The sequence below is a fragment of the Saccostrea cucullata genome, unplaced genomic scaffold, assembly GCF_032062105.1.
Source record: "Saccostrea cucullata isolate Sc308-1 unplaced genomic scaffold, CSIRO_AGI_Scuc_v1 ctg1593, whole genome shotgun sequence".
NCBI classification, from domain to species: Eukaryota; Metazoa; Mollusca; class Bivalvia; order Ostreida; family Ostreidae; genus Saccostrea; species Saccostrea cuccullata.
The window spans coordinates 20,500-80,230 of NW_026929841.1; the positions used below are offsets into that span (position 1 = coordinate 20,500).

At 33.2% G+C, this 59,731-nt stretch overlaps 2 protein-coding genes and 1 long non-coding RNA gene across 3 annotated transcripts; all 3 read right to left on the minus strand.

Annotated features, from left to right (window-relative positions):
• Positions 1-9,553: 9,553 nt before the first annotated feature.
• On the minus strand, positions 9,554-24,798 carry LOC134282301 (uncharacterized). The gene is made up of 5 exons (XM_062764705.1): positions 24,756-24,798; positions 24,438-24,520; positions 23,845-24,058; positions 16,149-16,265; positions 9,554-9,648 (listed from the first exon to the last, which is right to left on the minus strand). The coding sequence occupies exons 1-5, from the start codon at positions 24,796-24,798 to the stop codon at positions 9,554-9,556; spliced, it is 552 nt and encodes a 183-aa protein (XP_062620689.1).
• Positions 24,799-31,777: 6,979 nt separating this feature from the next.
• On the minus strand, positions 31,778-36,783 carry LOC134282303 (uncharacterized). The gene is made up of 9 exons (XM_062764706.1): positions 36,751-36,783; positions 36,194-36,321; positions 35,907-36,090; positions 34,944-35,129; positions 33,780-34,039; positions 33,606-33,683; positions 33,152-33,459; positions 32,782-32,946; positions 31,778-32,112 (listed from the first exon to the last, which is right to left on the minus strand). Exons 1-9 carry the CDS (start codon positions 36,781-36,783, stop codon positions 32,087-32,089), a joined length of 1,368 nt encoding a protein of 455 aa, XP_062620690.1. The 3' UTR covers positions 31,778-32,086.
• Positions 36,784-55,950: 19,167 nt separating this feature from the next.
• LOC134282293 (uncharacterized) lies at positions 55,951-58,164 on the minus strand. The gene is made up of 3 exons (XR_009995263.1): positions 58,106-58,164; positions 57,837-57,968; positions 55,951-56,073 (listed from the first exon to the last, which is right to left on the minus strand). It is a non-coding gene; the product is annotated as an uncharacterized LOC134282293 (long non-coding RNA).
• Positions 58,165-59,731: the final 1,567 nt, after the last annotated feature.

Below are 59,731 nucleotides of genomic sequence, written 5' to 3' on the forward strand. Positions count from 1 at the left end.
ATGACCCAAGATGTTATTTCCAAATTTTTGACATGAGTTTGTTTGTATCACCTGTCCCTAATTATTTTATAGATATGCAGTAGTAGTGAATTTTTTTTGTTTAAAGGCAATTATAAAGAGGATATGTAGATAAAAAGAACTTTAATTTGAAATTGAATGTGGAAATTTTCAAAATTTCCATATGGGTAAATGATTGGTATTGTCTGCAGCTGTTCAGTAAGTGAGGAGGCTTTCCTTAAAGAATGACCTGGAAATAAATTACTCAATAAATCAAATTTATTCTCACGGGAAATTGCTTCAATAATACATATGTGTCATATTTTGTTGCAAAATTCATCGACACATTAAGGACCAAGAAAAATGGAACACGTTTATATTATTTCTTTAACTGTTTTATTTTATTTTTGTCTACATTTTATTTCAATTCAAGGCCTGAGAAATGTTGGAAAGGACTGCAATTTAAGGTAAAGAAAATTAATTTTTGGTCTTTCTAATTTTTTTATGTTTTCTCTCTTGTTTTACATACGCAGAAAACTTAAATGTCGTTTATGAACTCAAGTGTATCACTTAATTCTTAATTTCAGACATTTTGAAAAATGTTGTGATGGATTCAAATGGAATATTACCTTGGAAAGATGTGAAAGTATATTCATAACTTTTAAAGTATCAACTAGGACTTTACCTTTAATGCATGTAATAATTATCGGCATTTATTTACATTTTTAATTATATGTTGTTTTTTTTCCGAAATACTAGCAAATCATTTCTTCAAATTGATGCCTTTTACTATCCATTCTTTAAGATGAAGCGAGTATACCTTAATACGAGGGGTGATCAATAAGTTCGCAAACTAACTCTATATCTACAAAACCACAATTCAGATTAGAATGAAATTCGGTACACACATAGCCATACACAAGGTCTATAAACAGCATATGCTGAATAAAGTTTCTCTCCTTGTTTGTGACGTCACAATGTGAAAATGACGTCACTATTTAGGTCACTTGTGACGAAAAATGGTTGTCTCAGTCGAACTCGTTCACCAAACGACTGTACTATTTCTTGTAATATCTTAGAAAGCCCTCCACAGTTTCATATAATAATTTGTACACAGTTTATTGAGATAAATGAGTTCCTATAAATTCAATTAATGATTGGATTAATCGTTTTAGTGAAGGAAGGCTAATGGTTAAAAATGATATTTGTCATCTTGCCCAGTGAAAGCAAGTTTGAAAATATATGTATTTTAATTAAGCAATTAGCTATCAAAAACCTCAAGTTAGCACTCTTAAAAATAGTTGAATATTTGAACAATGATATAAGTATTAAATACCTAAGATATCGTTTACTTAAGATTTTAAACATATTAGATATGATAAAAAGGATGCACCCATTCTCTATCCACCTTGAATAAAGATCTCTCCTGAGACAGAAGATTTGTGTTTTAATGGTCGCCATGTTTATTTTTGGAAAGGATGTTATTATCCACCCATTCTGTTGCCTAGATATGACCATTTCTGACAAATTAACTGTTCTTGTCATAAAAATTAACTTACATGGAAAGAAATATAAAACTCGGAAAAATCTTTTAACTTTTGTCACAGAACGCTACGGAGGGGGTCACGTGACCGCCAATATCACGTGATTCGCGCATGTGCAGAACGGTGGTTGATGTGCATTAAAATCGGGTGGATTAATTTAAAATATAATCAACATTAAAACCAAATATTGTTTCTTGTATAGAAGTTATTCAATTAGTTTGCGAACTTTTTGGTCACTCCTCGTATAAAATTATGACCTATCTGTAGACTGTAACATTGGTTTTTATGGTCCAAACTGCCAACACCGATGTTTTTATCCATACTTTGGTCAAGACTGTCAAAAAAGATGTGGCTGCAGAGCAGAAGAATGTAACTTTCAAACAGGGTGTTCCTTTGCTCAGTTGATGGAAGGTAAAGTTTAAAAAAAAATAAAACCTTAAACAAATCTTTTAAATCAACTTGCAAAAATAATAAATAATTTTTTTAAAAAGAGATCACGAAATCACGTGTTTTTATATGAAATAAAGAAATGCCAAATATATCTTGGAAAAAAAATATATTAGAAAGAACAATTACATTTTGAATGTGAAAAGTGAAAATAAAAGCTTCTGTCAAAAAGCTAAACAACTTACGTAATATGAATGTTCTAAAAAACACAAAAGTTAATTTCTAGATGCAGCCAAGAAAATAATGGTTACATTCCAAGGTGTAACAGATGAGACAAGATATTCAAACTTTCCTACACAGGTGGCATCGAAAAACAGTCTGAAAACAGTAGATTTACCTAAATTTAATTCTCAGACGCTTTTAATGTTTGGTGTTTTTAGTGGCAACGGATTAACAATCATTATCATTTTAGTTGTTGTTTCATACTGTATTCGAAGAAAGTATACACGGTACAAGACAAGAAGGAAAGCCAATTCAGCTTTAAACGTCCATTATCAAGTAATCTCAGAAAATGAGGCTGCTAACATAAATTACTCTTCTGATACCAATGTGGAGGGTATCGAAATATCTAATACGCCACAAGAACCAGGAACAGGAATTTTTGTTGCACAATTAAATGGACCATTTCAGATGGAACGTAAAAACTCCAGCAATTTTGATTCACGGGAAAGGATGTCGCAAACATTGCCAAAAGGTACTTTACACGAGGGAAGAAAAAATAAAGAACCCGCAAACCATTCCCGAGGAGGAAATAAATTATCAGACAATGGCGCATATTTAACTGTTGTCAGAAACTAGAAATAGAAAAAAAAATTGTTGTAATCTTTTACAATGATATAAATTGGTATCAAATCTTAATGCAGCATGGAGGACATTTTGAAAAGTGCAAGTTATATCTTTTTTTATGTATAATATCTTAGAGGAATAATTAATTAAATTGCTATGAGAGGAAATATATAAGTACGAGGGTTGTTCGGAAAGTTCGTGGACGATGTCAATATTTGTTACACTATTCGCTGGAAATTTAAAATAAGCACATTGTAATTTGTAAAAAATATTTCTATCAATTTAATTCATTTTAAAATCAACATGTTTTGTACCTGCGGAGCACACTTAACGGCAATGTAACGTCAAAACATAGCGTCGAGAATTTCTAAAAAATACCATCCCTATGAATTTCTCACAGTTTAATCCAATGCCCATTAATTAAATATTTTTTTGTTATTCATGACATTTATTCTTTTAAAGAATTGCTCTCATTGTATAATATCCTTTGTTAAGGTTTTAATTTCTTTTAAAACTTAACTCTGCTTTTAAAGGATAAGCAACTCTGAAGCGCCTATATTTTCCTTGACGGTCCAACTTTTTAAAGTTTTGTTCAGATTTTTACAGTTAAACAGTTTCTTCACAGATCATCCACATCCGATACAGAGTCTCTGTCATTCAAATATTGTCTGTACTATTTGTACACACATGCACAACTCGCTTGTGACATATTTTCTTGATTCCTTCTACATTTTTAGAGTTTATTCAGGATTTTCCCTGAGTGAAGCACGAAATTGAATCGTTATATGCTGCTCCGTTACGTTCTACAACGTCGTCGTTTTTGTCGTTTTCAAGAAGGACTACCTATCTTCCCAAGTTGACTTCTTTTCAACAAAGAAAAATATAAAAACAAAATTTGGCATACAAGTCGATGTAACAATTTTGATTTTGAATTTCTAGGTTGTTTTTCGTTTTTGGTCCATTTTATAGAGAATATGACTACGTACATTATTTAGTGTTTTGTCTGTAACTTACTAAATTTTGACCTGCTCCGCGATCCGATTTTTACATTTTTTAAAATCTGGATAAGTTTTTCATAAATCGATATATTTCGGAAAAATTTAATACAAATCATTTGGGTTTAGTGTTATAATATTTCTACCAAATTTGGATAACATATGACGTCAAATAAAAAAAGATATGACAGTTGTCCACGAACTTTTCGAACAACCCTACAATCATATCATATACGTTGATCGTACAAATGAACACCAACTGCCAATCTACATTCATTTTATTCATTTGAACCCAGTATAATTATGCTCATGTATATATATAGCACTAAGTTGGTCTGTGTGTTGTCTTGCGTCCCAAGAGAGAAGTATTTACTTATATAGATACTAAACCACCTCCCGATGGACAACTATGAATTTCGAACTATACTCGACACTCAGTGAGTGAGATCTTTTTTGATGCCATCACCTACTACATTACAAGGCCTCAGTTTATTCGGTCTCATCCGGAGGACTGGTTTTCACATCCTGCAGTTGAATTCGAACCCATGACGTAAGAATCAACTTCTTATGTTGGGGCTCTAAAGCAAAAGATCTAACCACTGTGCAACGCAGTCGACTCCATTCAACAGTAATTACCAACATGCAACAGTGATGCCTACTACAGTATTCTAAATCCATTGTTTTTTTCTGATCAGACTCTACTCCAATAGCCAATTAAAACAACCAGCAAATTTTCATGCATTTGGTTCCCCGATTTCAATGTTTCAATGAATGTAATGAGATGTATAAACCCCCTTTCATATATCATTCAAAAGTCAACAACGTTTTATTTTTTAGGAAATTAGGTCAAATATAAGGTCAATGTCTAGTTGTAAAAAGTCATAGCATGCTCGGAATCATCCACAATCACGTGAAATGCACAAAATATATGTCTTATTTCTTTTCTATCAAAATGTCGCCCACGGGGCGCAGTGGTTAGAGTGTCTGTACTGGAGTTGCAAAGTAAGGAGTTGATCCTTACGTCGCGGTTTCAAATCCCCCTGTGGGACATGCAGACCGGTCCTTCGGGTAAGACCTTATAAACCAATTGGATAAAAAATTCCGGACACAGATTTCTTATAACTTAACAAGAAGAATATGCACTATAGTCAGTGACAAAGATATAAGAGGTTAACATCTAATTGAATTAAAAACGTTTCTTCTTGAACAGTATTTTTTTATAGGTATCATTGAAGACGGAATCAAAGAGGCAGTAAAATTTGACAGAAAGTATAGTTTTACCAGAAGTCAAACTTAATTTAAAGATATTATTTGGTTACTCACGATCCGAATAACAAAAATATTACCTCAACCGTTCGTCAGCTAAACAGCGTTCAAAAAACCGATGAGGAAATGGCTAAAGTTCTAGAAAAGTATGTTTTGCAGCAGCAAAAACAACCAAGGAATCTACCAAAGATATCATGAAAATCCTCATTCCACCAACAACATTTATATTCAGTCAAAAGATTTTCGATCTTCGTTGTGGAACCTGCAATTACATGACAACTGGAAGTACCTTTAATTTCGGGAAAAAAAATTTTTACGTAAAAGCAGACATGAATTGCGATTCTAAAAACGTAATTTATTGTATTACATGTGCAGGATGTGGATAATTCTATATCGCAGAAACTGGAACCACATTACGTACACGTGTCCGCATGCAAAAACAGCACATTAACCAACATGAATACCGAAAAATAAATGCAAGCGTGCATCTTCGCAGCACAGTTAAGGTTACGAAAAGGAGGCGGAGCCTAATTTGTACGGGAAAACTTGACTATGACATCATTCTCAAAATACGTCATACAACATTTCTTTAAAATAACACAAAATGAGTCTATCTGCTAATTTAACCAGTAAGAAATCATCAGACTACATAAAAACTTACTAAAACGTGTTAATTTGTCGTTAGTTTAATCCCACTTAGCAAGTTATAAACAAGACACTGATCGCAACAGACTTGTCAATATGACGTCATTTCTTACAACGTGACGTAGTTTGTATGTAGTGAGAGACAGATCAAGTAATATTTTCTCAACAAAATATGTATTCTCTAATTACATAAAATATTTTTTTACAGATATTCTATGGGCCAATAACTTGAATTTAATGTCTTCTTCACTATTTTATTAATATATTTTCTGTACATTACGTATTTAATTGACACTGCCGTGTATTTGTATGCAAGTACATCGGAGGATAATGGGGGGTCTTAATAAATCGATCTAGTGCAAGGGCATACACTCTATAGATCAAAGTAAGCTTTTAAATTTCAAACATAGAATTATTAAGGTATCTGAAAAGTGCTGCGATCCTGATGAAATCTTGAAAATAATTTAATTATATCAATATTTCATGCCGCTGACCAGCAAAAAATATAGAATTCGGTCATACAAGTATAATTTTTACAATGAAATTGCAGAATTTAGATAGGATTGCAGCACTTTTTAGAAACTACAATGTGTATTGAAAATAATTATATACTAAACTTGGAAATTAAACTCGGTTATGCCCTTGCACTAGTGATATTTATATGTAACATCAATACTTCAAGTCAATGTGCTAATACAGTGAAACCTGTCTAATCCGACATGCACTGGGAGACAAATTTCGTGTCGGAATAGACAGGGTGTCGGATTGCAGAGTGTTAAAAACAAGGAAAGTAGTAAAAGGGGAAAGAAATTTAATGTCAAAATTCACAGTGTGTCGGATTATTCAGGTGTCGGATTAGACAGTTTTCACTGTATATCGCGTGACTGCCGCATCACGTGACTTGTCTAAATATAAAATATAATCGTCCTCGATATGTAGTTATTAATCATAATTACAATTATCCGATATGAATAATGTACTAAAAATAATCGCCATCCCGATTACGAATACATTTTTAAATACAAAATTTAGTTGATATTTCCATCGCGCACCTTAACTGTACTGCGTTGCTATTTGTGGCCGGGGACAATTTTCAGTTTTTTCCGTTTAATCAGGTTTATACAGGCAATCTAGTGCAAAGACAAGAAAAAAAGAAATACTTTATAAAACTGTTAAAACCAATATTAAATAGTTGACCTTAGCCACTTTTATATTTTTGTATAACACAGATTTTTGTAAACAATTACAATGCTCATTTTCCTTTAACTTATTTAAAAGTTTCTTCAACGAGCATGATTTTATTATCATCATTTCTTTCATGCCAGAGCTTTGGAAATATACACACTGGGACATAAAATCCTATTTGTAAACCTAGTGATGTGGCTATACTACCTCTGTAGTTGAAAATAACAAAGACAATCATGTATATTGGGCATGTATGTCTTTTATTTCAGTCATCAATTAACAACAAGATCTCCATGGGCTAAATCGCTCACCTGAGCACGTACTGTGGCTTTGATAAAAATCAGTTGATTATTGAAAAGCTTAAACACATAAGTGGTCCCAACCTATTTTTGTTCCCCGCTTGAAAAATGGGGGATATTAATTTGGGTTTGTCCGACCGTCCGTCCGTCTTTCTGTCTGTCTGTAACGCTTTCGTTTTCACACGATATCTCGAGAACCCTTTGAGCTTTTGCAATGAAATTTAGCATAGCAACTCCCTATGGACTAAAGAAGACCCCTATAGATTTTGAGGTCAAAAGGTCAAAGGTCATGGTCATAAATTAGCAAATTTTGTCTGTTATAACACTTTCGTTTCCACACGATATCTCGCGAACCCTTTGAGCTTTGGCAATGATATTTTACATAACAACTCCATGTGGTCTAAGGAAGACCCCTATTGATTTTGAGGTCAAAAGGTCAAAGTTCAAGGTCGTAAATTTATACCTTCTTGTTGTATGAAACACTATCATTTTCGGGCGATATTTCAAGAAGATTTTGAGCTTTTGCTATGTAATATTATACCAAAACTCCCTAGGACCTCTCTCACTCCTCTCAAAGTTTGTTTTTCTAGTATTTATTATATTTCATGTCGCTATTTTTAGCATAGGGACATGAGGAGAATTATTACGTATAATACAGGTTCTCGGTGGACTTTATATTCTTGTTACATCTATTAGAACTGTTTAATAAAGGTTAAATTAGACACCATGTATTGTGTAAAATTTTGACAATATCGAACGTGAATATAAATACACATGTATGTCACTTCATGTTTGTATACAATTGTCGCCATATTGCAACGGCTCCGTGGTCTAGTGGTGTGTCTCTCGCTTCAAATGTGAGAGGGCCCGGTTTCGCATCTCGGACGATCCGTTTTTTTTTTGTTTTTTTGAAATACTTTTCTTTTTTTTTACTAAACGATAGTATTCAGCATGTGAAATGAAAAATTTATGAGGTCTGGCTTGTACAAACTCATAATATCATCATTACAGTGTGATAGATATTCCAAATAAAAAAGAATCTTCAACACATAATAAAGAATAATCCATCAAACCTTTATATCCATATTGGCATATTTTATTTGCTTACATTGTATGTATACATTTGTATACATTTCATAATTCTACAAATTCAGTGAAGGGGATCCGAAACCCCCCCCCCCCCCCCCCCCCCCCGACCCCCGAACTGCGCATGGTTTACTTTTCCCTAAGCGGGAGACACAAATTCTCTGAATTAGCTTGTTAGTTTATGAATTGAACAAACTTGAATCTACTCTAACTATGGATGCTTGCATATCTCTTTGACTACCTTTGCCTTTAATTTGAACTTTTAATTTGAACATTTGAACTTATATTTTGCCCCCACCCAACCAAACTAAACCATCCCGTCATCATGATATAACAAATCTAAATTTACACATACAGAGGATGCTTCCATATAAATGTGACAAACCATGGCCTTGTTGTTCTTGAGAAGATTCTTTTGTAAAGCATTGCTCATAGTTCATGCAGCAATAAAAATATGATCACAAATTGTGGTCCAGCAACCCTATCCCGGCGCATAGGATTTGAACAAACTTGAATATACACTACCTGAGGAAGTTTCCATTAAAGTTTCATCTTTTCTGGCACACTGGTTCTTGAAAAGAAGATTTTAAAAACATGTCATCAAATTTTTTAACATTGAATATCCATCATCCAAGGATGCTTTGTGGTAGGTTAAGTTGAAATTGGATCAGTGGTTTTTGAGAAGATGTCGAAGAATTGAAACCGTTATAGGCGGACGACGGAAAAAATGTAATCAGAAATGCTCAGATGTACAAAAATCTATATATCCCCATTACAAATAATGATGAGTTTGCATGTACAAATTCTTCACAAATAAAAATACATAAATCATACAACGAAATTCTCAGATTAAAATAAAGAATTACAGCATAGCTGACACACAACAACAAGTTATACGGATACAAAAACACGAAAAATTTAACATATCCTTCTGTGATATATTTACAAATAGTAAAATAAAACTTTATATCTACATACGAGGGTTGATCAATAAGTAAAGTCTTCTTAAAACAAATACAATTTTAAAATATGAAGGCCTTTTATTTACACTTCCTTTAAATTATCAAAATTCGATCATGGGACAAAAGAAGGGAATTAAATCATCATTCGGAAAGAAGTGAAGGCCTTTAACAGTAACACAATCAGCAAACATGTTGATCTGAAAGAGTAAATTGAATATTAACCAGAATCTCGCGTGCATTACCTTAATCATAAATGCGTTGAAATGCATGACATACATGTATTCTGCTGTATATTACATGTATTATGCTAAAAAAAAACATAATGAATAATTATTTAAGTCTCACCTTCTTTTAGTAAAGTGCATTCTTTCAGAGTAAGAAGCCGGAGGATCGGGGTTCAAGGTAGGTCCTGTAGGTAGTTCTAAGCACTCGGGGTCTGAAGTTGAACAAAAAATATTTATATATTTATATACTCAAGAATTTTGATTGCGAAAAATGAGTGACATTTTAAGCAAAAATATGATTACAAGCATAATAATGTTCATTTCGACCGCGACAAAATGATGCTTTATAAAAATATAGCTATAGAAAACAATAGATTTTTAAGGGTCAGGGTATATACATTGATTAAATATAAAGAATGCATGTACTACTGAACTTTTAGTAAATCATCATTGAATCACTAACGGACGACCACGTTTTCATCCGTGGGAAAATTATCCGAAAAATCTTCGTTTATTATTAAAATGCGCGGCTCATTTGATTAGTTGTTGAACATGCGATTGCAAATGAAGGAATCAAAGTTCATGTTTTGTATGTATGTTCCGTTAATGCAAACACGCCCGTAGTTTTTGGGTTTTAGTTAGCACATTGATTACTTATAGTATTCATCTTTCTATGCATTTTGCAGTTCAAAAACGGCACTCCCATAAAATATCTGACCAGTATTTAAGGTCAGTGACCTGTAACGCAGGTACTTGTGGACAGGACCCCCCACAAGATGAAACACACCCTTTAAGCTTGGTTTAATTGTGGCTTATAGGTCCTTAATTGTGGTTTAATGGTTGTCTTCAAGTCACCATTAAGTCACCATTAAGCATCTTTAAAAAATATTTACACCACCATTAAGCCATCACAAAGTCCTTAATGGATGCTTAAATGTAGCTTAATGGTAGCTTAACTGTGACTTACAGGTCCTTAATGGTAACTTTTAGACCACCATTAAGTCACCATTAAGCTACCATTAAGTTAGACTTACAGGTGCTTAATGTCCAAACTCCTTTAAGCTACCATTAAGCCATCATTACGAAGTCGATATTACTGTTTTTATATATGGGTCAAAAATTATCATTATAGTGATTTGTCATTACAAATGTAGAGTTCACACATATCTTGATTTGGTAAAAATAAAAAAAAAGAACAAAATTAAAAAAAAAAAAAAATACACGGGGCGCGAACTCATGACCCTTCGAGTAGATGGCAGTCACCTTAACCATTTGGCTAATACCGCTCTTAATATTAAACGGAAAATTTTAAACATTTATTTTGCAGAAAGTTTGTTTTGGACTTATAAAAGTATTTATTTTGTTGAACGTCTCCAGAGTCTTGAATTGACTTATTAATCAAACTATAAACATTTTTATTTATGGATCTTTTTAAAAGGCTTACATCGCATTAATATTTCTAAACCGTTGAGTTCGGCTTTTAAATTGTAATGAATTCTTCGCTCCGTTATTCGAAGATTTATACGTGTAAGCATGAAATCATGATTGAAATAAAATTAATTATAGATAAAACACAAAAAATCTATCATCGGGAAAGATAGATGAAATTTTTTTTTAATAATAAAATATTCTGCGGATATTAACGGTTTTCGTGTCTAAGATTTAGGCCTAGTGAAAATCCTCGTGTACGAGTTACCCGGTTATGTTTTGTGTATCATAATGGGTATCAAAATAATTGCCATTTTACAATGAATAATAATTTTAATTTGTTATATGCTTGCGTTATTTAATTTAAATTTTGTAAAAAATAATTGATCATTAAAATCTGTTAGTGTACGTTGTGTATGTATAGTTTCCTGTTAGTTGACAAGGGACGGTGGACACCTAATTAAGGTCTATTGTTTAACCAGTCGGTACTGTACACTGTTAATCTTACCCCGTTTCCCAATGAGTATAAATCTGGTCGGATGTCATGTTTATAATCTGATCGGCTGTTCTTCTGAAAATCGATTTGAAATAACAATGATTGAAGACCGACTTGATTTTGACCGATACCTACCACTGCATTATATAAGACAAAAAAACGAATAAGTTCAAATTATTCATTCTGTTAAAGTCACACTTTGAAAACTAAACATTTTTATATACCTGTGGCCCCAGCCCCCCCCCCCCCCCCCTCCAAAAAAAAACCCACACAAAACAATTTTTTTTCTCATGAGAATATGACTTTATATTCCTGGGAATTAAGTAGCGGAATATGTTGTTTTTAACACATGAAATAAAAATGCCATCTCTCTCTCTCTCTCTCTCTCTCTCTCTTTTAAAGTAATATATATTTTGTGTTTATGGATAAAGATATTTTCAAGAAGAAATTGATTTTCGGTAGTGAGAAATTAAGATATTTCACAGGGATTTGGCCCCGGCGTGTAATAATTTAATTATTAATTTTTAAAACAAAAATCATATACACAAATAATTAAAACAAAGTATTTAATAATTATTCATTTAAAAAAAAAATTCATATGCGGTAATAAGATAAAACTTCTTTTTTATTGATACTGTAAATGATTAAAAAATATTATTAGAAACCGAGAGCAAGCCCATATTAGCTAACTTTATTCTCAGCTAGTGCCCGAGATTTTCCATGTTGACAGAAATGTTATAAAAATGACGATTGAGACAAAAATTTGCGTGAATGGCATTGAAATAAAAAGATAGATCAAATATTCGATATAAAATGCGTAAAATGTAAAAGTTTAATTAGGTTTGACCATTAAGTCACCATTAAGCTCAGCTTAAAGGCTGCTTAATGGTAGCTTAATGAAGTTTGGACATTAAGCACCTGTAAGTTGCAGCTTAATGGTGGCTTAATGGTGGCTTAATGGAGTTAACTTCTTTAGGCACAATTAAGTCACCATTAAGCTACCATAAAGCGATAATGGTGGTCTTTCGTCTTGTGCCCTCCCCCCTAATATTCAACCACAGGGTTTATTGACATTTTTTCACATATCAAATTTATTACACATATTCATCATGAGTACAAAAGGGACAAAAAATCAGTAAAACCCTAAAACAATCGCTCTTCAAAAATACCCCAATATACATTATGAGAGAAAAAGGTATGCCACCCCGATTTCTTAAAATTGTACTCGCACTGGTTTGTATGGGTTTAAAACATGTATTTATTTCATTTCAACTTATATTGTCGATTCATACCGTGTCTACATACTGTGAAATCAGAATTTTACTTGGGGGTTAATTTTTGGGGTTAATCTTGTTTAAGATTTCGAAGTATGAAAGGACCCACGAATTTATTACCACCACGAAATGTAAAATTTTCATATGCACAACTACACTACTAAAAAGTTCTTCACACACTAAATCAAATTCCCACGAACCAACTTTTTTTCCTCAAACCAGGAAAATTTGACCCCCATGAAAATATGTGATTTTACAGTAGATTTCTGTCTTAGTCCTTTGTATCGGATTAACTGTGCCTCTCGTAATAATCCCTCAAATTCTCCTTAGACATAATTCCAGTCTGCTCCTTGAAATTTCCCTAGGATTCACTTATTAGGATAGATAACGTCCGAAAGAGTTCTGGCATGACGTAAAAATCTGTCAGGTGCTATCATACATTAGAGAGGTTGAGATTTCAAACGTGTACGGGTACGTCTAGCAAGGAAATAACCTAAATTCTGTGTGTATTACGTCATCAATTTTAGTGACGTCAAGATTGTTACACGTTCGTAAAACGTGTAGAATGGAATATACACGTAAGTGAGCGCGTGTAGCTTTAATAATAAAAATTAGCCAATTTAAGTGTTAAAATGTGATTGTTATACATTATATAGGATGTTTACTTTCACGAGCACTTATTTTAATCAAGTTTTGTTTACCAACTGACGACAAAAAACCTTCGAAATAGTTGAAACAGAGACACCGATCGCGGTGTACACGTACATGTTACACGTCATAAAAATCTCAACAGACAAATTTAAAAAAACGTGTACGTGTACGTCAAAATATGTACAAATACACGTACGCATACAAGTTTAAGATCTCAACCTCTCCATTATCTATATGAGATTCCGACGAGTTATTTAAGGAAATTTCAACGTGCAGACTGGAATGCTGTTAAAGAGATTTTGTGGGATTCTTACAAGATGCAGAGTCAATCTGAAAGCATGAACTAAAGCATAAATATATGTAGAGAAAGGGTGAATTTGCATTTTAAGTTGAAATGAAAGAAATACATGTTTTAAACCCATAAGTACCAGTGGGGGTACAACGTAAACAAATGGGGTGGCATATCTTTTTCTCTTATAATGTAAACTGGAGTACTAAGTATTTTTTGTGGCGCAATTATTTTTAGGTTTTAACGATTTTTTTTCCTATTGTACTTATGATGAATAAGTTTTATAAATATAATTTATGAAAAAAATGTCCAACAAGTCCCGAGGTTGTATATTTAAGGGGATGTCCATAAGCACCTTTGACCTGTACGAATGAACTTTAATGGTTTTTAAACAAACAAATATCAAAATATTTACTATTAACTGCAAGTTAATCAACCTATTTTCAAAATTGAAGAGCTCCAACTTTCGAATTGGTTGTCTACTATCTACAGATTAACTTTAATTTTTTTTCCTATTGTACTTATGATGAATAAGTTTTATAAATATAATTTATGAAAAAAATGTCCAACAAGTCCCGAGGTTGTATATTTAAAGGGATGTCCATAAGCACCTTTGACCTGTACGAATGAACTTTAATGGTTTTTAAACAAACAAATATCAAAATATTTACTATTAACTGCAAGTTAAACAACCTATTTTCAAAATTGAAGAGCTCCAACTTTCGAATTGGTTGTCTACTATCTACAGATTAACTTTAAATTGCGATATATCAGCAAGTTTGCGGTTGGGTGATACGCATAGACGAGATCAACCAAAGGTATCCGTCGATATGGCTAATATAAATGCACTGTACATAACTCAGAAGTTTTGTCGGAAAAATAATTAATTTGACGATTGAATAAACGATAGTGAGTTAAATATAATAACCGTGCATCCTACACGGAATTCCCATTTTGTGAATCTGCAGTACCAGAGGATACACATATATAACTTTATTGTTCTTAATAAGACTTGATTTTTCCTATATATTTTTTGTTTAATTTGATCATCACTTGTGGTCCCACCCTACACACGAAAATCACGATTTGTGCAAACTTGAAACTACTACCTGAGAATGCTTAAATATAAATACATGACCAGTCATGGCTTTGTTGTCCTTGAGAAGAATTTTCAAGATGTTTCCTATGTATTCCTTTTTTAGACTTTCAAGTCCATTGTTGTCCCACCCTACCCATGGGGGTCATGAAAAAAAAATTCAAGATGTTCTCTATATTTTCCTATGTAAAACTTTGTTCGTCCTCTGTGGACCCAACCTACAGTGGGGGTCATGTTTTGAAAATCTACACTAGCTGAGAATGCTTCCATGTAAATACTGTAAAAAGAACAAAAAATGGTGCATACATATTTTAGCGCAAATGCAAGTTGGAATGCATTCGTGCAAATAAATTTTAGCGCTCTCACTAGTAATAAAAATAAACAAATGTGATATTTTGTTTTTTTTTATCCACACCCGTATTTGACTTTTTGGTTAGTCAAGCGCGGAAACACAATAGCGCTTCCATATATAAATAAATATTCGTCAACTTTACCGTGGTGTTGCAATGACACGGACGTCTCCATATCAGTGAAATATTCTGGAGGGGGACGTTAAACAATATACAATCAACAACGCACTTTGAATTTTTTTTTCAAAGTGTGTTAAATTTGGGACAAATTCTACGCTCTTTGAATTTTTTTTAAGTGTGTTATTATCGACCATTATTAACGCACTTTGAAAAAAAGTGCAAGGTCGATATTCTTACAAATATCAGGTATAATAAATAATTGAACTTGATGGGTAATTTTTTGGTGATAAGGTCACTTCAGGATGTAAAAGTGAGCGATTTTGATTTTTTCATACTTTGAAAATTATTTTTTTCTTAAATGTTTTATAATTATACTAATTTTTTCCAGTTTGCATGCATTTTAGTAACTAAAATGTTTCGAACGTTTACAACGTGATATTAGTTATGCAAATACATATTTTGGTGTACAATGTAGCATAGCATAGGCGTCGGAACCGGGGGGCTAATGTTTTTGCAAATATAGACATTTTCTATGTATTGAAAATTTGGGTTTACCTTTTATTTTGGTTTACCCTCCCCCCCCCCCTTTTCAATTTCCTTCATGAGGTTGAAGGAATTTGGAATTGTAATATCTTGGAGTCATTCAATGAAATAAAAAAAATGGACTTGAGTCACTCCGACAAAACTTAAGGTTAATTAAAGTTATTCCACTTTGTGTCCACCCACGTAAAGTCATGTAATGCGTTTTTTTTTTTTTTTTTTTTTTAAAGGATCAGACTAACTAAAATTAAAAAGATATTTTCTTATTTGTTTTGATGCTTTATATAATGAATAACTTCCCCGGCTGTACATTACACTTACATGTATCTAAATCAATTGCACTTCATCTATATCGGAGATTTAATACAATGACGGATTAATTTACCGACTCCTCATTTTAATATCAGATAAGTTAAGTCAATTTAAATATAGAATCGTGCGGATATGAAAAACTTTGAGTCTACTTACACTGATGAAGATTATTTGATTCAAAATCTTCTGGGCAAGGCTTAAAAAGTTGTTGGCACTTACGCGCATAATTATGGTGAATTTTTGCACCAATCAGTGTATATACAGGACAATATCCTGTGAAAACAAAATTTAAATATATTAATAAGGAAAAGATATAAACATCTATTGCATTTTATCATATCACCTTTAAGTACATATATAAATGATTTCTGATATGTATATATGTATTTATAAATAGATAATCCAATAAAAAGTCTCAGTCGTCGGAATGAAATACTTAAAATAAAGAAGAAAAACACGAAAAACTCAAGTAAAGCTTAAGGTAAGTCACTCGTCAAATTTGTTAAATCAAGGATGTTTTGGGAAGTATATTTTGGATAAGTACTCATATAGAGTGACTCAAATTCGCAGAGAAAATAAGGGGTCAGTGTGCATCCTACTGATCTATGGTAAAATTAAGCTTACCTTTTTGCACTTAAATTTTAACTCTTTGATTTATTACTTTATCTCTAATTTTATTTTATAAGATGTTACTACGTTAATAAATTTAATCTATTTATGCATAAAATAGTTTAATAATATTTATCAGTGAATAAATCTTGCATATTAATGAGCGTTTATTATTGTGTGACCTTTGTGCACTAAAAAAAATAACATATTTGGGGTATTTAAAAACTAAATAGAGAATAAAATATTTTATTTTATCAAGCTTTTTAGGAGTTAAGTGCTAATCAGTCACAAGTATCGAGTTGTTTAAAATAATGAAAGAAAAAGTTTGGGTCACTGATGTTAATTTTGAAATATTGGTCAAAATATATGATTTGCAGGCAAAAAAATGCTGTTAATTTTATCTTGACTTCTTTAGAATATCTTCATTTCTTGGCAAAATTTGTTGAGGGAAGGTGTAAAACTTGTTCTAAAAATATAAATTCAGACCTATATTAAATATTCCTGCAAAATCATAACGGAAAATATTCTCCGAGTAAAAGTATGTGAGGCTAAATTTCAAGACATTAAATTTAATAAATGTGCAGAATTGCAGAAATTTCTGCTGAATATCCTTTCACCACAAAAAATAGTCCCTCATAAATCTTTCTTCTTTGTAGATTTTAAAGCAGTTTTTTTTCGATGAACGTTAGAAATTATACATTGTTGAATATAAATATTTAACAAAAATTGAATTTAAATAAATATTTTTTAAGTACGAGGTTCTGCGTGAACTTTTCTAGAAAGCTGACGAGTGACTTAACTTAAGGCCTTTCATCCAATCTTCAGAAGCTTAACAAAATAAACAACTGTAGTAACATAGTAACGTTACACAATAATTGGCGGAATATATGAAGTCATTATTATATGAAGTCAAATGTATGACGTCTTAGTTTACAGCTCATAGCGTATAAATACGGAAAATTTCTAAGTTCTCATTGTGACATGACCCAGCGAGTTTTCCTTTGAAGTCAAGCATGCAGTAACTGCGATACAGAACACTTTTTGTGGGCATATCTTATGCAAATGAACAGAAACTGTACTGTATCTGCAAAATATCAACGATACAGTACCGTTTATTTTTAGCGATGACGGAAATCTGTATTCATAATCAGACACAACAATTTTTCGATTCGCATGAAAGCACTGTTGGTAATTACTCAAAATTTGAGGTGATTTAATTAAGAATAAAATTCTACAACGTAAAGTTATGAGTGTCGGATTCAAAAAAATTATAAAAGGAGGAATTTGGGCATTTTTAAAATGATTACTTTGAACCTCCCCCCCCCACCCCCCACCCCCCCAAAAAAATGAAAATCGCATTTTCGGGGTTGGTATATAATTAACTAAGACACTATGTGCGTGAAATAGTTACTTGTTGATAAATTAAAAAGCGCACGTGTATACACGTGTATACGTTTTGCAAAAATAATTTACAAAATCAAAAAAGGAAGAAAAAAACAACCTTAAAGTTGGGTGGGATGGGGGGGGGGGCACCAGTGAGTACTGCATCCTTCCTTGGGATCTCTACATTTTATTAAAGACATGAAAGTAACCCCCCCTGCCTTTAATCTGTTTATTTCAATTTTTATATGACGACAGATAGAGGACATTGTCGGTCATTTTCTCTCAAAATACGATATCCCCGAAGCAATTTTGTTTCAATAATATGATTCTTATGTAGAAAAAGTTTTGCATTAATTCGTAGGCAAAATTTAAAATAAATGTCAGCAAAAACTGAATAGAGAAAAAAAACCTTCTAAATCAAATCTAAATTAATTTTTTATGGAAAACAAAATATATAATGCATCCCCAAATAATTATTTTTAAAATTATAGTAAATAATTACCTGCACGTCCACTTCCCTCGGCATTTCAGTTGCGAATGTTTAAAATGGGATACTAAATCAACTTTCTGCCAAAATCATTTGATTGGTTGAGAGATATGTACCCAAATACAAATGTAAATTGGTAAGGTCATTAGAAAGGTCATGTCACAAGTCATTTTGAATACTCGTTTCCTACTACATGTATATCAGAGATACAGGGCGGGGCCCGGCTCGAGCTATTGCTCTCGACTCAAGCCCTGTCCTGTATCTCTGATACAGTAGGAAACCCGTACTCTTAATATAACATAAATTGCATATAAACATAAAAGTCATACATCATTGAATCAAAATGATATATATTACTAGTATATCAAATTGTTAAGCTTTGGTTTTAATGCATAGCTAAAATGGGTTTTTTTTCTATTTGACGTCTACAAATATTATTTCCTCCTGCTACTTAAAAAACGGAAATATCGTAAATGTCTTTTATCCGCAAACGTCTAAATGTTCACATAGCGGTAGTCTGGAGTGGTAATCTGTTGCTTGTGGGTACGAACCGGGTATGCAGGGTGTTACTGGTCTCACCCGTGTAATATTCACTACACCCTGGACAGGTCATTTGCGTATCTTATGACATATTGGCGTTCACTGCAAATCTTTCTTCGGCCGTTAAAGTTATAACTAGTTCCTTCAGTTAGAAATTCACAGGTTCCGCATCGAGGATTTCCACATATAGTAACTGAATAGGTTCCTTCATAATTAAAGTTACTTTGTAGTCTTTTCAGCTTCTTGGGTTGACGTCTATATGAGACAAATTTTACGTCTTTATAAATTGTCTTTGTCAACGATACATTGCAGGTTTCAGTAAATGTTCAACCAAGCCGCTTTCGTTACTCCTTACTTAGATATTGATAGTATTGAAGAAAAAACTTCAAGAGTACTGTATATTCAAAAAGTGGTGTGAATCAGATGTGGATACTTTAAGATTCGAAAGAACTTTTGGACAATTTGAAATCACAAGACTTGACAAAAATCAATAGCTTAAAAACTTACGACGTTTCAACTTTATACACAACAATTCTAACGACCAATTAAAATCCAGGCTTTTTGATGTCATTGACAGCTGCTTCTTCAATAAAAATGGAACTTGTAAGTTTACTTACCTCGTCATTGGTCATTTGCAAAACTATTTTGTTAAAAACAGATTCTGGTTACACACTTAAGTACTCTGAAGTCGACATCAAGAAGATGCTTGAGTTTCTGATTGACAATATCTACGTGGTTTTTGGAGACCAAGTATTCCAACAATCTTTAGAATTCCTGTGGGTACAAATAGCGCTCTGTAAGTAACAGACTTATTTTATATTCAAAGAAGCAGAATTTATGCAAAAAATATGCATGAAAAGAAGAAAACACTTGCTTTGGCATTCAAATCTACATTTAGGTATATCGACGACGTATTCTCAATTAATAATGATAATTTCCATCCCTACGTCGATATGATATTCCTGGTGAGCGTGAGATAAAAGTACCACGGAGTCCTACTTTTCAGCTTCATACTTGGATATTTTACTTAAAAAAGACACTAATGGCACTAATGGTGATCTAACAACCAAGTTTTATTATAAACGTGATGACTTTAACTTTTCTATCGTCAACTTCCCTTACTTATGCAGCAATATCCCTTCATCACCTGTATACGGAGTACATATATTTCAGTTAATTCGATACACAAGATTATGTTTTACGTATGAACAATTTCTAACGAGTTAGATAATTGACAAGCAAGTTGATGAAACAAGAATATCAGCAGTCTTGTTTAAAGTCATCATTTCTTAAGTTCTACGGTCGATACAATGACCTTGTCAGCAAATACAATTTATCATTGAGTCAAATGCTGACTGACGTTTTTCCTACGTATTTATACACTGAATTGACGACGGATTTTTCCGTTATTTCCTGTTCATGACAAGGAGCACATAGCGGGTGTGACCGGTCAGCAGGAGATGCTCATTCCTCCATAGCACCTGATCCCTCATCTGATGATTCGGGTGTCCGTGTTTGCTCTGCTCTGATTTTGTATTGTTTGATGGACTTTGAGATTGAATACTTTTCGTTATCTCCATATCCTTCTTGTTATATTTTCTCCGCACAACGTTTTAAGTCGTTGGTGTTGTTTGAAGTACCGTAAGGTAAGTGTTGGGTATGTCGGTGCAACTTTTGTTCCAATGGCAGTTCCTTAACTTTGTAAACAAGAGGCCCATGGGCCACATCGCTCACCCGAGCATTGTGGCTAGGAAAAGTAGAAATTGGTTTACATTACTATAGAAAAGTGTAAAACCAAACGTTTGGCCCCGCCCTACCCCCGGGGGTCATGATTTGAACAAACTTGAATCTACACTACCTGAGGATGCATTCATATTAATATGAGCAATTATGGCTTTGCTATTCTTGAGAAAAAGATATTTAAAGAGTTTTCCTATATATTTCAATATAAAACTTTGGTCGGCCATTGTGGCTATGCCTTACCCCCGGGGGTCATGATTGGAACAAACTTGGATCTACACTACATGAGGATGCTTCCACATAAATATTAGCAATCATGGCTTTGCTGTTCTTGAGAAAAAGATTTTAAAAGAATTTTCCTATATATTTCTATATAAAAATTTGGTCGGCCATTGCGGCCCCGCCCTGCCCCCAGGGGTCATGATTTGAACAAACTTGAATCTACACTACCTGAGGATGCTTCCATTTAAATATGATGAATTATGGCATTGCTATCCTTGAGAAGATGATTGTTAAATTAATTGATTGTATGTTGTTTAACGTCCCTCTCGAGAATTTTTCACTCATATGGAGACGTCACCGTATGCCGGTGAAGAGCTTCAAATTTTGACCTTTACTCGGCACTCAGGGCCATTGAGCAGTGAGGGATCTTTATCGTACCAACACCTGTTGCTGACACGGGGCCTCGGTTTTTAAGGTCTCATCCGAAGGACCGGCAACTTTCACTTCAAAGTGCCGAGCGCATGGCGAAGGAACAGTTGCTACCCATTTTTTATCGACTAAGGTCAGTCGCGACCGAGATTCGAACTCACGACCTTTCGTTCACGAAGCGAGCGCTCTACCGACTGAGCTACCGTGAACGGTAGATGATTGTTAAAGAATTTTCCTATATTATTCTATGATAAACTTTGGTCGGCAATTTTGGCCCCGTCCTACCCCCAGGAGTCATGATTTGAACAAACGTGAATCTACACTACCTGTGGATGCTTCCATATAAATATTAGCAATTATGGCTTTGCTGTTCTTAAGAAGAAGATCTTTAAAGAATTTTCCTATATATTTCAATATAAAAATTTGGTGGGCATTAGTAACCCCGCCCTATCCCCGGGGGACATGATTTGAACAAACTTAAATCTATACTACCTGGGGATGCTTCCATATAAATATTAGCAATTATGGCTTTGCTGTTCTTAAGAAGAAGATCTTTAAAGAATTTTCCTATATATTTCAATATAAAAATTTGGTGGGCATTAGTTACCCCGCCCTATCCCCGGGGGACATGATTTGAACAAACTTAAATCTATACTACCTGGGGATGCTTCCATATAAATATTAGCAATTATGGCATTGCTGTTCTTAAGAAGATTTTTAAAGAATTTTCCTACATATTTCTATATAAAACTTTGGTCGGCCATTGTGGCCCCGCCCCCGGGGACATGACTTGAACAAACTTGAATCTACACTATCTGTTGATGTTTCCCAATAAGTTTCATTATTCCTGGCACAGTGGTTCTTGAGAAGAAGATTTTTAAAACATACCACCAAATTTTCCCTAATTCTAAATTATCTCCCCTTGAATGAGGGCGTGGCCCTTTATTTGAACAAACTTGAATCCCCTTCACCCAAGGATGCTTTGTGGGAAGTTTGGTTGAAATTGGCCCAGCTGTTCTTGAGAAGAAGTCGAAAATGTGAAAAGTTTACAGACAGACAGACGGACGGACGGACAGACGGACGCCGGACAAAATGTGATCAGAAAAGCTCACGTGAGCCTTCGGCTCAGGTGAGCTAAAATGGAAATTACCAAAGGCAAATGTATTATTTTGAAGGCCGAATTTCAATCTTTGAAAGACAAAGTCTTGTGGAAAACGATCGTGAAGAAGGTAAGGATGTTTTTCTATCCAGAATTTTATCGCTTCTATTCCAAGTTCCGTTGGAATGTTAGCATACAAACTAAGAACACCAAATGTAACAAATTAAGTATTATCCTTTACGATGTCTGGTAAATGATTCAGGAAGTCAAGATCATCTCTTTTTCACACAATGGTTTCAGCAACATATTTTATAAATGGCTCAGTCATTGGGTCGTCGAGGACCTCCAACAATAGTTCGAAAAGATAAATCCTGTGAATTGAGACGGTTGATATATTCAGAATTCTGAGATTCAATCGCATTCTTAATTTCCTTCGATTTATGAACTTTAGGTAGGCCGTAAAACTAACTTTATCGGGCCTCAAAATTTAAAAGATAATCCCTTTCTTTGTCTGTTAATTCTTCAGAAAAAGGTTCATGGACGAGACATTTTATCTTTGACAACGATTTCTTTTCGTGTGTTTTGTTAATCCTTTGGTAAAATTCGGTGTCTTGTAGCATGGTCAGAATTCTATTTTCGTAAAAGTCTTTGTCCATGATCGCAACTCTTCCTCCTTTGTCTGCTTCTTTAATTAAAATACTTTTGTCGCTACACAAGTCTTGCAGGGTAATTTGTTCATCTTTAGAAAGATTTGATTTATTATCAGATATGCTGGTATCTGGAAGATTGATGTTTTCTAGCGTCTCACTATCAGCATCTAAAGTACGATTTCTTCCTTGTTTTGTTATGATTTTTTACTAATTTCTTACAAGATCCCCGGGCTGTGTATTTTCAGTGTGTTCAAAAGAATCATCTTCGTCCTTATTCTCGTGGAAAAACTCCCTTAATCTTAGTCGTCGTGTATACGATTTAATATCTGCTTTTAATTCTTGATGGTTCCTTTTAGGTGTAGGAGTATACTTGAAACCTTTAGAGAGTAATTTGATTTCAGCATCTGTAAGAGTCCTGGATGAAAGATTAAACACTTTCCGTTGGATCCGTTGAAGTGTTTCAGAAAGATTTTTCCATACCTTAATTAGTGGGGTTGTTTTTTCCTATTGGGCACCAGGTTTGTGTATGTATTCATATATAAATATATATATATATATGTATATCTATATATATATCAAAATGAAAGAAATTTACAAAAAATCCCCAGTAAAGCTTTAGGGCTTTCATCAGCGATCTGTGGAAGCTTTACGAAAATGCATACACAACAGTATTATATTTATAATAAAATATACCGAACATCACCCGAATTGGAGCGCACACTTCAATCGTTTCATTCATCATGTCAGTTAATATACAATGATAAAGGAAGCGCTTGGAATCCACACAATCCTGTTTAATATTTCCACATCCTTTTTTAAATTCAGCCTCCTTCCACGACCTTTCATTTGAAGGACAGTAGTCTACACGACGAACGGTGCCCAACGATTCTTTGCATTCTTGTATTCCCTGTATATGAAAATAATATCCTTGAAAAGACACATTTTTTTCTTTTATAAGTACGTAAGAAATATTATTAAAAAATATTAGCTAAAATAATGGTACTTACAGACTTCTGTACATGTTCAACTGCGACAATCTCTACAATTAACCGAAATACAATAGATAAAAGAAAAACAGACTTGGTATCCATTTTTCATTTGCCTTTTAAAGTCTGATAAAGGAACTTAGGGTGAATTGTTGCGTTTTAAATCTGGAATTAAACCTTATGTTTTATGATCACATTCACCTGTGAGCCTTATCTATTGGCTGAAACGAATTTCAAGTTAGAAATCAATACTTTCTCCACATGATAGAAATTATTAAAAGTGTTTTAAATGTAGCTCACCTGAGCTGAAGGGTCGAGCGTTTCTGATTTTCTTTCATATTTGTTCAAAACGGCTGCCACACTCTCCTCCAAGATACATGAAACTATAAGTTAACATCAAGTTGGGTCATTTTATAATCTTCCTTTCAAGAACTACTGGACAAAAAGAAAACTTATTTAGTGTGAAAGATTTACGACAAATTGTAGATTCATATTTGTTCAAATCATAACCGCCATAGGAGAAGGGATGGGAGGGAGTACAAGGGACAATCCTAAGAAAATACAAATGCAAGGAAAAGTCATTTTAGTCATATTTATATGATTATTTCTTTTTCAAACCATGACTGCTATGCTTAGGCAGCTTCTTACAGAAAAGTACCATAGTTAACTATGGTTTATTATAGTATATTATACCTAAGTATAGTTAACTATAATTAACCATATTGATAAATTTTACACTCTGAAAACCTTGATATACTTTAGTGAACACTTTGACACTTTGATTTACTAAAGTGAACACTTTGACACTTTGATTTATTATCGTAAACTTTTGTTAGCTTTAATTTTTTTGTTAGGGTGGGTCGGAACAGGACACCTATGCAATACAAATGAATGTAAATGAAATATCTTGTAAAATTTTATTTCTCTGTAATACAACAAAACCATAATCTGTCATAATGATAATAGACATTCCTTCGGTAGTGTAGATTTTTTTTTCAATCAACACTGCCAGGAGTAGTTTTAGGGCACAATTAATAGCAGATCACTGTATTACATATAAATGTAGAGGAAGTATCTTTTAAAAGCCTTGAGTTCTCTCAAGAGTAGCAGAATGACGATTAGTCATACTAATACAGACTTTTCCCAGGTAGTGCAGATTGAAGATTTTGGTCTTATTTTAACATATATGTTGTTGTCACAACAGTGTATTAAATTATACATATGAAGGAAAAATCTTTAAACATATTTAAAGTCATGATGCAAAAAAAATATGTTCGAAACCTCCTGAAAGTGTAGATACAGGCTTGATCATATGAAAAAAAAAAAGCAAAGGTAAAGGGAGAGAGGAATTAGTTTTTTGTCAGTTATATTTATTGGCATTGGCTGTATTTCTTCTATTTGACAAGTTGTGACAATAATTCGAAGCCATTTACGTAAAAACTTACGCGTAGAAGTATACAAGGAGAAACTCATGTTATATTGATGTTACAAAGAGTTTAAAAGCATGCATATCAAAAATCTAACGATTACAAATGTTTGGTGTTTAAGAAAAATTAAAATATAAATATAAGAACAAAATTCTAAAGGTTAATGGGGATTATTAGTGTGTAAATAATAGATATGCACACGTGAATGAAAAGTATGCATTTTGCAAAGCTATTCATCAATTGCTCACGCCAAAAAAAAAAAATCCATACATATTCACATTGCACAGGCAAGCGATGTGTCTCGTAGATATCTTGGCAAGCTTAAGAAAAACTGGGAAAACCTAATCATGCTATGAACCCCGGTATGCATTCTTTATCTACAGATTATGTCGTTCATAGATAACGTAAATGCTAGAAACATAAGTGATACATCTGCATTTCAATAGGAAATTCATGAAGGGACTTAATATTAAAAATATATTTCCCATCAGTAATTGAAATGAAATTAATCAGATATAATATTTAGTTCCTTTGACTGCATATGCAGACTTGAGGAATGGAAGTGTAGTGAATCAGAAATAAAGAAAAATTTATTAGATGCAAATTATTCGATCGTTTTTTTTTTTCTCGATGAAGTATCTGGTTTTCGGTAAAGATATTAAATAAAAAGTGCATGCGTAAATGTCCCTTTTAGATTTGTTAAACTACATAGATGTTTTCTGCACTTTAACATTTTAATGAATGTATATAAAAATCGATTCCAACAAAATTGTATTTTTTGTTTATTTATTTATTTTAAAAATATATTTCAAAAAAAAAAACCCGAAGTTTTCCATCAAAGACCAATAATTAAAAATGCTTTTTTTTCTTGCTTTGGACGACTCTCGATAAACGCAAGAGACATAGAAGGACAATTTGTTGCTACCTTTGTAATGATCCGACACAGAAAAAACAAGATCTATATGATTTTGGTCGCTGGTCGTACATCATTTGATATAATACTGCTTCTTTTCCCTCAACTAATGCTTTCATCTGTGGTGCTTTGAAAGCACCCGGTTTTTCTTTACGGTTCATGTTATCTTCCCTCTACGTTCTGGTAGCAGTGACATACATTAAAACTGTAAAGAATTTTAAGCATAAGTATAGATAACTGGCTTTAAATCAGTAAACAAAAGGAAACACTGAAATCAGCAAGGAATTGTTTTTACAAAATCATCTATGACCATACTGTGGACGTACTTTTTTTCACGAGGTCATAATTCCGCACGCGAGTAATCCGCGGGTTGAAAATTACGCGGATTTTCCAGACTGTTATTATATACCTTGCATTTATAGTAAGTACGCTTTGACAAATTACTGCGGAAAATTTGTGACCGCGTATATAGCGTTAATTAATACCACGCGGAAAAAGGAAATCTACAATATAATTAAATCTCAACACAGTAGGTGTCGGTAACCCTACTCTTTAAGAAATGCTAGTATTTAAAGCAAGACGAAAGCAAAAATATAAAATCCCGACCGCTATTTTTAAAGCAAACTAAAATATAAATTTTAAAGGATTTGATATTTATTGTGGCAAAGGAAGAACAGATGCCCAAACAACTAGGTAAACTAATGGACAGATGTCAAGCAAAGCCATTTCTTTGTGTCGATCTCCTCTACATAGGACGACCAGACATAAGCCGGAAAAAGTTCAATAAACGTCCTCTATTTTTGTCCTTTTTTCACGTGAGAAAATTTTGTTAGTAATTTTGATGTATCGAAGGATTTACATTTCCTTTGCAGGATAATATTGTTTTTCATGTTCAATACAATCATGGCTCCTTTGTTTGTCAGCGTATCTTTACTTTCCATGTTTGTTCAAGGTGAATTCGGCAGGGAGTGCATTTTATGGTAAGGGAAAATTCCTTTTTTTAGCATGCAGAAGAGAAGGCGATGATGAAACAGTGAATACCTCTTCCGAACGTTCAGATAAAAGGTATGTTTATTTAAAGAGTTTGGGGTTTAGTGCATTGCAAGTAAGATTTAGTATCGGTGCATCTAAATTTTTAATACAGTGTATAAATAGAAAACTAAAGAAACATTTCATTTTCACAATATTTAACTTGTGAATGTACACATTGTTTTATTTTGCCCTTCAGATGTTATTGCATTAAAGTTTTAGTAAGTGAATTATTTAGTACGTTTCTTTTTTTTCCTAAGGGTCTTTCCATTTTGTTATGTTTTGTATAAATAAGTCATTATTCTTTCAATTTCTCAGGTACATGTACAGTATTTAAGCGAAAAATCAAAATTCTTTACTGTTATATAAATACTAGAATAAATATTTCTTTCATACTTATAGGTCTCCAGATGATTGTTGTGACGGATTTGAATTGAACATAACGTCCGGAAAATGCCAAAGTAAGTTTATCAGTAATGCATTTAGAAAGAAAGTTTATGTATAAAAAATATCTCGCCAAACTCCTTTACTCCGTCACTAACGAAATTCCATCAATTTTGGGAAAATCTGCTCTGTTTGTAAACGAATGCTATTATGACATCATTTTTTCATAGTAAAAATCTACCCAAAAAAATTAAAAAAATTTTTTAGCCTTGACGTCAAGTTAAAACTCATTTACACAAAATTAATTAAGGTGTCATATTTTCGTAAAATAACTACTACGCACCGGTTCCCTAATGGATTCTTTCATCAAATTCTCATACAGGAGCGATAAAATGCTCAATTTAAGGCGATGTCTTTCTAAAAATGCACTTTTATATTTGTTGAAATCTTAAAACAATTTTTTTATGTTAATTGATTAAAGATGTAAGAAGTTAAACTAGGGACAAATTTTCTTTAATATGTTGGGATATTGTAAAAGACCCTATTGACGGAGTTGGGGAAAGCTGGAAATCAACGGCACTTATGTAAAACTCGTTTCATTTAGTGATGTCATGTAAGACCAGTGACTATCATTTTTTTTTGTTTATATCGCTTAAAAGAATGTTGAAGTTTATATCTATGTATAGCAATCAAGAGAGAAATCTAAATATGATTTGAAAAGGAACTCATAATATTTTCTGCTTATCTATTTAGGATGTGATATCGGTTACACTGGCCCAAGATGTAATGCGAGATGTATTTTCCCTTACTTTGGACAAGACTGTCAGTATCGATGTGCCTGTAATAAGAAGAAGTGCAATTATCAAACTGGATGCCCATCAAATAAATCACTCAATGGTAAAATTATTTTCAATATTTGATGTTCCTTTATATTATCGATACTCAATATGAGTTCATGTTCAGTCAATGGGCAAACTAGTATGTGACAGATAACAAACATTCAAACTAGTACTTACAAATGTACATAACCCACCGTGCCATAGCGTTACTATGATGCAATTGTTCCGGAGGCGGCATTCTTGGGTTGATTATATAGATACTTTCAAAACGAATTTATTGCCAAACTCAGAAGTTATCAATAGTATGATACTTTTAGTACCTACCAATATCGTTTTAATACCGTTCATAAAATATACATTCTGATGAGAATATTTTATTAGACTCCGTTTTATAGCCGTTCTATGGTCAAGTTTGCTTTTTTCTTAACCATTTGGTTTTCTGTGATAAAAAGAAAGCAGTGAGTAATATTATTTCCTTACTGTGAAAGAAATCCACATATATTGTTCTAAAAATATGATTGTTATAAGAATAGTTGCATTGCACGTTACTGATGATGGGAATCGTTGCATCATACGTTACTTCTAAAAACCCAAGTTAAAAGCGATTAAATAAATATTTTCATCACAATTCTAGAGTGAAATAAAAAAGTAGCGAACTTTCATTATGGTTAACTTGTAGCTGATCTTGTAAGTTGATTGGGAAAAAAGTTCTATGAATAAATCGAACTTTTAAGCCTCTTTATTATGAAAGTGCAAAGTGTTTAAGAAAACGGCACATCGTTTGACATTGTCCTTTATGACAACAGATGCCTGTGTCATTCCTATAACGCAATGGCTAACAAAATTAGGGCTATTTTGTGTTTAAGGCATACAAATACGACATTAACTTACCTTGGTCAAATATCCATGTAAAAACTCCGTAAGGAATCGCTTCATCATACGTTACGGAATAATTGCATCATAGTAACGCTAGGACACGGTGTAACCTATACCATAACATTTTACACGTCTAAAATCCTGACTACTTACACGACTGTTTTCAGACAGACCTGTAACGGTTGGTGCGATTTGAACACTGTAAGTTAGTCTTATGGTACTGTTCAAATAATTTCGACAAAATACAAATTATGACAAGAGTGAGTGCACAATGGGTTAAAGAAACTGAAATATGTTAATATGTTCGTGAATCTGGAATAAACGTATTCGTTAATAGCACGATGTGGAAAAGTTCGCTATATCACATTATTTAGGTGCTTCCACTACCATAATGGCACGTTGTATATAATTCGATATATTGAACATTATAATTTGTGTTAATTTTAATTTTTCAGGTCTGATTTGAAATAAATATAGCTTTCAACATGTAAAATTTTGTTTTTGTATGTCGACGAGTAGCAATTTTATAAAAATTGTGAAATTACTTTCAGGATTAATTTTCTGCGACAAGTAATCTCACAAAAAGACATTCAAAAATGCCAATTTCAATGCAAAAAATGATAAAAATATCGGCTTTTTCCCATCTCAAATAAGTTGCCGTGCATATTATTGACCTCCTTTTGTTTTAAATATATAAGTAAAGAAGCAAAGAATTTTTCTTTTTCTTGTATACTTTATAAGCTTACTAAAATGTGAAATCATATATTTTTTGTAGTTTGAGGAAAAACATTTGTTTGAAGGTATTCGATTCTATGACTTTGAGGTGTTTTATTGTTGTTACATACACCTAATTTACATTTTAAAGGACACTTCATGACATTACAACAATATATCTCCATCCTCTTGCTAGGATTTAAACTCAATATCTTTCACTTCGTCATTAATTATTAGTATACTAGCCAGTGATTCCAACACATCAATATTTTCAACATTCACTTGAACATTGCTTTTGTATAAAGTAATATTTTAGGGGCATAGGCATAGTTTCAGTTAAAATTTTTCAAATGTATTTTTTCCATTTTTAAAATTATTTAACCAGGGTCTTTCTGATGACCATTAAAATTTGAACTTCAGTTGTCAAGATAAAAGATAGATTAAAGCTATCGCGCAAGAATATAAAGCGCTATGCGTATTAAATTCAATACGGTGTCGGTACTATTTCTCTTCTCTACTAATGTTCCTATTCCATATATAAGACGATTGGTCACCGTCACGGATTGTTGCACAATCAACTAAAAGGCCTAGTGTTTACATCGATAGGTATGTCAAACCTGTACTGTCTATGGGATTATCCATACAAAAAAATTGCACACTAATCGTAAATCAGAAATAAATAAAAATAATAAAAATGAAAAATAAAACATGATCGATTGAGTAAATAAATGTTTTGACAATTACTTGTAACTTACACGTTATTACAATCAAACTGCAGTGAGTGCAACACTTCGAACGCTTCAAAAGGGACTATTTGCAGACAGCACAGGATTGATGGATCCCACGGTAAGTAGAAATAAAAATAAAAACAAACAGAATAAAATATCCAAAGTCTTTTACGAAATACAGAGTACATTCACGCCCTTCCGACATGTTGAAAAGTCACTTGACAATCCAGTTTTCTAAAAATAGATGGCAAACTTTCCATTTTTGCGCGCATGCTTCTGAGAGGGATCAGTCATTATTGACCATTTTCTGATGATTGAATTCAAAAAATATATAGAAACGGATATCTACGAATTACATTGTAAAGTGTGGTTTTAAAAATGTAAAGTGTGGTTTTAAAATGTATTTTATGTTTTTAAAATCAATTTTCATGAAGATCCCTGGTTTGATTGCATTTCCCCTTAGATACAATAAGTATATAGATAATGTATAATCCATACATAAATAGTGTAAAATATAAGCATTGGAGGTTACATAAAATATCATTAACCCCAGGCCTAATTAATAGAAAACAGGAAGCAAAAACACACTCATTATGGAGAAGTATACATGTATTAAAGCTGTATTTTTCTTCATAAAAATAAAGTTATTTTTACAAAAAATAGATACTGAGTACATGTAACAACAAGTCCCCCCCCCCCCTCTAAAAAATATCTACAACATTTCCTTTCTTACACATGTAAATTATTTCTTCCATTCCCATACAGAAGGTCTTTCAAAATCCGTGAGGAGTAGTATTTGTTAGAATCTACTGTAAAAACATGTACATACAGTTTTTGTATTTTAGATAAATTGTTGTGCATGTCAAAATAGAGGGCAATGCAAAAGTTGCGTATGCAGGAGGAGTGGATGTACGAACTGCAGAAATGCAAATTGCCAGTTCAGGGAGGCAGAGGGGCATCCTCAACAACGCAGGTTTCATCCCTATGCCCAGAATAGCAGGAGGAATGCAACAGGAGAAGATGGTGTCCCTTCCCTAAATCAACAGCTGGCGGATAGGTCTAGGCCTGAAAATAACAGAGACCAGGGTCAGGCAGTGAGCTTGCAGGTACACTAAAATTATACAAGACCAACAGACATACAACTAAATTCCATTCTTTATGCATCCGTTTTTGTTAATTAAAATCGTTCTTATTCATTCATAAAAAAAATTGTTATTTCAGAACGCAATTTCCTCAATGCCAGAGGCGGAGCTCCGTGCCAGGGTGTCAGTTGCGGCTACACTGCTTCCTGACGTACTGGCCCCGTATTTGCTAGAAACTAGTGGTTTTTGTTCGGGCAACTTCAGTGCTGCCTCGTGGTGTTGCTGTGGGAAATGTACAGTTTTTTCTGACCCACGAATGAACATCTGCTGTGGTCATCCCCAGTGCATCACCACGAGGCCGGAATTTCGCAATCTATGTCTCAGGCACGATGTAATTGAGATTGCGAACATTCTGAACTGGAGTTTCCGAACAAATCTGGATCCTAGCTTCAGGGCCAGTACGTTCAGGAACCAGGCGTACCGTAATTTTGTCCTCTGGCAGCATGGTCGCCTTGGAGCTGGAAGGCGAGTGGTAGTGCCATCCTGCGTATGTCGACATATACGACTTCGATTCCCTGAAGTAAATCCAATGGACTATAAGGGCTATGAGTCACTATACTCTGATTCAGATTAAAAGAGAAATGTTACTCACCACAAGTTTTTCTTTTTTTTCTACTGTTTAAAAGTTCTTTAGATGACGGCGTAATATCTCCCGAAAGGTTAGTGGCAATGCCATCTAATTTTTTGGCTTGTGCGCTCTTTGTGTATGCCTCTCTTCGGGCTCCATACGTTTGTCTAATGCAAGTAGCGATGAGATCTAAAATGCAGATTTGTATTTAATAATTTATTCATATTTTTACAGTATTTTAACCCTTCCAGCTTCCCCGATGTATAAAATAAATGAACAAAAAATACCACTTTATGAAACAATTCTTATTTTATAAATATCATTTCAACCCCCCCCCCCCCCCCCCTTCCTCAAGCTAAAAATTAAAATATGAAAAAAATATATATATACGTACCAGGAATATAAGTATAACTTTTAGCAACTCGTCTATCATAAGCAACCAACTGCTTTGTTTTGCGTGAGAACTGGACGAAAGGGACGCTGGTTCCATCTCTCGCTTGCTGAATCTCTCTGTCCAGATGGTGGTTGTAATCGATGACAGCAAGCTGGTTCCTCATGACGCAGGAGTCAAATCCAAATGACACTTGTTTTTGACAGTAGTGGAGGAGAGTGTGGAAATAGAGATTTTCGATTGCCCACGTTTGCTTACAGGTCGTGTAATATTGGAAATTTCCTGTAAACTCCTTATTTACAACGATTTTTCTACATAAAAATAATAAAAAGGATTTAGGATCTTCAATTTTAAGGATCTGTTCTACAATTGATTTATATAGGTAGTGCGATCTGATCTGTCAATAAGAGTAATATGTACGTGTGTTCACTTATTTCACTAATTAGTAAATACGTACCGGAATTCTCTGTAAGTTGATGAATCTTTAGAAATCCACTTTTCAACACCTGCATTTGTGTCTTTACTATGATTACATCTGTAAATTTTCAAAAAGATTAAATCATAAAATATTTTTTTTTAACCCAGTTCAATAATATTTCAGTATAGGTATGTTTTCATGAAGGATATTTACCTGCCACCTGACCACTCATGCTCGTTTGTAACATGGTGGAGTATTTTAAACCACTTTTTGATAAGTTTCTGGACATCCCCACTGCATGTGTTGCAACAATACCAGAAGTGGTTTACAGTAGGTCGGATCCATGGCAATAAACTCCGATGGGCAGCTTTCTTTGCAGCATCCCCCAACATATACGCAAGTTTCTTAGCTTTATGCCAAATATCCAAACTGTGGCGTATATGTTTAAACCTGTCCGATTCTAAAAGGACAAAAAAAATTTATTTCAACTTCTGATTATATTATGAGTAGATAAAATATACTATATCAAAGGCGGTTCCTGGGCCGGCGACCGAGCTTGCAACCCCCCCCCCCCCCACTCGAAACATTTGTATATAAAATTTAAAAGTCCATTATCTTGTTACTAGTATCAAGGAAAACATTTCCTATTTGTAAGTACTTGCCCCAAAAGGACCTTGCCTTAGACCCACCGGGGGTTTCAGCACAGCCACCAGGCCATCAGACCCCCCTGGCTTATATATATATATATTTAAAATTTTTTTAAAAATATCATTTTTTTTCTTTATCTCTTGATACAGCTGCTAGATACGTTAGGCACGTAGGTGGAAATAGGGGGGGGGGCTTTTTCCACTTTTTCATTAAAAGGACCCACAGTGCTTTTTTTGGTAAAGACTAATTAGTTTAAAGTAAAGGTATAGGTATATGATTTAAACTTTTTTCTGAAAGACTTTGCCCCCCTCCCCCCCCCCCCCCTCCACACACACCCTAACACATGAACTAGAATTTCAGGCAATCTCCTATTTTTTTAATTGTCAATTTCTTTTCTCATAACTTCAAAATTTTCAATAATCTATTTTAAAAAACGATGTTCTGTATAAGCATAAATTATATTGCTCATAGTAAATAATAATAATAATTGAAAATTGACATTTCTTTAGATATAAGAGGACATAATTCCTGTACCTGGTGAGTCATAACGAACGTCCACTGCTAGGCTCAAGGGCTTGCCCGCTAATTTTTTATGTACATTAGTCAGGTGTTTTTCAAAAAAACTGTTAATTGCCTCCTGCAAAGAGAGTAATATGTAGATGGTCTACTTTGATTTTTTTGGTATTAATTCCAAATATGATTTTTTAAAAAACAACAAGTTACAATTACCTTATACAGAAGTTGATGGTGGTAAAATGCACGGGAACAGCCTGTTACTAAGTTTATAAACTTGGCTCCAGCGGCAAACTTACTCCAAGATGCCCCAGATAACAACACCATCAGTTGTATTAGCAATGCCACCAGACTCTTTCCACCATAAAATGGAGTTGAAATCCATTTGTTTTTGTGTGCATTCTGTTTTTTCCAGAAATTTACAAAATAAATTTTTAGATCATTCTCGTCATGTGTATTCATGTAATAAAAGTAATCACGAATGCCTCATTTTACTTCCAACCATCTTATTATACTTTTTTTATAAACCTTTCTGTTCTGCTTCAAAACCGAGGCGGTTAGGCACGGGGACAGAGAGCGTAGCTCTCCGCTGTCTTTTTTTCAAAAATGGACATAATATAGACATTTAACATTTGGACGTAAGTTAACCCCCCCACCCCCACCCCACGCCCCCGCTTTCAATATGCACGCTCCAGTCTAGGTCAAGAGAAGATTTAAATGGTTGTTTTTTTTAATAAAAAAAAGTGGTACTAAAAGAAGTTTAACCATCCCCCGGAAATATTAATGTTTTTTAAACAATCTCACACATTTTCCTTTTTTTCTTTTGGCTACACAAATTATTTTTGCAGGTTTTGAAGCTTTTTTTTCTTTCACCTACCCCCCCCCCCCCCCCAGACACACACACAATTTCAATTTGCTTACGACGCCAATGACACTTGATTACAATTGTAAAATAAACCAGGACTTTTTAAAAATGGTATATGTTTTCTTTTTCATCTAAATCTTATACATTTTATAATATTTTAAAGTCGAGATAAATGTAAAACGTAGTAATATTCAGTAATCAACTTATATTCATAAAAAATTATTGTGTTGCATTTTTGTTATTTTTCTTCCCTTTTATACAAATATCACTCAGCGAAAAAACCATGAAAACTTGCTTATATTTTGTATACGTACGATGCAGAGGTACTGGTATTTTACACCAGCCGCAACCTTCTCCCCCTCCTGAATGGTAGAACTGTCTATGCGCTCTCCACACTCGGAACACGTGGTTCTTTCTATCAGATATAGCAATTCTCTTTCACCGACTATAAACCTCCTGTCGTTTAGGAGATGAATTTCCTCATCATCCTCTTTCACCCTTCCAAAAATTAAATAAGTAATGTAGCATATATAAATACAATTAAAGTTTTTTTTTTCAATATAAGCGCTCTTGAAGAGAGAGAGAGAGAGAGAGAGCATACTTATGCCACATTGATTCATCAGTGTCATTTTCTCCCTCTGTATTTTCTTCTTCTGAATTTATCCTTTCATTGACATCATCGTCTCCAAATATATCTCGGAGTAATTTGTCTACAGAACTTTCACTTTCCTATATTTTATTGAGGATAAAAGAATTATAAAGGATGAAAGAAAATGATTTGAGAGATTACATGTTTACTGTAACATTAATATTTTATTATTTGGCACATTTTTCTCGTACGGCATAAAGCATATATATTGTTCCAATAATTTATCAAATCTAAGAAAAATTCCTGTTTTGTATGTGTATTATAATTATATAAAAGAGGCTATTTTTCATTGATATTTAAAAAAATTATAGTATATGCATGAACATGAGATGTTTATAATATACCGGTAGATATAAATTATAGTCACTAAGATAATCAGATACATGAGATTTTTTGTTTGTTCCTTTGTTTTGTTTACCCTACTCCGTACATGTACCACTAGAACGTTATATTTATCACTTCTCTTTTTCAAAGGGTTGGGGTTGCCTTTTAAAAAAAATAATTATCACCTCTGTATCTGTAGTCTCTTCCTCAGATTCCATCATGATTCCAGAATGCTGTATAAAAAGCGATATAAACTGTAGATAAATTCTGGTATCAAAATTTATATTTTATTTTGATTATTTGATTTTTGTACATTCTAAATAAACACACCAGTGACAAGACATGTAACTATATTTATAATCTATATGTGTGTATGTGTGTTGATACATATCTTCATCAATAAGTTAAATTGCAGAAAAGACTTATTTTGTGCCTATTAATCAAACCAAGAATAAAAAATCAAGTATTTATTTGAATACATGCACCCTCACATTGGTGTAATATACCCCCCCCCCCCCCTTCCCAGTTCTTCAGGGTGTTATACAGACCACTCAACATGAGTAAAACATATCAGAAATATAAATTATTTTGTGTTTGTTTTTATTACTTCTAGAATTTGTTTTAAACGATACGTTGGAGGTTTACATGTATTTCAGGTATTGAATAGATACATAGATTTTCAGTGAATAAAAATAATGACTGATCCTTTGCAGAGGCATGCGCACAAAAATGGAAAAATTTGCCATCTATTTTTAGAAAACTGGATTGTCAAGTGACTTTTCAACATGTCGGAAGGGCGTGAATGCACTCTGTCTGTATTTCGTAAAAGACTTTGGATATTTTATTCTGTTTGTTTTTATTTTTATTTCTACTTACCGTGGGATCCATCAATCCTGTGCTGTCTGCAAATAGTCCCTTTTGAAGCGTTCGATGTGTTGCACTCACTGCAGTTTGATTGTAATAACGTGTAAGTTACAAGTAATTGTCAAAACATTTATTTACTCAATCGATCATGTTTTATTTTTCATTTTTATTATTTTTATTTATTTCTGATTTACGATTAGTGTGCAATTTTCTTTGTATGGATAATCCCATAGACAGTACAGGTTTGACATACCTATCGATGTAAACACTAGGCCTTTTAGTTGATTGTGCAACAATCCGTGACGGTGACCAATCGTCTTATATATGGAATAGGAACATTAGCAGAGAAGAGAAATAGTACCGACACCGTATTGAATTTAATACGCATAGCGCTTTATATTCTTGCGCGATAGCTTTAAGAGTTCCAAACCTTTGTTATACAAACAGTTTATCCGTAACACGTTTTGGTTACATTAGATATAAGTTAATTTTGATTACAATTAGACAGTTTCTAGGAATTTTCTGAATTTCATTTCGTTATAAATAGGATATTTTGTTTATTAAATAAAAATAAGGCCATTGAGCAGTGAGGAATCTTTATCGTGCCAACGCCTGCCGCTGACACGGGGCCTCGGTTTTTAAGGTCTCATCCGAAGGACCCGCAACTTTCACTTCAAAGGAACAGTTGCTACCCCTTTCTTATAGACTTAGGTCAGTCGCGGCCGGGATACGAACGTGCGACCTCCCGATCAAGAAGCGAGCGCTCTACCGACTGAGCTACATGTACCGTGAACGGTAGGAATTGTATGAATTAACAATAGTAAAAATCATGCAGTTAAAACTGTGTCCATGTCCCTTTGACAAATGTCTACATGTATAGCCCTATTACAGAAATTCTTCATTTTTATCATTGTGAAAGCACTTTAACAAGAAAACTTTGATTGCTCTTTTTTGATCATTTAAAAATAACGTATTATAAGAAATGCAGTACATCCTGTTGATATCTCATCAATTTCTTCAGTTAACACACGTGACAGATTTTGATGTTTGACCTGCATTAAATGATGGAAAAATATAATTTCATGCATGTAATTTGTATATATTTTATCTTTTTATTTTATTTTCATGCTTGCGAATTATTTTATTTTGTGGCAAGGCATTTTCCCTCTTGCTGTAAACATGCTTCCACATACGATGATTCACATAATGAAACAGTTTATTCGTGATTTTTTTTTAACCTTGGAACATTATTATTTCGTTTTACTGTCGTCCGTATGCATATCCTCTATTGTTAAAATCCCTTATCTGTAAGTATGATTAAATAGCTGTTGTTGTGCCTTGTTTAAGGATTATTCACAATACAGTATTCCAGTCTTTTAAAAAGGGGTGTGTGTACAGATCTGTAAGCAAAATTACATAATCGTTATATTTTCCGTAAATAAAAAGCCAATTCCATTTATGCACATGCTGCATATAGATTTTACTTGTAATGTTTTTGTAAGTGTATAATTTTTTAAGTAAGGAAAAGTTTTACCATCATTATGCTAATGATCACATGTACATGTACAGTATATTTATGTGTATGTAAATATAATGAATATGTAAATATCAATTCATAACTTTTGTTGTAATTTAGCTCACTGAAAATGCAATGGTATTAATAGAAATCCCGACAAACAATTAACTATTATTACATGTACGAGAGTTCTCCGTTAGGTTCGTGGACAAGCTAAAATCAAAATAAAAGTTTCGTCATAAATATTTATTATGATGATATAAAAAAAATCCCTAACTATATGTGAATAACAAATTGTTAAATTTGATTCAACTCTAAATGAAAAATAACGATTACACGTATGTTTTCATTAATCGAATTGGAATTGAGACCCGAGACATGGCAAAAATGTACGTAAAAAGTTATTTTTCAAGTGCTTTATACATTTCATTAGAATCTATTAAGACGGGATCGTAATTTAAATAAAATGGGACATTTTCGGTAAAGGTGGAGCAAAGAGCAATAATGAATTTGTTAAAGACATCGAAAAATTACCAACAGAGACCCTTAAACTCCTTAAAATTCGGGGAATCAAGCCGTTTGTAGTGAGACCTAAGCTTTTCGGACGTAAGGGACAATTTACAGGATAATTTACTTGAGGAAAGACCATCTTTCTAAGATTGAATATCTGTAAAAATAAAGTTTGTAGCATGACTTTCCTGTATATTCCTTTAATGAATTCTTTTCATTTTTCATTCGAATGGAGTTTGATGATTTGCAGAATCGGAGTCAGGAATTGTTAAATATTATTTCCTGTCTGAAACCAGACTATTTGTGCACAATTTTGATGACTGGTTACATGTATAAGAAATGTGTTGAGTTAAACGGTGACTTCGCTGAGAAAAGTTGAAATAGGTATTTATCTTTTGTCGGGGAATGTCAAGGATTTCGTTTCAGTGCTCCGAGTATGAGTGCAATTTTCTTTTTGTATTTGATAAAAATATGATTTTTTTTTTATATGTGCTTTGCTTTTTATTGAAACTTGCATTTATTATACTTAAACGCAAAAGAAACGCAACAAGCAGTAATCTACAAATGTTTGATTTTTTATCTAATGATTTTCAAATATGAATACAGTAAGGCTAACCTCACTTTTCAGAACATCAGAGATTTGATAAAAATATTAGATGTTTATCTTTTTACTTTACTAAGTAACATATGACTATTTAAACACCCCCTACCAGCCATTCAAGTAAAACGTGCAAGACTGTCACAACAATTGCAGCTTAATTTCTACGATACAATAGGGTCGTCAATATTGAGATCTGAGCAAAGGAATTATTCTTAGCCTTTTTTAAATGCCCGTTTTTCAGATGATTAGGTCTTTAACTAAGAGCAGTGTAGCCACCCTTGGACTTCCGATACAAGGACTGTCCTTAATGCATATGATACGTAAGACACTGCTAAGGCGTAATGTAGTGAATTTTTGCATCAGCAGCTCTCCAGCACCTTTACATTGATATTTTCCAGACAGAACAATGAAAATGCGTACTAAAGCCATTTCCAAGAAGCCTGAACATCGTTACGGGAAACGAAAGGAGGGTTTATTTTTTGAAATATTGCTGCATTACTTATGATGAATAGTAAAAACACTTAAAACTCCATAATATTGCCAAATGGTTTGTTAAACATGCAATTTTTGGTTTTGGTTAAGCAAAGTCAAACTTGACTTCCGGTTATGGTTAGGAAATGTTCAACAGTTAAATACCGATCTCAACCAATTTGAAGATCCATAATTTTAAGATACAAAATTCTTTACTTTATATAACTTTTCCCCCTAAATAGGGTGTTGCGATTCTTTTGCGTGTTTGTATAAAATAAAACACGAGTTCAATGAAAATAATAGTTTCATTTATTTTATCAATGATTGTCAGTAATTATCAATGTTGTTTTCGAACTTAACAGATAATCCTCGTATCTATTGTAATTAAAGAGGTTAAGCAGATGACCCTGTACGTCTACATGTACGTGTACGTGTAACAAGGGACTTCCCGTAATTTTATTCGATTAACGTCATCCATTTTGCATACAGTGTAATTCTATAAGTTGCACACATCGTGTAGATTCGCAATTACACGTACATTTGTAAGTGAGAACATGTGGCTTCTTAAATTGAAAATACAGAATGTATATTTTGAGCTAGTGTTTGGCAAGAAGTTGAGAATTTGTTACGCAAATACACATCCAATGTATTTTTAGGTCCCCTGAGTAACTCAAGTGACCTATTGCTATCCGTTTTTGTCCGTCGTCATGTGTTAACATTTGAACATTTTCAGTTTCTATGAAACCACTGAACCAATTTCTCCCAGATTTGCTGTACAGCAATAATAAGTGAAGGGGAACGAATATTGTGAATTTAATGGTCCCCGCTCCTCTAGGGCCTGAGGGGTTGGGCCGAAACCAGTAAAATTAATGGAATCTTTAAAAACCTTCTTTCCTCCTAGACATCAAGCAGGAAAGTTATTTGCATGAGTGTAATGCACATTGAGTCCTTTACCAAAATTGTGAAATTCATGGTCCCAGGGTCAGGGGTTCTAGTGCTAGGGCGGGGCTATATAAATTATATCGTAAAAATGGATTTATTATTTGAAAACCTTCTTCTCTGCTTTTGGGTTTTAAATAAACTAACTAAGTACAGAGTTCTAATGAGCAATAGTGCCTCTTCCAAAATTGTGAATTTCATCGCCCCAGGATCAGGGGTTCTGGTGTTAGGTCGGGGCTCTTTTGATTATATAATGAAAATGCATTATTCTTTAAAAATCTTCTCTGTTTCTGTGATTACAAAAACTAACTAAGTACATAGTTATGATGAGCAGAATACCTCTTCCAAAATTGTGAATTTCATGGCCCCAGGATCAGGGGTTCTGGTGTTAGGACGGGGCTCTATTGATTATATAGTGAAAATGCATTATTCTTTAAAAATCTTCTTTGTTTCTGTGATTTCAAAAACTAACTAAGTACATTGTTATGATGAGCAGAATACCTCTTCCAAAATTGTGAATTTTATGGCCCCTGGATCAGGGGTTCTGGTGTTAGGGCGGGGCTCTATTGATTATATAATGAAAATACATCCATTCTTTGAAAATCTGTGACATCTAGAAGATATGATAATATACTGTTATCATGTTCCTAAAAAGTATCAGTCTTTCAAGTGGTCTGTGTACAAGTGATTTACTGCCACTGAATTCCTTAACTCTCTTGATATTAATGGTGTTTCTACTGCAAACATTAGCCAACATGACGCACAGAGCGTTATAAATGCTACTTGAAGTTTCTTTTTTGTGACATGTAGGTTTTTAAGTTGTTGTAATTCAAGTGTCTGCATTCTTTTCTTCAGCGTGCTGTAATAGATATTTGCATTGATGTAATTTCGTTCTCTATTCAAACATTTAGTCATACTACGTGATTAGTTTATGTAGTAATAAACTTTTTTGCTGATAAAAATCTCTTTTATGTTTTAAGAAAAAATAATACGTCTTGAACTGTCATGGTATATTCACTTATGTAACTTTTTATGTGACATTGCAAGGGAGAGGGAGGAGGGGGATATAAAACGAAACATTCAAATTTTGTATGAGTAAAGTGTAGGTAGTGTCTTTCACTATTTTACCAAAATACCATCTTTTTAAAGCATCGTTTAGTTTGCAGCATAGAACGTTGTCCGTCATCGTATTTAAATATATTCTTTTTAGCTCACCTGAGCCGAAGGCTCAAGTGAGCTTTTCTGATCACATTTTGTCCGTCGTCCGTCCGTCCGTCTGTCTGTCCGTCTGTCTGTCCGTCTGTCTGTCCGTCTGTAAACTTTTCACATTTTCGACTTCTTCTCAAGAACCACTGGGCCAATTTTGACCAAACCTGGTACAAAGCATCCTTGGGTGAAGGGGAATTTAAATTGTTAAAATGAAGGGACATATCCCCCCGCAAGGGGAGATAATCAAGAAAAGACAAAAATAGGGTTGGGTCATTAAAAAATCTTCTTCTCAAGAACCACTGGGCCAGTAAAGCTGAAACTTATGTGGAAGCATCCTGGGATAGTGTAGATTCTAAATTGTTCAAATCATGACCCCCGGGGGAAGGGCGGGGCCACAATGGGGAATCAAAGTTTTACATAGAAATATATAGGAAAAATCTTTGAACATCTTCTTCTCAAGAACCACTGGGCCAGAAAAGCTGAAACTTATTTGAAAGCATCCTGGGATAGTGTAGATTCTAAATTGTTCAAATCATGACCCTCGGGAGAAGGGCGTGGACACAATTGTGAATATAAGTTTTACTTTGAAATATATACTAAAAATCTTTGAAAATCTTCTTCTCAAGAACCACTGGGCTAGAAAAGCTGAAACTTATGTGGAAACATCCTGGGATAGTGTAGATTCTAAATTGTTCAAATCATGACCCCCGGGGGAAGGGCTGGGCCACAATGGGGAATCAAAGTTTTACATAGAAATATATAGGAAAAATCTTCTTCTCAAGAACCACTGGGCTAGAAAAGCTGAAACTTATGTGGAAGCATTCTGGTATAATGTAGATTCTAAATTGTTCATATCATGACCCCCAGGGGAAGGGCGGGGCCACAATGGGGAATCAGAAACATATAAGAAAAGTCTTTGAAAATCTTCTTCTCAAGAATCACTGGGCCAGAAAAGCTGAAACTTATGTGGAAGCATCCTGGTATAATGTAGATTCTAAATTGTTCATATCATGACCCCCGGGGGAAAGGCGGGACCACAATGGGGAATCAAAGTTTTACATAGAAATATATAGGAAAAATCTTTGAACATCTTCTTCTCAAGAACCACTTGGCCAGAAAAGCTGAAACTTATTTGAAAGCATTCTGGTATAATGTAGATTCTAAATTGTTCAAATCATGACCCCCGGGGGAAGGGCGGGGCCACAATGGGGAATCATAGAAATATATAAGAAAAATCTTTGAAAATCTTCTTCTCAAGAACCACTGGGCCAGAAAAGCTGAAACTTATGTGGAAGCATCCTGGTATAATGTAGATTCTAAATTGTTCATATCATGACCCCCGGGGGAAAGGCGGGGCCACAATGGGGAATCAAAGTTTTACATAGAAATATATAGGAAAAATCTTTGAACATCTTCTTCTCAAGAACCACTGGGCCAGAAAAGCTGAAACTTATGTGGAAGCATTCTGGTATAATGTAGATTCTAAATTGTTCAAATCATGACCCCCGGGGGAAGGGCGGGGCCACAATGGGGAATCAAAGTTTTATATAGAAGTATATAGGAAAAATTTTTGAAAATCTTCCTCTCAAGAATCACTGGGCCAGAAAAAGTGAAGCTTATGTGGAAGCATTCTGGGGTAGTGTAAATTCTGAATTGTAGGAATCATGACCCCCGGGGGAAGGGCGGGGCCATTATAGGGAATCAATGTTTTACATAGAAATATATAGGAAAAATCTCTGGTAAAGAACAGAATTGTCAAAGCTTCTCAGGTGAGCGATGTGGCCCATGGGCCTCTTGTTCCACTTATTCTGCAATTCTACAAAAAGACACATGTATTAAGATGTAAAATATATTGTAATGTTGATCAGAATTATGGCTTTTATGACCATGGTCATATTTCATTTCTAATATTGGTGAGAAGACTATTATTTCCTATATAATTAGAGGCTTTACTCTACTCATCCCCTAATTTCGAATTTGATTCAACTAAACATAACAAGCATTGGATACTGGGAAAAACATGGATTGTTGAAGTATTTCTTTTTTCATGTTTCTGCCTCCAGTTTACAATTTATGATTTCATGAAACAAATAATTACACTTATAGATTAAGGGGCACCGGCCCTCTTATATGAAAGATAACTTTCTAAGTACAAAATTTGAATACTAGTACTATTCATATTGGTTTTATGTTTATCAGAGTTTCCTGATTTAGACCACTAAAAAGTCAATTCGATTAAATCTAACATAGAATGCAAACATTACCTTCTTTTTCTTTTGCCAATTTAATTTTAATGGTTTTGTTATAATTACCAAGAAAACAGTTGGAACCAGCTTTAAAAGCCTTATAAATTGATTAAATTGTATCTTTCGAAGACCTTTTTTTTAATGGTTTTATGTTTCATGTATATGATATTTTTTTTTTATTAGCCTTACATTTTTTTTCACATGAAGAAATAATTAGAATAAAGATGTACGTATTTTCTTCTCACAACCACATATACCTTTTTTTTTTGACTTAGGAAGTATCGCTCCATGATGTTTTCGAAACTGATTCTAACAGGTATGAAACTACGTCCTATTTTTATACACACATCATATTTTACATTTGTTGACTCTTGTACCGAAAAAGGACATATACCAGTGCATAATCTGCTCGAATCCCTTTACAAACAGTTTCTAACATGTCATAGCGTCGTGTTCTATAACATCGAATGAAAGATCTGAATTTATTTTTTGAATTATCAGACGAATACAGAAATGTTTACACAGATTTTGTCAGTTTAAACGATTACGATTTTTACTTATAATTTCTGAGGGGTACCCATGACCAAGTCTTTGACAAAAAGAAGTTATGTTAAAATGTTTTTCATTAATAGTTTCTTGTATAGCCACTTACAACGATAAGGTGTATGGAACACAACATTTGGTTGTGGTTTTTATGTTTTCAAACAGCATTTTCAAATTGTATATACATTTTCTATATATATATTTTTTTATCAATTCCCATTAATGTTCATGTATATATGTTGTAATTGATGTGTTATAATTCAAATCTCCAAATGGAGGAAATAAAGAACGAACGAACGAACGAAAAAGAAAACAATACTCTTTTTTATCTTTGTGTTGAAATTTCTTCATATTATGATTTTACATAATCATTTCTGAAAAATAAGCCGAGCTTTATATTTCAAATTATTTTCCTGTGGATCTGTTATTATTGTTTTTAATGAAAATCAATAAATGATATTTTTTTTTTCATTTTTTAACATGTTTTATTCGATGTGTTTGCACAGTTACAGTTATGATACTATATGTTTAAAACAAAATACATTGTACTGCATGCTTCATCTTAAATAAAATATGTTCAATTCATTGCAATGTAAAAGAGCATACCGTTAGTTTTATCATCGGTCAATAAATTAAAACTCTACCACTTATAAATTACTGGATCGATATTATAAACGCGCACGACAGTTTTAAAGTGTAGAAACATGCCTTTCTTTTAAAATGCATTACAAAATTCGGTGCCATATATCTGAGCCCTATAAATAAAACATACAGGAAGCATAATCCTTTCTATCTATACACTTAACTACAGTGTATTGATCATTAGTTTTGTGGCGCTTTAATAAATTATTCATTGTTATGTAAGAAATTGTATGTCCAGGTGAGGTAACCTCAAAACATGTGTACGTATCTTCTACCCGAGGGCTAGGAATAAAATCTCTTTCATCGGTATGAGTCACCAAATAAACGATTGGTATGATCTAATCGTTCAGTATTTGCAATTTTTTCACAATCCTTTAAGTTCTTAAATAAAATATTATAGTAAAAACTAGAGGTACTCTGAGCAAAGAGCTCACTAAATGATGCCCCCGTCTACCATATGAATATATTGGCAATATCCATGTTTTGCTATGGGAAATCCAAAATATGTGTAGGATCAAAAATAGAAGGTGCACAATAGCAATATGTAATGAAGATTTCCCTCAGCTGTATGTGGAGTTGCGGATAAGAGATGGGTACCCTCAAGCGTAACCTTCAGACGTACAGACGGACGGACATCACGATTACAATATACCCTCCCGCTTTTCAAACAGGGAGTATAATGACACCGGGAGCAGGAATGGGTTTCTTTTTTCAAGTTTCTATAAAGTTCAACATTAAAAAAACTGGCATAGGCATAAGGAATGTTTAACAATGATAGAGATAAAGTCTAAAGGTTTCAGAGAGAGAATTAATGCACAGTTATTGTCCATTTGTGTTTTGTAAACAAATTAAATCACGTCGAAAAATTGTTTAAGTTTTGAATAAATAAACCTCTGACAAGCATATTGTATCCTTTGTAATCAAGAAAGCGCATTTCTTATATATAGATCCATTTATTACAATATGCAGTGAAAGCAACTATACATAACACTGAAAAATAAAAGTGGGGATTCAGACATAACTTATCTCCGGGAAACTTCATCAGGATAAGTGTAGTGACTGAGACAGAGTCAGCTTAAAAAAGAAAAAAATGACTTGCAGTTTCTTGGAACCCACTGGAGACAGTACGGGGTTAAAACACATGTTTATATATATTTTTTAATTTAATGATAATTGGCAAATAACCAGCCTATTAAGTAGGCGGGAGTGAAATCAATAAGTTAAACATAATTTTAACTAATTTTTGTTAAATATGATATCTTCATCTTAAAATACTTATTTGGCAGAGAAAAAGATTATATTAGTTTGAAATATTTTAATTTGTATACCTTCATGAGGAGTTCGTCCTCTTAAGAAATCAATAAAGTTTAAAAAATGGTGACAACTACTAAGCCCTCTAGTCTGAACTTTAGATAATAAAGCACTCTGAAGTGCATCGACCTTTCGGTGTTATCTGCCTGTATAGATATACCAGGTAGTTTGTATCTGATTCTTTCATTTTCTTAATATATACACGATTGTATAAAACTGACAAATACAAGAAAGATAACTCCACAATTACATCGTTAATCACTAGACATGCATGTAGTTTGGATTACGACCCTTTATGCATCACAAAGCATACACGTAAGGCACAGAGATGAAGAAATAGTGTTGAGATTGAAAACTAACCCTTTAAAGATAGGCCACGGTACTTTTACTCATCAACGTATTTCACTACACCTGTTTCAAAAAAACATTTTGGCGAAAATCCGACTAAAATCGGGCCCGCCGTTTCAAAGATAATCAGTGTTGAATGTCTGCATTTGCACCTGTGAAAACGATCGACAGTCCTTGACAATGTCACTTCCGGTTTAAATGCAATCAAGTTAAATGACGTCACAAGTGTGTCTCGCTTCCCTCAAGTGATAGACAGAAAACGCTGTTTCTGATAATTCTGATAGTCCATTAAATGAAGAATCGTAAGAACTTTCTTGTGGATCGTCATGTTTTGCTATGGAATAATACAGAAAATGTGGGAGTAGAACCCTCTCCTTTTGACTCCTAGGCTAATGAACCGTCAGACGGAAATCGACCACAAACGATGCGGAACCTGAGGAAGCAAATCGTTTGCATACTATTGATTGGTATGTGAGTAAAACGATAGAAAATATTCACAATAGCATTTTAAATCATTATTTAAAAAATATATATTTAATAAAAACATAATTCGACACGTTACCTATTTACCCCCCCCCCAAAAAAAAACTTTAACATATAAAGGCCTAAACAGCTGAGAGCATGAATAATGTTAGTCCCTACTGATTTTAATTTTGCGTTCATTTTTTTCGTTTGTTGTGGGAACCCACTCTTTTTTCTACACGTTCTACACGTTTTACGTTTTAAGTTTTAGAATATTTTTTTTACTGTCATTTTTTTTAATGTTTTGCAATGATTTTTTAAACAAATGATCCCATCCCATCCAGTAAAACTGTACGCATGACTTTTTAAAAATAATTTAGATCAAAGGCACGTTACTTCGTTGCTTGCAGTTGTATAAATTGATTTTAAAAGATAAAATTTGTATGTTTTACAATTTTGTGAAAAGAAAAAAATGTTTTAATTCTCATGTTAAAATATTGAGGAATTTAATTTGTTCAAGGTTACGTATATATCTAGGCTTGATGCAACACATTCAAAAAGTCAGATGCTAAATTCGACTTTCAGAGTTTAGAGAGTTTACTAAAATTGTTAAAATACAATTGATATTTATGTATAATCTGTTTTATGTGTCACATTATTCACGTGTTTGTCGATTGTTTCATGCAATATTTTATCCAATATTGAACAAGTCCCGGGTCCCGGATGATCGACATTCTACCTTGTAGATGTCCAATCTAAACATTACTGTAATATAGAAGTTGATACACAGTTACACTTATCTAAATTAAATAATCATTTAAATTCGTATTCAGTGCTAATGAGAACAAGAAATTGATGTATAGAACTATAGACGGTGTGAAATGGACCTTAAAAACGTAGTTATTTTTTTTTTAAAATCCTATTTAACTTTTCATTCTTATAATCAGGTTATGACAGGGTGGGTAAATCTTAAAATGTCGAAATTTATTTCATTCCTGATTGAAAACAAGATGTGTTTGTAAAACACTGATGCCCCCGTATGGCAACATAGGAAAGACTAAGCTTTTCTTAAATGCAAATTAAATTAATTGGTACCAAAAGTAGGGTATTCTCACTGTAAAACAATTGTGAAATTTGAAAGTAAGCTAATGTTTAAGGTTTTTAATAAGTACAAAAATCTCCAAGGTCAAGGTCAAAAGGTCAATGTAATAAGTATCAAATAAAAGGTCTTGCCACATAAAATACTAATGTAGAGCATGAAAGCCCTAGCCCTAACCGTTCAAAAGTTATGGTTAACGTTCAATTTCTTAAAAAGTAGGTCAAACTCCAAGGTCAAGGTCAAAGGGTCGAAGTTATTGTTATCAAATGAAAGGTCTTGTCATAAGGATCAAATATGTAAGGTATGAAAGCAAACTAGCCCTAAGTCTTTAAAAGTTATGGTCAAGGTCAATCTCAAAGGTAAAGGTCAAAGGGTCAAGGATCTTCATATCCAATAAAGGGTCTTCTCACAAGGATTACATATATGAAGTATAAAAGCCCTATCCCTTACTGTTCAAACGTTATGGCCAAGGTTAAAGTTTTTCACAAGTACAAAAATCTACAAGGTCAAGGTCAAAGGGTCAAGGTTGTTGGTATCCATTGAAAGGTCTTTTAACAAACATTACATATGTGAAGTATAAAAGTCCTTGTGTCTACTGTTCAAAAGATATGGCCAAAGTAAAATTTTAAAATTTTTCTTAAAAAGTAGGTCAAACTCCAAGGTCAAGGTCAAAGGGTCAAAGTTATTGTTATCAAATGAAAAGTCTTGTCATAAGGATCAAATAGGTAAAGTATGAAAGCACAAGCCCTAACTCTTTAAAAGTTATGGTCAAGGTTTGCTTTTTTAAAGTAGGTCAATCTCAAAGGTCAAGGTCAAAGGGTCAAGGATCTTCATATCCTATGAAGGGTCTTCTCACATGGATTACATATATGAAGTATGAAAGCCCTATCCCCTACCGTTCAAAAGTTATGGCCAAGGTTAAAGTTTTTTTACAAGTATAGAAATCTACAAGGTCAAGGTCGAAAGGTCAAGGTTATTGGTATCGTATCCAGTAAAAGGTTATTTAACAAACATTACATACGTGAAGTATAAAAGTCCTGGTGTTCACTGTTCAAAAGATATGGCCTAAGTAAAATTTAAAAAATTTCATGTAAAAGTAGGTCAAACTCCAAGGTCAAGGTCAAAAGGTCAAATTTGGTGGTACCAAAAGAAAGGTCTTGTCACAAGGAATACACATATGAAATATGAAAGTCATAGCTCCAGTTAATCAAAAGTTATGGGCAAGGTTAGTTTTTGCGGACAAACAGACAAACAGAGAGACAGAGAGACAGACAGACAGACACGACAAAAACTATATACCCCCGAAACTTCGTTTACGGGGGCATAAAAAATTAAAATCATATGCTTGTATGAAATGGCTTGATAAAAGGTTGTTTGACAGAGATAAAAAAAGAATTTTAACAGGCAATATTATTAAGAGCTCTCAAGCGTAAATAAGCAGTGATTAAATACAATCGCAGAGTAAATTAAGATAGAGTTACGGCAACACTAAGAAAGGGGTGAACAGCATCCAAATGTGAAATTATTATGATCTTCTAATAATAACATCAGTGATTGAAAAAGAATACGGAAATAATGAGATTTGGAAAAAAAATCTACAACATGCACTTTACCGATGATGTGAACTTCGAAACAATGATCCGGCACTTCATTACAATTTAATTGTACAAATATATCCATGAGCGATATTTTTTTTTAGAAGGGGGGTTGTGGTGCTTGTACCAGCCCTTTAAAGGTTATGGTCGAACTAAAAAAAAATTTTACTAAATTAAATGTGTAAAAACGAAAATGGGGAAGCAAAGCTGATCGAAGCGAAAATAAAATACTCAAAAAAATTAAAAGAGAATAAAGAAAACAAAATCGGAATTAATCTTTAAAAGGCCTCCCTTTCCGTAACGTGTTTGTGATAAAAAAAACAACAAAAAAACTTGCGCATTCAAAAAAAAAAATTGGCGATGGGGAGGGGGGGGGCGTAATCAAACCATTTAGGCCCCTAGTTAAAATATTTATTCATGTAGTCCGGAAGTATATAGTTTTTTCCAGAAATAAAATTAGAAATCAAGAAAATGAAACTAACGTACTGCCTGCATGCGTTTGATTTTAAAATTTTACAAGACCTGTAGGCAACGAAAACAGGACATCAAATTAGTTTTGAAAATGACCACTGCTTATTATCATCACATTGTATTGCGTCTTGCAGTTTTCAAACCTCTGAGGGTTGCGCCAAAGGTAACGGTGTTGATGATTTACTAATATATACTTATTCTGCAAGTCACACTTGTGACGTCACACACGTCACTTCCGGTATACAGCGATTTTCAGTGCGAGCTCTCAGGTGTAAACTAAGCTATTTTTAGTAATATCTCTAATCAGCGAAAGAGATAGTAGCTGTGCTGTATATCATTTTACTTGTAATTATAATGACTATCGAACTATGTTAAAATGTAAAACCTGCCAAGCCTTTCTTTAAGAAATATAGAATTAAAGAAAGAGAAGCAGCCTCATGTAAGTACAATGTAGAAAATGTGTACAATATAAACATCACATTGAATTATTTATATAAAAAAAGCATAATTTTTTTTATTTTAACTTGTAATTAAAAGGTCCTTCTTCAGTGTCGTAGCTAAGTTGTAAGGAGCCCGCTGTATGACAAGAAGGTACATGTTACTAACATGTTCGATATTCATTCTGGACGCTATATGTAAGACTGAGATGAAAACATATGCATGGGTACCGAGTCAAAGCCCATCGTGGTATATGGTAATGTTGTATGGGTGAAAAAGTATCGGATTAATTAAAAATCGATCTTAGATTGTTTTACCTTTGATATTTTGTTCTTACACAAATCTTTACGGAAAAAAAATCTAACATGTTCTAATGTTTTGCTGAGCGGACATAAAAAAAATTCTATGTTGGACCGGTCGATGAGATGTTGGACCGCTTTCGTCACAGAATGGGCGGAGTTAAATTTCATTTCATTCATTAGTTTTCAAAAGTGACGGACCTAAAGTTACTTAACAGAAGACAGTACAAAATACATGTATGTCAAAAACAAATATTAAAAGTTATAACAAAAAAATCTTGACTGTGTTCTCGTAACAAAGAAAACTTCTTCAGTGTGAGAATCTGTTGTAAGCTTCTTAAGTAACCGAATATATAGCAGAGACAAAACATGCAATTAGATTACTTCTTCTTGCTCTAAAGGTTCATTGGGTTCTGGCAAACAATGCGTTGGTCTTCTTTTACGGATGTTGAAAACACAGATGGTTATATGTCCCGACAATAATACAAAAATGAGTATGCTTAACATCACCATGCTGTGTTTGATCCACAAATTCACATCAGCAGAGAAATCCAACTCTTCTCTTTTCTGGGATTTACCTTCATAGATATATACAAGGTAATGAAAATTAGATTATCCTATTTCTTTGTGAATTTTTCTAACACACATGTGACAATATAAGACAGGTGAAACACGGACTTACATTATATTTGCTTTCATATACTTATCATCACTACAGAATTAAAAACAAAATTCAATGTCAAATAATATCTGTACATGTAATGCATTTCCTCAAAACCGACAAAAAAGATGGGTGGATAAGGCGGGCGAATTTGCCTTTAGTGCCACAAATAAGAAGTGAAAAAATCTAACAAAATTTTTCAATATGAGTGGGTCTTCGCTCCATGGTTTGAAAGATAATCCAAAAAGTTTGCTATAAAATATACATTTTTTGTTTACAAAAACATGACGAGATAACCCATTATACCTTAAAAGTACACTTTTATGACAAAACATTTGCACCTTTTCGAGAAATACTTTAAGTCCATTAAGTCAAGGGTTATATCACAAATATGATTTTAATGTCCAATTCATCATGAGGCATGTAGCATAGTGGTTAGCGCGTTAGTCTCAAAGCAATTTGATAGGTCGGATTTTTATTGCAAGTATTCGAATCCCACGAATACCATCTAATATTTTTAGAAAAAAGAAGTTCTACAATTTTTTTTGGCTTTCAGAAAAGTTTTTTCCTCATGATTTCATAAATTTCAATAATGAGTAGTTAATTTAAATACTCAATTCACATATATGAATATGAATATCTTAATATCCGAGGCTATAGGCTTTCTACCCGCCTTGTCCCCCCCCCCCATCTCCTTATAATAAACGAAGTGTTTTCAATTTTCTAATTGGGACCCTATTAAAGCCGAGGTTCTGTGTTGCAGTAGGTGCTGGTACGAAAAAATGCCATCCTGCTCAATAGCCCTCAGTTACGATTATAGGACAAAATTTGTAGATCTCGACCGACAAGTCCAATTCAGTGAGAAATTCTCAAGAGGTACGTTAAACAATATACAATCTAAAAGTTACAACATTAGTACTAATAAATGGTATGAAATGTTTCTTTTATCTTTATTTGTAACTAAGGATATATGAATATATTCATCGGCAAACCTCAGATATGTTCTGCTCTGTGTCTTTTATTTTTTCTCAGAAATTTGCCATAAAAATTCAAATGCATACCTTCGCCAATTAGATGGTCACGCGCGTACTGGGAGATCTTACAGTTTAAATAATTATACTGATCTTAACCAATTTATTTGTAAAAAGAATAGGTGGACTTAACTGGCCAGAAAAAATGCCGCAAATTTAAGTTCCATAAATGTTAATTTTTTCCATCATATAAACCCCGATACCTTAACTGTGTATTTTTGGTACGGATGTGAATTTAAATGCTCTTTTCGAGGTAAACTAAAAAAATATCGAAGGCATGGTGCCTGAAGATTTGTTGAATATAAATAGATAATCAGGGTCAAGCATTTTTCATCGTATGAATACATAGTCAGCGCATGTTTGTCGGCTGTTCTTACGAAAACTGTAGTTGTATATTGAACAAAATAATGTAATATTAATAGAAGAAGAGCCGAAAAACGGGCATACTTGATTTAACAAAAAGCATGTTCCAAACAAACTTCTCGCTTCCACTGTTACGACTTCGATTGACCTGATACCGTTCAAGGTAGCTTAGTCGGTAGAGCGCTCGCTTCGTGATCGGTAGGTCGTGAGTTCGTATCTCGGCCGCGACTGAACTAGTCGTTAAAATGGGTAGTAACTGTTCCTTCGCCATGCGCTCGGCACTTTGAGTGAAAGTTGCGGGTCTTCTTGATAAGACCTTAAAAACCAAGGCCCCGTGTCAGCGGCAGGCATTAGCACGATAAAGTTCCCTCACTGCTCAATACCTCTGAGTCCCGAGTAAAGGTCAAAATTTGAAGCCCTTCACCGGCATACAGTGACGTCTCCATATGAGTGAAAAATTCTCGAGAGGGACGTTTAACATATACAATCAATCAATCAATCCATCGATTGACCTGTTTAATATTACAATTCATCACGTGATGTCCACCTGCGAGTGTGCTCGTACGTGAAACAGTTACATTGTATTCTTCAACCTGACCCAGATGTAAATCACTATGCTTGTTGCCGTTTTCAGAATTTAGCACATGAAATATTGCTAAAAGTTTGCGTGTCCTCACATTTTTTTTTAAATCATAATGACATCGCTGTAATATCAAACACATATTTGAATTTCTAGAGAGAGATGGAGAGAGAAATGTCAACAATGACACCGATCGATAAGTCCACCTCCTATTGATATTGATAGCGCGACCAAAAAACCACTCTAATGTCAAATTCCAAAAGACGACACTAATATATTGTTGTTTCAATTTTGATTCATGGCAACAAGACATTACTTATATATATATATATATGTTCTGGCTAAAATAACCATGTATGCATCGCTCTTTCTAGTGGTTGTAAAATGTTTGGATTCACTTTATTTACAATTTGTTAGAGTAGTCTTAAAAAATCCAAATTATTGCGTTAAGTCCACCCATTCTTTGTGGACTTTATGATAGCTGGAGTTGATATAAGTCTTAAGAAGATTTCAAATAAAATACATGTGTGAATTCAATAGTGGTGATGTTTAAGTGAGAACTGCATGCAACATTTAGCCCGTGTTTTACTATTCTCTGCTTACATCTGTTTGAAAAGTATTCACAAGTAATAACAAAATATCGATATCTATAACATCTTTTTTTTTTAAATCGCAATCGAGGTGAAAGGAATAAATATTATTTTCCGTTTAAAATTATCTCTTCTAAGTAACCTTGGCTTGCAAGGATATAGAGAGGGGTCAGGACCCACCTCCCGCAATTTACGAGGTTAAATAAGGTATTTACTAAAGCAAGAAAAAAAAATTAAAACGCTGACACCCCAATTTCTGGAGCTGCGCCTGGTTCTTTAAGTCTAACTACTTGAGAAATTTTCAATATCTGAAGAGGTTCGAAACAATTGGATGACTTTTCTATTTGAGTGTTTTACAAATTGTTACACATACTGTATCCATAGAGATTTAATTTTGTCCACGACAGGAACTGCTCAGTTTTGTTTTCTTCATCTGAAAGAGATTACCAATAGATCATTTAATTTTGTGATTAAGTCACCTCTTGACCCATCACCCCTTAAAAGAAAAGGTTTTTTGATTAATTTTGTTATTCTTATAATATGTTTTTTAAGGTTAATATCCTACATTTGTTTACCTTTAATATATATCTCTGACGTACGATTCGCAAAGGATGAAATAGGCTTTGTATTGGCCCCTGTTGTGTCCCTAACAGAAGTTTCGTCACCTCCCTTTTCAGATAATGGATTCTTTGTTGTCGATATTAATTGATTGAAGATCACTTATGGATATAAACAGGCAAAATGACATTATCATATTATGCAATTTTGCGAATACATGTACATGTATGTGATTACGAGGAGTTACATTTTGAATTGATCTTTAAAATTATAATCTGAATCAAACAGTTAATTCTGCTAAACACTTCTTTTATGAACTGTTCAGACCTTTGTATTTCGGGAAGAGAGAAAAAAAAAAGATCATTTTTTGTTAATATATTGAAGGAATGAAGCTAATTTCAACTTTTGTTATACGATTTAACATAACTTGGGACAGTTAACGCTTAATAAACCGCGAAGCGTCCATAAAAAGCATAAGCTGCCTCAAGTTATGTTATATTATATTACATAAATTGAAATAAGCTCCATTCCTTATAATTTAATTTCAATGTAGACAATGAGATAATTTTTCCAATGGAAAAAAGGCTTTAAATTTGGCATAGATTTAAAGTAACGTCAAGCGGAGTATTACGTTTTACGTTAATTCATTGTGACGTAGACAACTAATGTTATACAAAAGCATTAAATCTTTTACCCTATCAAATGAAGTGTTGCATTTTAAATTAAAAAATTTTATTATTACTTAGTTCATATTATTATGTTATTCATTTAAGTAAATGTCTAAAACGATTAGGGTATTCATTCCTTACTAAAAGAGGATTTCTTCTTAATAGATATTTTAAAAGAAGCTTGAAGTCTTTGTCATTGGAGAGTGTTTGGTGAATGTAATCAAATCGTCTTCTTTATAATTTAACATTTGCTTGCTTTTAGGCATGCACTAGATTACCATGTTTCTCAAAAAATTATTTCCAGAGAAAAATAATCATTTATTTAAAAAAAAATGTCTGCAAATACCGTATATACTCGCCTATAAGTCGGTATTTTGGGAGTAAAATTTTAGTCCAAAAGTCTATTTCCGACTTATAGGCGAGTCCTAAAAAGACTGGTATTTTTCAAGATGGCGAAGCGTAATATTCTCTAAATATGTATAGTCTAAAGAGCTGTCGTTAAACAAAGTATAGATATATTATATCATTTATGAATTAAGATATACTAGTAGATTACATAAATCACATGTATTTTATATACACATATTTAATAATTTTATTATATTTAATCAAGTTAAATATCGACTTCATTTCTAAAAAAAAAATATTAGTTAAAATGAGGGTAAAACATCAGAGCATTTATTAGAAATTGTCATCTGATTCTGGCAAAAAGTTGTACCGACTTATAAGCGGGTCAATGGCAAATTCCTGGCAAATAACCTCAAGGAATACATCCGACTTATAGGCGGACCGACTTATAGGCGAGTATATACGGTAATTGTAATTGCATTGTATTTGCATACTCTACATGTAAGACCTTTTAAATTCCACTGTGTAAAATTTCACAATTTCTAAAAAAAAGTACATTTTGCGATGTTTTTAATTTCATGTTGGTAGAAATAAATTCAAATTTTGTACAACATTTTAACCTTTCTAAAAGCAAAAGATAACATTCTCTATTTTAATTCGTAGAAAAATGATGGATCACGAACAAAGTGAAATCAAAACCATCGTGTTATTTGCCAATCTACAGTTTATTAAGATGTTTAACAATATAAATACACCTTTGAAAAAACATTTTAGGTGATTCAATCATGGAAACATGACGTTCTCGCGGGTCAAGTTTAATCTCCTTTACTAATAGAATGCTCAAAAAAGTCTTAAGCTATAAAATACTGATGTCAAATAATTTCAACATTGTTTAATAATGCAGCTACCTGTCGAAGGACATCCATGGACATGGTTGCAAAAAGCTTTTTTTCAGTAACATTGAAGCTTACACTTAGGACCGAGAAAAGTATATAAGCATTTGTGCTGGCACAAAGCTCCGTAATATCCATCAGGGCATGCTGAAAAAAAAAACCGCATGAAATTGTATAATAAATTCGTTTTTAAAATAGATTTCTTCAAAACGTCAAACATTTTTTTTTTATTCCACAACACGTGTTATTTTTTTCAGTACATGTACGTTATTCGACTACTTTACCGTCCTTCGCACATTGTTTGTACTGTGAGCTGAACTTCAATCCCTTTCGACAATTATAGCTGCAAAAAGTAATGACCATATATAGTAGTAGTTTTTTTTTATAACAGTTTAACAACATAAAAAAGCGATAATAAAATCATCATGATAAAAATATCTGACCCGTTGGGCCTATTGTCACCTTATTAATATATATGGAAGCATAAACACTTACATTAAGTGACCAAGACCGAAGAATGAATAAAAAGGGAACCATATAAGCAGTGTGTAACACGTAAGCACGTAGTGTACAGATGTCATATTACAGAGGACAATGCACCAAAAAATCTCAGACACTTTTTAAAACATGGATATAAATTCCAAGTGTTTTGAATTTATAAATATCTTATTGGCTATTTTTCTATCTCAGTTATTTAACATTCTCCGTGTTAAGAAATTAAGGAAGTGATTGGAGGGGAGGAAGAAAATTTAAAATAAAATTCCAAATAGAACTTAGAACCCAGGAAACTATTGCAACCTCTCCATCTAGTTCCATATACCATATGCACCATATATAACGTCTTTATACAATCCACTTACAAAACTAAAAAAGAGTTGCTTGCATGTGATGTTGTCTGGGTGTAAGATGTTTATTCCTGACATAAATTATTAACAATGAAAAATAAAGATGAAAAAATAATCTGAACAACTAAACCTGTAAAATAAAAAAAAAAAGGTAATCAACTATAAAAAAAAGTACACACCGAATTCAATCTCCAAGGTTAGTATGTATATTTTTTTAAAGTCTTAAAGCAATTACTCATTCGTTTTCCTGCTTAGCAAATTGAAATTTTAGTGAGACCAGACACACGGTTTTGGTGACAAAAAATAAAAACAAACCATTGCAGATATTTGCGATATTTTTTTAATATAATTTTTAAACAATTTACTATATAGAAAACTATATATCATTTGGTTGATAATCGTATATCAAATACATTTTTAAAAAACATATTGATAAAAAAAAATTAATTTTCAAATATATTTAATTGACAATTCCGTCATGTTTCGTAAATTACGTCAAAAATGTATGCAGATCCGTATCAGGAGCGTCTCACAAACAATAATACATTTTTTGGTTTAATTCTATAAAACAAACAATAAAACATAAAATTTATCAGAAAACTCAAAATATGAAGTAAATATTTTGATTCTAGCAATCGTGATGTCATTTTATACGTTTGCTATGATAGCGTTGCTCAAAATGCAAGACAGCGATGTAAATGAGCGTTAACCGAAGAAACATGGAAATAACTTGGAATGTCTATGGTTACATGTACTAAGAAAAATGATAACATGAGCTCAATCCCTTTTTAAATTCCATCTCAAAAATCTTTTTTGTGTGTTAAGAATTCTATTTTTAGAATAAACCGATTTTTGTGTGTATATGGATAATCTCATTAAACCAAGGTCAGCGCATTATTGCTTTTAAATTCTCTCCCTCTCTGAATTTAGAAAAAAACACCCCTTTGAATTTTATGATGTTATTGTTGGAGTGAATGTGCATAAGTATTTTCACGGTAACCTTTACCCCAACCCGTCAAGTTTTTCATTGATAAGATAATGTGGCTAAAGGTACATGTGTAACCA

Coding starts and splice junctions, on each gene's coding strand:
- LOC134282301 (XM_062764705.1), bottom strand. CDS start 24,798: ATGGTACTTTTCTGTAAGAAGCTGCCTAAGCATAGCAGTCATG. Junction 24,059..24,437: donor CGCTCGACCCTTCAGCTCAG/GTGAGCTACATT, acceptor TTTCATATACAG/GGAATACAAGAATGCAAAGA. Junction 16,266..23,844: donor TCCAATTCGGGTGATGTTCG/GTATATTTTATT, acceptor TTGTTTTCACAG/GATATTGTCCTGTATATACA.
- LOC134282303 (XM_062764706.1), bottom strand. CDS start 36,783: ATGGAATCTGAGGAAGAGACTACAGATACAGAG. Junction 36,091..36,193: donor GATGAATCAATGTGGCATAA/GTATGCTCTCTC, acceptor AATTTTTGGAAG/GGTGAAAGAGGATGATGAGG. Junction 33,460..33,605: donor TCAACTTACAGAGAATTCCG/GTACGTATTTAC, acceptor ATTTTTATGTAG/AAAAATCGTTGTAAATAAGG.